This window comes from Lytechinus pictus, chromosome 6 (genome assembly GCF_037042905.1).
Source record: "Lytechinus pictus isolate F3 Inbred chromosome 6, Lp3.0, whole genome shotgun sequence".
Taxonomy (NCBI): Eukaryota; Metazoa; Echinodermata; class Echinoidea; order Temnopleuroida; family Toxopneustidae; genus Lytechinus; species Lytechinus pictus.
In genome coordinates, this window is record NC_087250.1 from 9,124,679 (window position 1) to 9,196,767 (window position 72,089).

Consider the following 72,089-nt stretch of genomic DNA (forward strand, 5'->3'; position numbering starts at 1 on the left):
AAATTTCTAATGTACATGTATATATGCCGTTCTTACAAAAGTGAGCCCCCCCCCCTTGAAAGTCACAGGCTCACACCGTGTATTCTTAATAAGAATATGTAGTTTATACACAAGTGAGAACCCCCCCCCCTTCTTTTTTGCTTGCCAAATTTTACTTATCCTTTTGGAAAATCCTGGATCCGCCCCTGACTACCAGCAGGTCTCAAAACCTTGACGCATTTCATGATATCACGGACTCTCCCGTGAAGCAGGTCCATGATTGATTAGATCAAACTCCTCCGGGCTTTTTCACACGTGGATCTTGAATCATAATTATAATGATGATTGCTATTGTAATCGTAACTGTGATTAGCGTTCGTGATTTTAATCATGTTCTAGTTTGGTTTCACACTTGCTAAATATTCGTCATTAGCCTTATTTTTCACTAGAATCATCATTCAAATTACGATTTTTTTTTACCGTGTGAAAGGGCGGTCCCTTTAATACAATATGCCTGCTTTTATCTCAAAGACACGGAAGTCGAGTTCCTATTCTTATACAGTGCCGCAATGTCGGTGTCTTTAAATTTTAGTTCTTAGTGTTTAGTTTTGTTTTAGTTTATATGGTGGAACATATAGTATAGGCCTACATCACAGTTAAGAAGACAAGTCTAGCACTAAAATATGTCTATCTACTCGTGATTTTTGGACTATTGTTTTCAAACAGCAGATTGTATGAAGTATAGGCCTTTCTGAGTATTTTTAACATCAGCGATCAAATAAGATTAAACAAAAATCAAATAACCATGAAAGTCCAAATTTGTTTGCATAGAGCAGAAATAAAAGGACTTAACTTTTTCATAAATCGTTATAACGACACAGTCTCCATATCAAAGATGCCAAGTATCATCACTCTTGATTAAGGTCAGTTGAACTTAAAATAGTTGGGCAAAAAATGACAAACTTTTAACCAACCCTGGGCAAATTACTGTCCACACAACTATTGGTTAGAAATCTGCCCAAATTAAGTAATAAAAACTAATAATTGGGAAATAAATTTGCTCAATCGGATAACAATTGCCCAGAATATAAAATTGTTTTACCAACATACATTACCCAACACAGTGGACAGTATTTGCCCAACACTTTAAGTGCGTATCTTTACTAAACTATTACATATATCATCAGAATGATAAGGAAAAGTGACAAATTAAGTCAAGCTATTTATAGATTAAAAAAACCGGAACAAACAAAAGGTAATATAATCCTCCATTGAAGGTTGAGACATTAGATAAAGGTATTAGGCCTACATAAACACGATACATATCGGAAGTGGTACTCGAAACAAGGAGGTAATGCCTGATAATGTAAAAAAGCCCGCGAAATATTGGAAAAGGTTCTCGAAGCGCGAAGCAAGGATAAAGTAATGCTTGATGATGAAAATATTGAAAAAAACACGATAAAATAATATTGGAAGTGGTACTCTAAGCAAGGATACAAGTTAAATGATTGGTAGTGAAAGAAAACTAATATTACCTCTATTTTGATTATTTGAGGGGCATTACACACAGAGGATCGAATAGAAAACAAATCTCTACATAAAAAGAGGGGTGAATTGAATAAAATTATGTTGATAAATTAAATTACTGTCAATAATACATGAAATAAAAGATGACACAAAATTTAAAATCCAGAAAAAAATCATAAGTAGATTTCTAGGTGTGTATTAGGAGCGGGTGGGGTTAGTCTGCTGTGCAAACCCCTCATTCGAGTTAAAGGGTGATCCAGGCTAGAGATATATCATGAAATTTTCAGCATTTTGCTCTGAATTTTACTCTATTTACGTGTAGATATAAATATTTTCAGCCCGGAGCATCCCTTTAAGGGAGACCCACTTGATGATCAAAGTTTCAATCAGGGTCTGTGTCTGCAGACTAGGTGGGGGTAGCCCCAAAAGGAAGTGCATTGCAACAGGTTGCAACACAAACCTGCTCTGGTTTGTCAATAAATTTTACCACCTACGCGGAAACTGAAAACGAAAGTAAAAGATGGTTCCGGGTCGGAGAGACTAAACAGTTTAGATTAAAAAAAAGTATTTTTCTATTCATCCGCTCCGCCAGATAAAGGTCAAGCTTTATTTCCTTATACCAAAACGAATATTGCACCATTTCACACTAATCCCTGATCACCTCTATGTTTTTTTTAATGTAGCCTGTAGTTAATGCAAAGTCAAATACGTTTCTTGTCATATATATATTTAACAAATTATTCTATTTTGCAGGAAAGAAAATACAAAATGTTTTATTTTCGGGTGGAAAAAATGATAAAATCAGCTATTTCTTCCTGAATAAGCTTATCTATCAGGCTGCGCGGGCAAAGCGAGCAAGCAAAACACTGCCTCCTTGTGGAATAAAATGGAATATGGAATTATGTGACAGGATGAATGTTAGAATCGTTCAGAAATAATCCGAATTTAACATTTCTATGTACCCTTTTATTACTGTTATTTGCTCATTTTTGGGGTAGGAAGGGGCATGAGGGGGGGGGGGGGTTGGTGGCCATGCACTCCACTCCCTCAAAAAACGTAACAAATAATAATAGTAACAAAAATGAGAAAAGAACAAAGGAAAATAAAGAGACGAGGTGAAATATAATATTATTTTCTGAAAATGATGTAGTAATGATAATCTATCGGAAAATTTGATTTGTCTTTGAAAAGGTCGAATTTTTTGCTCGCTCGATTCGCTTGCTCGTAGCTGTTAATAAATTTGGCCCCTTGTTCGTCATTTCTGCCCCCTCATTTTTTGGTTGTGGGGGGGGGGGGGGGGCTTATGACGCCACTGCAATGTAATGACCCCTGTTAGTGGAAGAGTCACACTAAAGAATCTGACTCGACACCGATTAATGTAGTTTTCAACAATATAGGATCGGTCGGTATGGATTTGGTTTCCCACAAGTGACTGAGACACAAGCCGGGTCCCGTAACACAAAGGTTAGCGATTAATTGTACGCTTGAATATTACGATTGATTGATAAGCTTTGTGTAACGGGCCTCAGGACGGAAACGTAGCAAGAGTTTAGAAAACGTTTTTATCTGATCCAATTTCGTAATTAAATCCAGACCAGAGTGATACACTTTCCAAACGTTTCGGTGTCCGACGTCGTTCTTGTTTATCATGTTCGACCAATGCAAAGATCTGACATGAAAGTAATCGCTGGCCTAGGCCTAGAGTAGTGGAGGGGGGGGGGGGGTTGAGGGTATGTATAGGGGGGCAATGGACCCCCTAAATGTTTCAACCCCCCCAAAAAAAAATGAAAACAATGATAAATGATTAGGCCCTAAGGTTATATGTCAAAATCTATGGTAATTCCACATATTCAGGGAGGAAGAAATCTTTGCTTCACAGAAGAATGGGCATGATGGGGAAACGGTTAGAATATTTCATATTTGAGTGACATCATCGGTCTCCTCATTTGCATACTGACCAGGATGTTCATATAACTGTTTTGCGAAATTAAGCGAAACTTTAAAATGTCATACCTTTCTTATACACTGTAAAACAAATGAAGTGCTAATTTAGCACTTACAGTACTTGTATAGTGACTGCACTACGGGTGCTGATTTTCTAGTTTTAAATTTAAACTAGAAAATCAGCTTAATTTCACAAAACAGTAAATGCCCATCCTGGTCGGTATGCAAATGAGAAGACTGATGACGTCATCCACTCACTATTTCTTTTGTATTTTATTTTATGAAATAAGAAATATTCAAGTTTTCTACTCATTATCAAGTGAAACCACAATTGATTCCCCCAGAATATGTGGAATCAGCATTGTTTAATACTAATGAAATTTTGTATAATTCAAATGATAAAAGACAAAAGAGACATAAATAGTGAGTGAGGGACATCATCAACTGTCTCATTTGCATGTCACTGAATTGTGCAGAACACTGATAAGCGAAACTTTAAAATGTCGTAACTTCCTTATTTTACATCCGATTTGATGAAAATTTACAGCGTTATGCTTGTTTGATATTTCTATATCGATTCAATTCAACAATTTTCTCGGGTGGACTTGACCTTTAATAGATTCAAAATTAATTTGTTGGCTGAACTTTAAAAACCAGCTCGTTTTTTTTTTGTTCCATGGTTCAACACCCACAACGCTCATATATTCAGACACAGATCCCATTGTCAAACCTGTAACAAAATTGAAGTATTGTATACTTCAGACAATAAAAATTAAAAGAAATAGTAATGAAGGGCATTTCCATATCACTAACATGTGCATACAGGCCCAACTGATTGTGAAAAAACAAGCAAAACTTCAAAGTGCCATAACTTTCTTATTTTAAATCCGATTTTGATGAAAATTCCAGTGTTATGCTTGTTTGAATTTTCCCTATTGATTCAATAAATCATGTATGCACTGTTAGAAAATGTATCCTTAAAATAAAAGAAGTTCATGCAGCAGAGTATCGAGAACACCTGTAATCTTACCAGATTGCGTAATCTTACAGGAAATTGGTATTTGGTGTATGGAACCTTACAATTTTCCTTAAAGGAGAATGAAACTCTTGAAACCAGCTGAATCCATATCAAAGAGAAAAATCAAAGAAACATATTGTTGAAAGTTTGAGGAAGATTGAACGAATAATAAGAAAGTTATGAGCATTTGAAAATTGAGATCACTAATGCCATGTAGATCCTCCCATTGGCAATGCAACCAAGATCTGTGATGTCACACACGTACAACTGTCCCTCATTACTTTAGTACTTATTTCACTTATATTCTCACTTTTATAGAGTCTATCACAAGGTGAGGTGTTCTCTTTATGAGAGGACAAGTACAGAGGTTTCACAACATTATATCAATGATGAATCGTTTGTCATATGATTAGAATGAGCAAAAAGAGATGTTTTGGGGTACATTTTCAGTGTCCAAAAGGGGAGAGTTGTCCAGTTTTGGACACTGAAAATATACCCAAAACATCTCTTTTTGCTCATTCTAATCATATGACAAACGATTCATCAATGATATAATGTTGTGAAACCTCTGTACTTGTCCTATCATAAAGAGACTCTTTATCATAAAGATAGACTCTATAAAAGTGAGAATATAAGTGAAATAAGTACTAAAGTAATGAGGGAGTTGTACGTGTGTGACATCACAGATCTTGGTCGCATTGCCAATGGGAGGATATACATGGCATTAGTGATCTCAATATTCAAATGCTCATAACTTTCTTATTATTCATTCAATCTTCCTCAAACTTTCAACAATATGTTTATTTGATTTTTCTCTTTTATATGGATTCAGATGGTTTCAAGGGTTTCATTCTCCTTTAAAGAAGACACCCTTTTCCCCTTTTTAAACAGACCTGTTCTCTTAAAGGAGAATGAAACTCTTGGAGCAAGTTAGCTTTTGTGAAAGCAGAAAAATCAAAGAATAAGATCAACAAAAGTTTGAGTAAAATAGGACTAGCAATAGAAGAGTTATGAGCATTTGAATGTCGAGATCACTACTGCTATGGAGATCCTCCTATTGGCAATGCGACCAATATCTATGATGTCACAGATGAACAACTCTCCCCTTTTGGACACTGAAAATATACCCCAAAACATCTCTTTTTGTTCATTCTAATCATATGACAAACGATTCATCAATGATATAATGTTGTGAAACCTCTGTACTTGTCCTCTCATAAAGAGAACACCGTAACCTTGTGATAGACTTAATAAAAGTGAGAATATAAGTGATATAAGTACTAAAGTAATGAGGGAGTTGTACGTGTGTGACATCACAGATCTCGGTCGCATTGCCAATGGAAGGATCTACATGGCATTAAATATTCAAATGCTCATAACTTTCTTATTATTCATTCAATCTTCCTCAAACTTTCAACAATATGTTTCTTTGATTTTTCTCTTTGATATGGATTCAGCTGGTTTCAAGGGTTTCATTCTCCTTTAAATTGCAGAAAAATTCCTGTTTTTCATAATGAGTTTACAGTATGATTCTGTTATTGCTTTTTGCAAAATCTTCTCTTTTTTCTGTACAATCAGGGTTTTTTAACAGTATGGGATGGACCTGACATTAATTAAGCCCTCATGGGATTATACATTATACATTGATTCAACAGTCATCATCCATCAATAGGCCTACCTGCCAAGTTCCAACCCTAATCAGGGCGTCGTCTTACAAAGAACTGCAATTGATCTGATCAATCTCAACTATGGAAAGCCAACAACGTCCACATCTAAAATGCATGTTCCTTCAAAATGATTTCTAGGTGTGACGTAGGCCTATATGTACGTTCATTTTAATTGTTCTCTAGTCTTGACAATTTGGTGTATTTGCCTTCTTTTTTTTACAAAGGACATTTTGCCAATTTCATGGAGAAAACAATTATGACACGGTTGGATTTCCAGAGAGTTATGATCGAATGGATCAATCGACAATCATAACTATATTTTGGTAAGACGGGGCCTGGTATCTGACGGACAAGAAGTACTAGTAGAAAGTAAATTACTGCTAAAAGAATTTCCAGAATATATGAACAATCATAACTTTTTCTTTAATGCTATCTGACTGTATAAAATTGGTGACAGATTCAATAGGGACACACGAATTAAAATGCAAATTTTCCTTTCCACAAAATAGGAATGGTCTAGTTGGAAGCCCGTATACCTGGGAAAAATAGCGGTGACACGCCATTTGCTCCTGCAACAATTGCTCCGGGATTAATATCGTCTAAGATCATGAAGATGTAGGGTTAGGGTTACACCCAGGGTTGAAGTTGGCCATTCCATAAGTGTGTGGAATTCCTTAAAGCGGAGCAATCGTCGCCAGAGCAAATATCATATGGAACCCAAATAGCATCGCTCCAGCTCCAGCAAGCCCGGCCCAGTCAAAGTCTATTATCAATATCATCCAGTCATATTAAATATAAATTATGCCATCTATTTGCCAACATACATGTATCATCATCATCATCATGATGATCATCATCATCATTATCATCATGTTACGAGGTGAGGTAATCCTGTTGACCTCGATCTATTCATCTGAAATTACAGTCCTCCATATCAATTCTATTTTCCACATATTGAGTAAAAACATGCAAGTATAAAAAGTTACAATATATTACATAAATAAGACATAGAAGATCAAAATGTGGAGGGGATTGACAAAGGCCATATTGATCTATCAATCCCCAGTGAAAGAAAAAAAAGTGGAATACATAAATTACAAATGAAAAAAAAAGACAAAACTCCAGACAAAGCAAAAGAAAGTAAAAGGCGAATAAAGGGGAGGGAGAGGCAAATATAAAACTACCTTAAGGAGTAAGAAGGGAAAATTTATATTTTCGTTTGAAAGACAGGAGTGTGGGGGAATGTTTGAGTTCATTCGATTAAAAAATTCCAAAGTTTGGGTCCGACATATTGAATAGTGTTTCGTGAAAATGTGTATTTGAAATTTGGAATAAAGATATCATATCCATACAATGTGTCATTATACAAGAACAAAAACTTTTACACGTGGAGGGTAGAGACGGTTTTGAAAAAAAAAGTAGTTAGATGCCACAAAGTGGCATTGCCTTAAAAACCATTTGTGTGTTGTCACCTGAAGGTGAATTCCGTCCTCATCAAGGGGAGCGCCAACCTTCTCTCCTTTCATATACAACACAATTACCATTTAGATTCAAACAAACATATGGGCATGAAAGGTATCAGCGATTCAACCCACATCAGTCAATTATAACAAAATATAATTTAGGTGGTATTGGAGCAGCTATCTTACCTGATAAACTTGAGCTTTTCCGATGGGCGGAGTGAAAAAAGTCAGAGTACTCTGCAATGAGCTGTATGCTTCACCAGTGTGTGTCGGAAGAGTGCAGAGAACAGTCTGATTCCCTGATATCTAATGCAGGGTTTATTATCGTGTTGGAATGTCGGGTTGGGATGGAAAGTGATCAGTCAGTCCGCAAGCCCTGAAAAAGTAGCTTCTTTTATCCAAGTGATATTCATGACAAGAGGGTTTTTGCATAGTTAATGAGCTTGGTGCGAACCAAAACACCTCTTTTTATTCGGCCATTGCTGCTCTAAATATTGACCAAATTTCATGTTTTTGGTATCTTTGTAAAGAAGAAGAATTATTCTTTTAGGTCATGTGTTTGGATTCTTAAAAGAATGTTGTAATATAGGAAAAACTTTTGATCTAAAACATGAAACAAAATATTTTTTTTCATGCAACAAAAGTTGTTGTTTTCACACTTAATTTCTGTTTAGGCACAAATGATTTTTAAATCATGATAAAGCTGAAGATCTAAGCTTTAATATGATATAATTTTATAAGAAGATGTATTTTAGATGGGTCAGCAGCCAGCTTTTCATAGGCCAAGTACATTTTGCAGCTAAAAAACAAGAATACTGCGCTCTGATTGGTCATAGACCACACACCCACGCAAATTCCAATGTTCCCCACACTGGGCCTCTGCAAGGTCACACTCACCATGTGGTAATCTCTTCGAATTACCCGCGCCTGTTTGTTTTGAAAACAGTATTCAGCCAATCAGAACTCTGGATTTTATGTTACTCAGAAATTTCAGAAATCTCGTCTTGCATCTTGATGGATATAACTGGCTGCTGACCCATCTAAAAGATGCCACATATCAAGAGTGACATTGTAAGAAAGTATAGAGTTTGAGCTTTCTGATGATATAAATAATGTTGGTGCCTAAAACACAAAATGTTGCACAATTTGCAAGTGAAAACAGGGGAAGAAAATTCTGTTTGATGCATCTTTTCAGGTAAAAAATTCACTTATTTATCAAAATATTTCATTCAAAAGAAATGACCAATATAAAAGGGTAACATTTACTCTTGCCCATGGTACAAAAATAATCAATATTACTCAAGGAGAAAGTGGTTAAATTCTTTGAGAAAGAAAGTCTCACAATTCACGAGATTTTGCAGGGACATGAATTCAGCCACGAGAGGACTTGGATAAATCTTGCTCATTTGCTCATTAACACAGGGGCTTGCGGACTGACTGTGATCAAGGCCAGACTTCCAGAAACAAATCACGAACCTAAGCTAGTCTCGGTATCGAGACTAGTCTCGGTATCGAGACCCTTTTCGGTAAGGGTGATCATACAAGCGGTCTACACATAACATTTGTTTTCTTGGCTAATCAAGTATTTATTAGACTAAAATTTTGGACACTCTACGTATTCGTCAGGAGTAGCTAGATTACAATTTACTCCTAAAACACATTATCTTTCGGAATTTAACTATTTTCCTGTCACTGAAGCCGATACGTGTAACTGTAAGATATAAATAATATATATATATATATATATATATTGTCATAGACGTTTACTATCGATATATATATGTATATATTTGGATTATGACTTCTCCTTCGGCGAGATCGTTGATTTTCTTAAAGTTTTAGGAGTATTTTTCACCCTAGATGAACAACATAAGAAAGAAGATCTAAATTACAAAGAAATCTTAAGCAAAATTAAAACACTCTTGAACTTTTGGAAGCTAAGGAATATAACGCTTATGGGGAAGATTCAACTATTAAAGGTGCATATCTAATCTAAAGTCCTCTATCGAGCGTCTCTTACTCCTGTTCCTAAGTTGGTTTACGAATCATTGGATGAATTAACTTTTGATTTCTTATGGAAAGGTAAGAAAGACAAAATTAATAGGAATACAATGTTTTTAGACTATAAGCAAGGAGAATTAAATATGGTAAACTTCCCTGTGCAGGTAAAGGCACAGCGAATAATGTGGATTAAAATACTTTTAAATAAAGATGAAGATATTAGTAGACCGGCCAAAAGTCAAAAAGTGCTCTAGATAAGGATTCGACGGCAAAATTTGTTAATGCTTGGCATCTGAGCTAAAAGTCTTGCAAAAATACCCAGGAACAGCGTACGGCCGGATGCCAAGCGCAATTTTGCGTGAAAGTGTCATTTTTAGCGTAAAAACTGAAAGAATGTCGAAAATCACGCATTTTGATATTTTGACGGATTATCATCATATTTTTGATTATCTTTGATATAAAAATATTTTTATTCAGAGTTTCAAATTATTTCAAGTCTCATAAATATGCATTTCAAATTTGAATATTACACACACACATATGGCACAGGGAAACATAAAACCGCGATTTCCTCAAAATAAAAGTTTGCGAAAACTATCAATAGTTTGAAGTTTTATTACGCAGCTTAAATTCTTCGATTTAAGTGCGTTTCTCAATCGAATGTATAGTAAATGTCCTAATGTCACAAATATTAAAAGAATTTTCAAGTAAGATGGAAGATATCTCACTTTATGTTATCCGAAAGGAGACAATGTGCATTTTCCCAGGTGCGCATTTTGAAAGAAAAATTTAAAATACCGTACATTATGTACATAATTACATGTATAAGTACATACTAAAGCGAGTTTTTAATTACATGTATAAGTGCATTCTAAAGCGAGTTTTTAATTGGATAGCACAATTTGTCAATTCTTTGCATCCCAGCTAAAAGTCTTGAGTAAATCCTGAGGAATAACGTACGGGCGGATGCCAAGTGCACTTTTGCGTGAAAGTATCATTTTTTTTGCGTAAAATTTGAAAGACTGTTGAAAATCACGCATTTTGATATTTTGATGGATTATCATCATATTTCTGGTTATCTTTGATATGTAATTATTTTTATTCAGAGTTTTTAATTATAAGTCTAGTAAATATGCATTTCAATTTGGAATATTACACACACATATATGGCAATATGAAATAAAAATCGTGATTTACTAAAAATAATAGTTTGTGAAAACTATCAATAATAACGTTTGTGTTCCGCATCTCAATTTCGTCAATTTTAGCGCTAACCGAATCAATACATAATAATTGTTGTCATGGCACATATAGTGAAAACAAATGTTGAAATATGATGCAAGATATATCATTTCATGTTATATATGCGAAAGATAACAATGTACATTTATCGGATGCGCATTTCTGATAAAATACAAACAGCGCACAATATTACATCTATACTGCACATACTAATATTAATCAGTGCGATACTCGTCATGATATTATATAGGATTGTGTTTACTTTTGTAGAGTTCGATCTTCTTGCTATTTCCGCGAATTAATTGGTGCTGAACGTAAATCTACCTGTGGCGTTATTCATAAAAAGGTCTGATATTTAATTTGCCGTTACCATGGTAACATTAATTTTGTAGGAATATCTATATCCAAAATCATTGAAACAGTAGCGTACCTATAATTTTCCACAGGGGGGGGGGGGCAAAACCGTCGGCCAACAAATTTGACAAGCAAAAAAAAAGGTCTTCAAGCTCGTCAGGGGGGGGGGGCAAAAAAGGTTTTCAAGCTCATCGGGGGGGGGGGCATGGATACGTCTTTTGCATGGGTTGGGACTCGTCAGCAGGGGGGCAGTCTGCCCCCTCTGCCCCCCCCCCCCGTAGGTACGCTAGTGCATAGAAAATATACATGTACGAATAAAACGATCGAATTAGCAGTCAATCTACATTTTACTTCAATTATTGAATTATCAAAGTCTACAAAAATATTGCCGTTGCCACGGCAATACCTATTTTTTGTCTCGCCTGCATGCATAGCAGAGCAGGACTAAAGGAGCCACTTTTCCGGCGGAGGCGACGGTAGTTTTGATATAACAGCGTCATATCAACCTTGAAATCTTAACCAAGGTTACCTTTTCGAAATTTCGTTATAACTTTGAACGTATAATAGAAAAAAATTAATGACACTTATAACAGTATTCAGGTATTACTGATCGTCTTGCACAAGTTTTAGATCACATGATTAAGGTCAAAGGTCATTTAGAGTCACTGAATTTTGGCCATATGGGGGTATTTTTTCTTAATGTCATCATAACTTTTGAATTTTATTGATCCAGTTCACGATTAAACTTGAATATAAGGGTATTAAAGTATCATCGATCATTTTGCACAAATTTCAGTTCAAATGGTCAAGGTTATACGTCATTTAGGTTCGATGAGCTTATTATTTTATTATCACATGAATGGCGCTTTTGTGAATAATTATTAGTTTCAGTTGTTTCCAATGTTCTGCTGCTACAATTATTATGTGAAAATATGAATAATAAATGTTATTTGGTCTTTTGCATTGCAAGTTATAATTTTCATTCAATTCATTTTGCTTCATTACAGTTTTCGCGTTTGCTATTATCATAGGTCCATGCTGTTATACAGTGCGTCCCAGAAAAAACGAAACCGAGATTTAGCGATGATTTATCATAACTTAATCACAAATACAATAGACAAATGACCTACCAATGTAAAGCTTAGAATCTCCTCTTTCATCTGATATGACTTATATTATTCCCCATTCACGCATGAGTGAGCAAAAACAATTTGAAGAGGGGATACCAAAAAGTCATTTGGCGGGCTGTATCTGGGTTTCAAAAAGAAAACCACATTTCTAAAAAGTTCAATATCTTAGCAAATGAGGTAAAACAAAAATCGTCAAATCATGAACAATGATCAGTATTTAATTATAGCATTTGATGCGAGCGCGAAGCGTGAACTGAAAATGTCGAATTAAACGAAGGATTTTAAACATATTTTTAATGTCGAAAAAGATGAATATCTTACTTAACAAAAACGTTAGAGCAAAAGCGCGAGCTAAAATTGGGAGAGAGAGAGAGAGCTAAAGATTTGACATACAGTATTCAAATTTATTTAATAATGGACTGGATGCGACTGGATTCTGAGAAGTTGACACTTCAAGCAAGGTTTTTTTTAAACAGATAGCAAGTTGTTTATCTCATATATTAATGCCAGCGCGAAGCTCGAGTCGAAAATGTATTTGCCATCTTTTTGTAATCCCGTGTAGGGTGCCTATCTCGCGAATCGCGAGCAGAATACTTTGGGTATATTACAGCGGCGTACCCAGGATTTTCCAAAGGGGGCAGGGCAATTTTTTTGGAGGATATTTCGTCCGCGAAAAAAAATTACAAGCAAAAAAAAAAAGGTTTTCAACAACAAATAAAGGAATTTGTACCAGAAAAAAAAAATCGTCAGGGGGGGGGGGGCAGGGGTACGTCCCCTGCATGAGTTGTGACTCGTCGGGGGGGGGGGGGCAGTCTGCTTTACGCTATATTATCTTGAAAACGGGATACTTTCAGCTCCATCCTTTCAGACACTACACATGACCTTAGGCAGCGGGGGGGGGGGGGGGCAGAGGCAGTTGCGGCCAGAAATTTTGTAACTCGTTTTAAGTATGTACTTATTCATGTAATTATGTTAATAATTTACAGTATCTTCAATTTTACATTCAAAATGTCCCCCCCCCCTCCCCGCTAAATTTTGCATGCCCCCTTTCGGAAAATATTTCTTCCATCTTACTTGAAAATTCTTTTAATATTTGTGACATTAGAAACGATCGATATTCAATAGATGAACCAATTTAAATCGAAGAATTTAAGTTGTAAAAAAACTTAGAACTATTGATAGTGTTCACAAACTTCTATTTTTAGTAAATCACGATTTTTTAATGTCATATTGTCATATATGTGTGTGTAATATTCCAAATTGAAATGCATATTTAGTAGACTTATAATTTGAAACTCTGAATAAAAATAATTCCAAATCAAAGATAATCAAAAGTATGATGTTAATCCGTCAAAATTTCAAAATGCGTGATTTTCGACAGTCTTTCAGATTTCACGCTAAAAATGATACTTTCACGCAAAAGTGCACTTGGCATCCGCCCGTACGTTATTCCTCAGTATTTCCGCAAGAATTTGAGCTGGGATGCAAAGAATTGACAAATTGTGCTATTCAATTGAAAACTCGCTTTAGTGTGTACATATACATGTAATTGAAAACTCGCTTTAGTATGTACTTATACATGTAATTATGTACATAATGTACGGTATTTTCAATTTTTTCTTTCAAAATGCGCACCTGGGAAAATGCACATTGTCTCCTTTCGGATAACATAAAGTGAGATATCTTCCATCTTACTTGAAAATTCTTTTAATATTTGTGGCATTAGGACATTTACTATACATTCGATTGAGAAACGCATTTAAATCGAAGAATTTAAGTTGCGTAAAAAACTTTAAACTATTGATAGTTTTCACAAACTTTTATTTTGAGGAAATCGCGGTTTTATGTTTCCCTGTGCCATATGTGTGTGTGTAATATTCAAATTTGAAATGCATATTTATGAGACTTATAATTTGAAACTCTAAATAAAAATAATTGCATATCAAAGATAATCAAAAATAATAAAATAATCCGTCAAAATATCAAAATGCGTGATTTTCGACATTCTTTCAGATTTTACGCTAAAAATGACACTTTCACGCAAAATTGCGCTTGGCATCCGGCCGTACGCTATTCCTGGGTATTTTTGCAAGACTATTAGCTGGGATGCCAAGCATTAGCAAGCATTAACAAATCTTGCCGTCCAAAGTATAAAAAATCGTTTTGGCCGGTCTACTATATGAAATGGAAACAGTACTTTAATTTCTCTAAATGGGAAAACTTAATTATTAGACCATTTATTGGAGCCCAGAGCCAGCTCTCCACCGGATAGGGGATGGAGGTGTTTTAGGGAGGGTCGGGGGGAGGGGGTAGGGTCCAGGGCTGAGTTTGTTGTTGAGATTGATTTTATTTGAGTGAAGAGGCCGAGGCAATGGGTTAAAAAAAAATATGCTGATGGCTTCAATTCGCTAGGTTCTATTAATGATTTATTTTTGTGTATTTGACACTGAAAAATAATTCAATATGTTGAATTTATTTGTAGAAGTTTATTCTTAATGCATATTATTACTATCAATGTTATTTATAATTATGTTTTAGAAGATGTCTGACATGATTGTGTTTTATTGTAACATTCAAGAAAAAAAATGATGTTAAATTTATAAGTTGTCAAGGTATTTATCAATTTGTAAAGACATCAAACTTCTATTTGTTATCTATATTTTATTTTGTATATGAATTGAAGTTGTCAATAAAAAACTACTTAATACAAAAAAAAATATCGAAAATCAACGTATGTCTATGACTCTATGCTAATACAACAGATTTCGTTATTAAATTACTTAGTGGAGCAATTAACGAACACGCACACACGCTCACCCTCGCACCATCATTATCCCACACACTCATCACTAAAATCTCACATGTATCTTGAGCACGTATGATCTGTTGGATATCGGAAGAACTAGTTCAGATGCGGGGTTCGATTCCCACTTGTTTATAGTTCAAAGTTTTTATTGATTTATTTCCCCGGGTTTATTTCCTACACAAGCATTTATACATGGTACATGTATTAAAATATATAACAGATTGTCAATATAGAAAACAAAAACATGAAGTGATCGATTGCATAATTTCGTGTCATTACATTCCAGAAAAAAAAGTTCCACAAAACTGACACTTAGAAAGAAAACTGCCTAAATCAACAGGAATTAGGAGAGGTTAAGATGAACTTAGTTTTATACAAAGAGAAAATGTGATGAGATAGCAAAGTGAAATAGATAGACTATAAATACATAGATAGATAGATAGAAGAAAGAAAGAAAGCTAGATAAAAAGCTAGCTAGCTAGATGGATGGATGGATAGATAGATATATATATATATATAGATATATAGATAGGGAGAGAGATGCAGAGAGAATTGGGAGGGATACAAATAATTGCATAAAAATGAGTTTTTAAGAGGATCAACACCATTCTAAAGATATAAAACAGATATACAACAAAATAACGGGTGGTTCATTGTATCACATTCGTGATATTTCTTTAGCCAAAACAGCCAAATATTTTTTTAAATTTCAACACGAATGTTCGGTTGACAGAGCGAGTAGTATCGATGGGGGGGGGGGGCGTTCTCAAACTTTGGACCAGTCAGAGCAAAGGGATTACTCGTGGCATATGAAGAATGGTTTCTTGCATTATTTAATTGTCTCGTGATAGGAGGACCATGGTGACTGTTCTTTCTAAATTTTTGAAGTGATGCACCATAAGAATGAGCAAAAAGGAAGATTTTTGAAGTATTTTATAGTCCATCAAAGGGAAAGTTGTTCACATGTGACATCACACATATCTGTTGCCAATTGGAGGATCTCCGCAGCATTAGTGATTGCAATATTCAAATGCTCATAACTTTTTGATTGTTTGTCCAACTTTTCTCAAACTTTCTTTGATCTTATTCTTTGATTTTGCTTTTTCCACACAAGCCCACTTGTTTCAAGGGTTTCATTCCCCTGTAATATTGAGAATATCATTTAAATAGAAAACTATGATTTACACTGGTGCTCATTTATTCAATTCTTTGGATGAGTCTATAAAGCACTCAATACTTTCAAACGCAAACTCAAACTAACCAAATTAATCGTTACAATACTGAGATGAGTACGAGTATGACCATCAACGAGTAAGGACGTGCCGCGTACCCTCTCCCGAGCTGTTTTAATCTACATAGGTATATGTCGGGCATTCAGCATGAGCAAACACGCATCAACGAGACAATCCGGAGCTAAGCGGCCTAGGGCGTCGGCTACCCCGTCTACCCCGTCCAGCCCTGATGCCAACTTGGGCGTGTCATCGGAAATGAAATCATATCTAGATGACTATTTTGGGAAAATTAATGAACGGTTGTCATCGTTGGAACGCCAAATTACTGTACAGAATACAAGACTTGAACATAGAATGGAGGAATTGGTTGCATCGCTAAATTTTCAAGCAAAAGAAATTGATGATTTGAAAACGAAACTGAGGAAAGTACAAGAGGAAAGTGATATGAAGGGGAAAAAAACTTGAAGCTGAAATTGATAGACTTTCCGCCTACATATCGCGAGAGAACCTCGTCTTTTTGGGAATCCCAGAAAGTGGAGAGGGTGATGAGAATACGAAGGAAACTTTGAATAGATTTCTCGTCGAGAAATTGAAGTTGAGACAAGATTTTGTTTAACAAATTGAATATCAACGAGTTCATCGGGTGCAAGCTATACACAGACCACGCCCCATCAAAGCACGGTTCCTTAGATTTGCAGACAAGTTGACAATTGACAAGAATGCTAAATTGTTGAAGGGGAGTAAGATGTACATTGCACAAGATCTGCCCAAACGAATTCGAGAAGAAAGGAAAGCGCAGGCACCGGCCTTGAAAGCGGCACGGAACGCTGGGAAGCTTGCTTATTTCTCACGGGCGGAGCCGACTAAACTCTTCGTCGCTGGAAAATGGATCCCACGGGAGGACCAAGAGGAGCTCATCGGAATATGGGGGAAACAGAGTGGAGCAGGAATGAATAACGCCTCCCTGCAGATACATCGGGATCAGGCAGGAGTTAGGATGGAGCGGAATGGAGGAATACAACGAGGAAAAGCAGGTGACAGTGCATCGTTTACAGCGAGGAAGATATGGGCAAGGAGAGACGAGGGTCCGACCGAAAACGGCATCGAAGCAATGGAAAGCATCGGCGCTGAAGCAACGCAACATGAGGGATATCTCGCAGGAGCAGTAGGAGGAGAAAACGTCAAAGAATCGTAATTCTGTAAATATTTTCAGTAATAAAGGAAAATTAAAGCCGATAGGATTACTGGATGTGGAAGCTGTACGGAGGAGATAGGCCCTAAGGAATACAAGCAGTTACAGAAGCTAAGAAGGAGAAAGTGAAAGTTTGAGGAATAAACAGACCTGATGCCAACCATGCTATCGAAAAGTAAGATTTGCCTCATCTCTTGTTTCTTGTTTAATAAACCATTCTCAGTTGCTGATAAATATATAACGAATTACACGTTTCCGTTTTCTCTATACTAGACGAGGAAGCATTCGTCGCTTTAAATGTTATTTTGATGACTATACGTTAAAAAGTCGATGAATTACTCATCTTATAACAATATACCGTCAATTCTCCTAAAGAAGAAGAGAAAAGAATTGTAAAGAAGAATTTGAGCTGAGTATTTGGAAGATATAGGAAAGCGATCATTAATTCGAAGCCAAAATATTAGTTCACTAACATCGGATGCAAGTATCATCATTTACTGAAGGAAATACGTCAACAACAACCAAAAAAAAAAAATACGAAAAGGAAAGAAGAAGAACACTAAAAAGATAAGACGCTGTGTTGAGCGATGTTTGTGATAGTAATTCTTTTAATTTGGATACATTGCATCATATTTATTTGGTATTGAATATAAGGCTTCACAGTATATAATGTATATGTTTTATTCAATGGCAAAGTAACCATAGTTGTGAAAGGTTTGAATAGACTCCCCCCAAAAAAGGAGTTATATGGACGGTTGAAGGGTCGAAGAATATTGTTCCCCATCTAAAATTAAAAGTAAAGCAGAGAGAAGTCCTTTCTTTGTTGATGTGTTTCATTCTTCTCATCACTTTGAAATATTAAAGACATTAAACTGTGGCTTAAAGCCCATGAAATTACTCGAATCTATGATAACAATTGCTCCAATTTTATCTGGATTCAAGGCAATGCCATCTAATTCAAAGCTATAAGAATTAGTCAAACAAAATAATGATTTTTAATTTGTTTAAAAATTTTGGCGAGGTAGTTATTGATTGAATAAGATAAGCCACTTGTCCATGAGGAAGAACACGATATACTCTCAAGGAATTATGCACACAAAAAAGTAATGATAAAAAAAAAATAAAGGGTTTGAAGAAAGGAAGCACTTTTTTTTATTTTTATTATTAATCAGAGAAAAAAAAATATAAATGAAATACAACAAGAAACAGACTGGAGTGTAATTTTGACACAATCTTTGGTTCTTGTAAATAAATAAAAATGAGGGGAAAATTGAATGTCATGTCAGTTATAATTGATCATACCACATCGGATGGAATTTTGCTGTTTGTACGTTATTCGGAAAAATAATAATAATGACGAATGTATTTAGAGGACAAGGATGGACAGAGAAGAAGAATTTGAAGTTTAATAACCTATTTGTATGTTGATACCATGTAGTTTGAAATCAATGACCTCATCACAGTCATGTTTCAAATGAAGCGTATATATGGACACACCCAGTTCAAAAGAATGAATTCTATAGGTCATAGGAAAAAGAGATGATACAACTCAAGAGGAATCTTGTTCTTCTTCTTCTTTTTAATTGCAGTGTATAGGTTTGATTATTCTATGTAATCAACGTAATTGGTAGAAAATATTTTGATAGGGTAAGGAGAGGAATGGAAGGAGGAATCGCTGGAGTATATAATTGTTAATGTCAATTGCTACAGTATGACTCCTTTCTTTCTTCTCTCTCCCCCTCTTTCCCTTTTCTGCAAGATATGTTGTGCGATTGACATGCATATTTTAAAGAAAGATCCAATTGTTAGAGTGGCAATTGGTGTAATGTGTAAATTCCATTCTGTTGATTTGAAAAATTCAACTTGCGCTTACTTAAAGGTCAAGTCCACCCCAGCAAAATATTGATTTGAATAAATAGAGAAAAATTAAACTAACATAATGCTGAAAATTTCATCAAATTCGGGTGTAAAATAAGAAAGTTATGACATTTTAAAGTTTTGCTTATTTTTCACAAAACAGTGATATGCACAACTCAGTGACATGCAAATGAGTCAGCCGATGATGTCCATCACTCACTATTTCTTTTGTTTTTTATTGTTTGAATTATACAATATTCCATTTTTTACAGATTTAACCATAGGGACCGACTTTACTGAATCATATAGTATTAAACAATGCTAATTCCACATGTTCAGGGAGGAATTAATCACTGTTTCACTTGACAATGAGGAGATAATTAGAATATTTCATATTTCGTTTAATAAAATACAAAAGAAATAGTGAGTGGATGACGTCATCACTCTCCTCATTTGCATACCAACCAGGATGTGCATATAACTGTTTTGTGAAATTAAAGGACAAGTCCACCCCAACAAAAACTTGATTTGAATAAAAAGAGAAAAATTCAACAAGCATAACACTGAAAATTTCATCAAAATCGGATGTAAAATAAAAAAGTTATGGCATTTTAAAGTTTCGCTTATTTTCAACAAAATAGTTATATGAACGAGCCAGTTACATCCAAATGAGAGAGTTGATGACATCACTCACTCACTATTTCTTTTGTATTGTATTATATGAAATATGAAATATTTTTATTTTCTCGTCATTGTCATGTGAATGAAGTTTCATTCCTCCCTGAACTCGTGGGATTCCATTATTTTAACATTTTGTGCTTCAGGCAAGGAGGTCCTAATCGTCAAATTCGTAAAAATTGAAATATTGTATAATTCAAACAATAAAAAACAAAAGAAATAGTGAGTGAGTGACATCATCGACTCTCTCATTTGGATGTAACTGGCTCGTTCATATAACTATTTTGTTGAAAATAAGCGAAACTTTGAAATGTCATAACTTTCTTATTTTACATTCGATTTTGATGAAATTTTCAGCATTGTGCTTGTCTGATTTTTCTCTATTGATTCAAATCAACATTGTTCTGAGGTGGACTTGACCTTTAAGCGAAACTTTAAAATGTCATAACTTTCTTATTTTACATCCGATTTTGATGAAATTTTCAGTGCTGTGCTTGTTGGATTTTTCTCTTTTTATTCAAATCAATTATTTGTTGGGGTGGACTTGTCCTTTAAAGAGACATTCTTCAGAACTTTAGAATCTAATTTTGAACTGGACGTCTGGAATAAATGTTGATAAGACGCTAATACTTTAAAGGCGTCGTACAGTAAACAATAATCCTCTGGTATGTTCTTTTACACGATTGTTTATTCTTGTTAATGTCATTTAAAAACGACTGCAATTTCCTTTATTCCTTGTAAATGTTTAAGATGAAAGATTCCAAATGATTCAGCATGTTCAATATAATCCGACAGTGTATTATAAGAAATAATGATATATGGTCGAGTGGCCACATTAACTCGATTGTAATGGCAATCAGTGAATCCACTGGTATTTTAATAGACATTAGAATGAAAAGGAATGAAAAGCAAATATTTCAGAGACAAAACACAATAATTCTTGTAAAGAGGGTGTGTTATAATACGCCTCACGTGTATTCAATAGATTGTTAAAACATAATGCAAATGATAAGTCTATATAATGCAAATGAGGTGGGGGAGAATCTCGTCAAGCATGCGTTTAATTTAATTCGAAATAAGTATACGAAGATTCCTTTTCTCTTCCTACACCTTTTAGGTGAATGCAATGTCTGCTTAAAGATTCAGTGGTATATTTGATTAGATAATAGGTAACCATGATTACATAACCTTACTGATCATGGTTTGAAAATCTTAATTGAATCGTTGGTGGGATCTCATATACTCTTTTAAAATCAAACTGAATTAGAATGAATGTATCTTAGATGCAAATTTCGAAAAGGTTTAAGGTTCCAATAGTGGTCCTTTTGTATTATCCTTTTCGGTCTTAAAGGAGAAGGTTTTCAAAAGAATGTAGATATAGAAGTTGCAAATCAATTGGGTAAACATTGAACTTTTAATCCATATCTTAGTATATGTGGGTCGCCGGTATTTAGGGCATGAATATAGTCGAGAGGCAATTTCCTCAGGATAATGTTGTAGTCCACAGGTTTTTTTTTTCTCTTTATTTTCCTTTGCTCATTATTGACTTACCTTCAAAATAAATCTCAAGTTAGGGAGAGGGGTTGGCGAGACATGATGAAGATGTCTAAGACATGTAAGAGGGTTTTCGTTTTAAACATTTCCTTTATAGGAAGATCTCCCTTGATGGTCTTGCTTGTTGATGTTTGTTTTATGTGCACTTTGTTTTTCGTTTCCTATTTTCTTTCAGGGTCAGTTGGCAGTGGCATTTTGATCATGATCAGATTTACATGTAGGCCGGGCGGACAGGGTGCGGCGCTCTTCCACTTCTCATCCCACGATTTATTATCTTGTCCATACCCCTGTGTTTAATTCTTTAATCTGCAATTTCATATCTTTAAATGTTAAGGGAACTCGAGAACGTCATAAGAGGCAAAATATATTTAAATGGTGTAAGGATAAAAAAGGGCATATTATTTTTCTCCAGGAAACTTTTAGCACTCAAGATATTGTTAGTAATTGGAGTTCATGTGGGATGGCTTTTGTATTTTTAGTCACGGTACAAACCACGGTAAAGGCGTTATGATTTTAGTAGATAAAGGGTTTGATATCTCAATAAAACATACAATCATCGATACAGGAGGTAGATACATTTTTATTATTGGATCTTTGCAAAATCAGGAAGTAATATTGGGAAATGTTTATTTCCCTGTTAGTAGTAAAGTGCACGAGCAACTTGAGTTTTTGGATTCTATTATTAAGATTTTAGGAAGAAAGGAGTTCCAAAATAAACCTTTTATTATAGGAGGAGACTTCAATATGGTTAGGGATATTTATTTAGATTATGATGGAAAAAACGTAAACAAGAAGCAATCTAAACTTAGTTCAATGTTCGAAAATTTTCTTACGGATTATAAGGCCTTAGATATATGGCGTGTTAAAAATGATTCCAAGAAACAATATACCTATCATCAAGGAAATCCGTATATGCAAAGTCGATTGGATTACTGGGTGGTTTCAGATATTTTAGAAGAGAAAGTGTTGAATTGTAAAATAATACCTTCATTATCACCTGATCACTCAGCAATAGAACTCAATATTAATTTTAATCATATGGTCAAACCAACGATTAAGACTGGTTATTGGAAATTTAATAACAGTTTATGTAAGGTCGAAGAATATGTTAAAAGTATGAAGGAGGAAATTATTCGTTTGAAACAGATGTTATCAATAGAGATTATGGACAGCAGAATTTTATGGGATTATGTTAAAATGGAAATCCGAAGTTTTACTAGGAAGTACACAAAGAAAAAGGCAAAAGAAAGAAGAGAAAAGATTACAAAGTTGGAAAAGGAAATTGTAAAATTAGAAGAAGAACTGCAACAAAGACCAAGTAATAAAAATAAGGATTCAATTGACATTTTAACCAGGAAAAGAAATGAATTAAAAGCAATTTATACTCATGTTAATGAAGGTATAGAAATCAGATCTCGAGCGCCGTGGTTTGAAAGTGGGGAAAGGGAAACCGCATATTTTAAACAATTGACAGATTCTAATGGGAAAAAATGTGTAATTAAAAAACTTAAGGTGAATGAAAATATAATTAGTGATGAAATTAATATTTTAAATGAAATCCGAAAGTTTTATTCATCATTATACGCTAAATCTGAGGCAGGATTATGCGACGATAATACGTTTTTTCCCAATAGCTTACCCAAACTAACAAAAAATCAGAGTAATCACTGTGAAGGAAAAATAAACCAAGGTGATTGTATTGAAATCTTAAAAGAAATGCAACTTAATAAATCTCCGGGGAATGATGGACTGAGCGTCGAGTTTTACATTACATTTTGGCATGTTGTAGGTGATTTAGTTATTAACGGCCTTAATGATAGTTTGATTCATAAAGAATTATCGCCCTCTCAGAGGCAAGCAGTAATTACACTAATACACAAGGGGGATAAAGACCCTACAGTCATTAGCAATTACAGACCCATTTCACTTCTCAATGTAGATTATAAAATACTTTCTAAAAGAATAAAAGCGATTCTGAGTAACATTATTTCAGTTGACCAGGTAGGGTATTTAAATGACAGAAATATTGGTGAAGCAGTAAGATTAATTAATGACATGATATTTCATACCTCACATTTTAATAAATCGGGTTATTTATTAGCAATCGATTTTGAAAAGGCTTTCGATTCAATTTCACACGCTTTTCTTCAAAAGGCACTTTGTTCATTCGGTTTTGGAACGATGTTTAGGGATTGGGTCAAAGTAATTTACACTAACACACTATGCTGCGTTTTCAATGGAGGGAGATCAACTGGCTATTTCGATGTTGAGCGGGGGCTAAGGCAGGGGGACCCCCTGTCCCCATATCTTTTTATATTGTGTATAGAGTGTTTAACTCACTCTATTCGAAACGATAATTCAGTAAGGGGTATTTGCTTTGGCGATACGGAAATTAAGCAGGTTCTTTATGCTGATGACATGACAATATTTGTGCAAGATTTAGACTCTATAGATAGATTATACATTATCCTTGAGAAGTTCAAGAAAATATCTGGACTGAAAATTAATAAAAATAAAACTTTCATTTTGCCTCTAGGGCCTCCTGTTCCACCGGGGAACAGCTTTCCATTCGGTAAAAGAGTTGATATTGTGAAAATACTGGGTATTTACTTTTCACTCAACCCTGATGTCGCTGAAGAAATGAATTTCAAAGAAATTTTGAGCAAAACCAAAAAGTTATTAAATTGGTGGAAACAACGAGATCTCACTTTGATAGGAAAAATTCATTTGCTTAAAACGTATGCGTTTTCCAAATTGACTTATGTGAGCTCCCTATCTTCAGTTCCAGACTGGGTTTTCAAAGAAATTGATGATACATGTTTTGACTTTTTATGGCGGGGGAAAGACAAAATAAAAAGAAATACTTTATATCTGGATTACCGACAAGGTGGGCTAAAAATGCTCAATTTCAAACTATTTATAATGGTACAAAGAGTGATGTGGATTAAAAGATTAGTTACTGGTGACCAGAGAGCAAAGTGGAAAAGATATTTTAAATTTCTCCTGAGAACATTTGGTGGTCTTTTAATATTTTACTGCAATTTTTCCCCTGATATGGTCGATATTAAATTACCAAAATATTACCGAGAAATGTTATGTATTTGGTCTGATATGAATATTTTTATTAAAAAAGATACAAATTGTAAAAGAAATGAAATTTTCTTTAATAATAAGTGTATTTTGAAGAAAGGAAAAACGTTTTTTCATGAAAATCTGTTCCTCAAAAATATTTTTAAATTTCATCACATTACAGATGTTAAGGGGGCACTTAAGCCGGATAATTATTTCAGATGTATGGGATTGGACGAGGAGGAAGTATCAGTTATTCAAGAAATATTTGCACATACCCCCAGAGAATGGAAAGACAGATTAAGAAGGAATACTTCAGTGGACGGCTTGAATATTGAATTTGTCTTTTATGAGAAAAAAATTCAATTCGACTCGGTTACTTCCAAAAATCTATATAGAGGGTGTATAAAACAAATTGCTGAACAACCAGTTAGTTTTCATAACTTAGCATTATTATATAATCTGTCAAATAAAGAAATTGAGAAAACATTTTATCGTCCTAGATTTAGTACGTTGGATAACAAATTGAGAGAATTTCAATTTAAAATGCTATACAATATCATCTTTCTGAATCATCACTTATACAGGTTTCATTTTATAGCAAGTGATAAATGTTCCTTCTGTAGAAAATACGAAGAAACATATAAGCATTTATTTTTTGAATGTGAAAAAGTAGGAGATTTGTGGGTACGGAGTAGTAATTTGTTTGGCCTTCCAATTCTAAAAAAACTAAGCTGGATGGAAATCCATATTGGTCTCAAGGAAACAACCGAAAACATACAATTACTTAATCATATCATTTTGCTAATCAAATATTTAATATATCAAGGGAGAGGGAAGGGTAAACCACCAACTCCTGAAGAGATAAAGGAAAAGTTACTTATTAGCAAAGAAGAAGAAAAGAAAATTGCATTAGAGCGTAATACGTTAACGCGACACTATAAGAAATGGGAATATTTAAAGGTTTTATAAACATTAACCAAAATAAAAAGGATGGGAAAGGGAGGGGTGCCCCTCGTCTGCCCGTGCATGGAATCGATCGATCACTGTCGCTGTAAACTGACCTCTGTCCTGTCTGTTATTGGTTCGTGTTTTTTTTTTTTTTTTTTTTTTTTTTTTTTTTTTTTTAATCCTTTTAATTGTTCCTGTCCTTTGCTTTTTTTTTTTTTTTTTTTCTCTCTCTCTCCGTTATGTGTATGGTGTTTTTTTTTTCTGTCTATTTCTCCCGTTTCTTGTTGTTGGTGTGTTAGTTTGTTCAGCTTTGGGGTCTGATAGGGGGGGCTCATGGGACGGGAGAATGCTCATATACATTCATTCTTTAAATTTGCGTAGTTGTTACGTCTTTGTTTTATTATTTGCTTTATACCTGCATACATAAGTTGTTGAAATGTTATTTTTGCATGAGTTCGGATTATGTCTCTTTTCTGATACAATTTGCCTGCTGTGTTTATTACACTGTTATTTAATTTGTGTATTGCACTGCTGCAATTATCATTTTGTTCTATATTTTCTTGATTATGTATGTATGAAATTTATTTGAATTAATAATAAAGATCACTACAAAACAAAAAGATATAAAAACTTAAATGCAGAATTTCTTTTTTCTCTTCCCCTCAGTGGTGTAATGAGCAAAAAAAAAAAATGGAATAGCTGTCCTCTTTCTGTGCGATAAGTATCTTGTCGAGATGAGAATTATGTGACTCCCCCATTTTTATTTTTTTAAGTGCACACCTAGTTACCAATAATGCATATAGCATTTCCATTTATTTGAAAGCAGGATAAAAGAGCATTGTAGATTAGATGCCTTGCTCACGGGCATAGGTGCCGCGGCCGGGGATCGAACCCCGGTCTTTCCATGAACAGCCAGGCGCCTTAGACCACTCGGCCAAGGCACCTCCCCATGCCGACCAGTAGCCTGTAGTAGCGCCACCTCCAGTCTTTAAAGGACAAGTCCACCCCAACAAAAAGTTGATTCGAATAAAGAGAGAAAAATCCAACAAGCATAACACTGACATTTTCATCCAAATCGGTTGTAAAATAAGAAAGTTATGACATTTCAAAGTTTCGCTTCATTTCACAAAACAGTTATATATTCACATCCTTGTCGGTATGAAGATGAGGAGACTGATGACATCACTCACTTTTTCTTTAGCATTTTATTATGTGAAATATTTCAATTTTCTCCCTGTTGTCGCGTGAAACAACGATAAATTCCTCCCTGAAAATGTGCAATTAGCATTGTTTAATACTATATGGTTCAATCAAGTTGGCCTTTATTGTCAAATCTGAAAAAAAAAATGTATTGTATAATTCAAACAATACAAAACAAAAGAAACAGTGAGTGAGGGACGCCATCGACTGTCTTATTTGCATGTCATTGAGTTGTGCATATCACTGTTTTGTGAAAAATGAGCGAAAATTTAAAATGTCATAACTCTTTTGTTTTACATCCGATTTTGATGACATTTTCAGCATAATGCTTGTTTGATTTTTCTCTATTTTTTATTCAAACCAACATTTTTCTCGGGTGGACTTGACCTTTAACTACTCACATCAGGCCCGCATAATGCGACGTTCTGAGCAGTGCATCTTAAAGGGGTGCTCCAGGCTGAAAAATGTTTATATCTAAATAAATAGGGTAAAATTCAAAAAGCAAAATGATGAATATATTTTCATCAAAATTGGATAAACAAATAGCGAAGTTCTTGAATTTTAAAGTTTAGCGATAAAATGTTAAAACAGTTGTATGCACGTCGTCATGAATATTCATTGGATGGGCTGATGATGTCACATCCCCACTTTCCTTTTACTTATGTGCCATGAAATCATTTTTGTTTTCATTTGTCCATACACGTGTGAATGATTTGTCTCCCTTGTAATTAAACAGGTTGCAGCAATGAATATGTTATCCACTTAGTCAGTTGTTATTACAATATTTTAGATTCTTGAAGGAAAAAAATGAATAAACCTAATTTTATATAATAAAATAAAAAAGAACAAGTGAGATATGACATCATTAGTCCATTGAATATTCATGAAGACATGCCTAGAACTGTATCACCGGAATAATGCAAATCTTTAAAATGCCATAAGTTAACTTTGTTATTCCGAGTTTGATCAAATTTTCAGTGTTTTGTTTTCTGAACTTTCCTATACATGTATAATGAGTTCAAATATCTTCAGACTGGAGCATCCCTTTAGGATGTAGGTCAAATTTTGAATGATAACACACTAATTCACATTAATTATGTTACAGGCAGCCAAAAAGTACTTTTTTTTCCTCTGTATGAATAAACATATAGGCTAATTTTTCTCTCTACGCATAGTGCCAGTGGTCATCTGTAGTTATGAATATATGAAGAGTTTGGTTGCAAACGGGATAAGGTCCACTTCGGACGAATCCGAGAAAAATCATGTTTTTTATTCTCACTAATTGCAATATTCTTATGAGAAACTAAATTGTCATGATGTACCCTATCTCGTGTACATAAAATTGGGTATAAAAGAAATCTACCAGTCTTCAATTTTTATCTACATAAAGTGGACCTAACCCCTTTTGCAAGTTAACTGAAATTAATCCAATCTCTTTTGATTAAAAAGTGATTTTTCTTTGCCACTTTCATTCACGATTTCATTTGAATTTCAAATTGTCTTTGATATCATCAGAGTGACTAAAAATTTAGAGGTTTAGAGACAGAAAATAACATTTATGAAAAATGGACCTAATAATAATAATATAGGGTATTTATATTGCGCACATATCCACCTTGTTAGGTGCTCAAGGCGCTCCTATATTACCCGGCTAAGCTAGGCGTTCATAGCGCACACAGCTTTTTAAGGAATTACTTCCTACCGGTACCCATTTACCTCACCTGGGTTGAGTGCAGCACACTGTGGATCAGTTTCTTGCTGAAGGAAATTACGCCATGGCTGGGATTCGAACCCACGACCCTCTGTTTCAAAGTCCGAAGACTAATCCACTGGGCCACAACGCTCCACGCACCTAACCCCTTTTGACAAATGAGTTCTTCAGAAGGGTTTGGTTGGAAAAGGGGTTAGGTCCATTCCAAGAAAATATTTTTTTCAATTCTCCCATATTGCAATATTCTTATGAGAAACTGAATTTTCATGATACCCTACGATAAGAACATAGAATTGGGTATAAGAGAAATATACCTCTATTCATATTTTTAAAGATATTCTTTTCCAAAAAATTAGGCGTGGACCTAACCCCTTTTGCAACTAAACTGAAATGGACCTTACCCCTTTTGAAAAAAAGTGATTTTTCTTTGCCATTTTAGTTCACTTTTTAATAGGAATTTCAACTTTTCTTTGGTATCATCTTATAGAGCTTCTAAAAATATATACATTGAGACATAAAAATCAAATTTGAAGAAAAATGGACCTAACCCCTTTTGCAAGTGAGCTCTTCAATTGTTTTAACAGGATAGGTTTTTTTAACATTTTTTTACAATTTGACAGAACAAGTCTTTAAAAAAAGTGTAAAAGTTTTATTACAATAAATGTCTCAGGTTACATACACCAAATACCTATTTTCTTTAATTTTACGCAAATGTATGTAAGATTACAGGTGTTCTCGAGACTCTGCTGCAGGATTTTTTATTATTTTTTTTTTTTAAGTAGAAATTTTCTAACAGTGTACGTCAGTGAGTATTACATTCAGAGTGTGGTATAAATCTAAGTGTAAGAGTCTAGGAAGAAGTTGTTCATCAGCCTCATAGGCCTATATTCATGAAAATACAGAGTTCAAGTCAGAATCGGAGAAAATTATTTTGGTCAACAAATCCATTGTTTTGTTTGAATGGCAAGGTTTAATAAGGTGCAGTGATCTCTGACTGAAGCTGATGTACGTGCGTTGAATTTGACCGCTCTCATCCTTGGAATTCCTTCTGCTTTTTATCACCTATTCAAAGAGGGGCACTCCAGGCTCAAAGTGGTATGCTTCGAACAGATAGAATAACATCAGACAAACATAAAACTGAAAATTTCGTGATAATCGGACTATAATATGAATAGTAAGAGTAAATCCAGACAAAGAAACCACTGGAAATGTAATGACAATCGGACGATCGAGGGTTAACAAAACTATGACAGTGAGATGTTTTGCCTTATTTCGCTGAAACATGTCTATGCAGGCATGTCCCCATAAATATGCAATGAACAAGCTGATGATATCCTGTCCGCATTTACTTGATTTATTCATTTTAGTACGTTTCTACACTGTTAAAAATACGGTGATTTTACAAAGAAAAATCGTAAATTTACAGGATGTTTACCTTTTAATAACAGACGACACAGTGATTTAACAAACCAAAAGTATCCGTGCAGTGGTATGTAAGGTAAAATTACAAGTTAAATGTAAAGTAAAGTAGAATATATTAATATTTGTAAAAATACCAACGAACTATGATAATCGTGTTTTTACGTTGATTGCAGTGCATCTAAATAGTGTTCGTATTAAATAAATTAACGGCGATTTTCATGTCATGCTGTTTTGGTTGTTTTTTTATATTTATCTATTCAGTATTTTTGCATCTTTACAGCCCATCGTAATTTAACAGTTCATACTGTTTGGGAGTCCCAGTTGTCAGTAATAATTACTGTTTTTTATCAGGTAAAAAACAGTAATCATAACTGGCAGCTGAGACTCACCATAAATATTGTTTACAGTCAGACAGTGTAGCTGAAATTATATTTATTAAAATTTTGGCGACCGAGGATGAGAACAATTGGATCGACAACCGATGATATCTAAATAATGATCATCACTGCAACTGATGATATCTTGTCTCCATTTATTAATTTCTTTTTCATTCATGTTTCTTACTGAAATTACATTTATTTAACATTTTGACGACCGAGGATGAGAAAAATTGGATCAATGGGCGATTTTAGTTACCAGGGAGAAGTGTAAAACACATATGTATGAAAAAAGGAAATAAAAATGATTTCGTGTAATTATATAAGTAAAGGCAAAGTGAGGACATGAAATCATCAATCTATATATGTTGCATAATCATGACGGGGTGCATAACTGATTTTCATAAAACATTGAAATTCAATATCATCGGTATTTGGTATTAGTTTGTGATGAAATTTGCATTTTGGTCGGTGAATTTTACTTTATTCATATGATGATAATATTGCATTTATAGAGCGCTTAATTAATATCAAGATCTTTAAGCGCTTTACATTAATTAGAAGAGATATTTTACATTATTATGCTAGCATTATATACTTTATATCACATTATTACAAGGTATACTTTTGAATGAATTAAAACTAAAACAATGAGAATAGATAAGTCTTGATAGATTTCTTGAAATTTTCCATGGACAGTGGCGTAACTACGGGGGGGGGGCATGGGGGCACGTGCCCCCCCCCCCCCCCTCCCCCCCCCCAATCGGCTGCCAAAAAAAAAAAAAAAAAAAAAAAAAACGGGGAAAAGGAGAAGAGAGAGAGAGAGAGGGAGAGAAACGTAATGGGAAAGAAGAAATTATTGTTCATTATAATGGTATATAATAATAATGTTATGTTATATTACATTTCAAAAATTGCATAACTTTATGAAACGCAATTTGCTCAGGATCCTGGTGCTCGCATTGTCTGTTTAACGAGATATATAATCCTATTGTACTAAAACCTCCCGTTTTCAAGTCAATATACACCAAATAGATTTCCTCGCACTTCGAATTATTGTTTTATGTAGTGACATATGCTTCTTTTTCATGACTACTTAAAGTGATTGTCCCATATTAAGGTCTTAATATAAAACATGTCTTGCCCGTGCTTATGTTCGCATTAGTGGATTGGTGAGATATGTATGCTCTTCATGAATTCCTAAAATCAGTCCTTAAAATGTCCCTTTTTTTATCTGAATATCAAAAATTTTCAGCTTGCGATTTGCACTTGCATCATTTGGTTGGTGAAATACGCATGGTCTTTGTTAATTCCTACAAACAAGCCTTAAAATGTCCTCTTCAGGTCTGAATTTCCTATATTTTTCAGCTCGCGCTTCGCGCTCGCATAAATTGATTAGTAAAATGCGTATGATAACTATGATTACAATGACTGCAAAAAGTGCTTCATGTGTTAAGATCTAATTCTAAAAAATCAGTATGCGCTTGGCACTCGCATTATATGACTATGGTGAGATTTGTGTACTCTTAATGGATTCCTTAAAATAAGGAGTCCTTAAAATATCCCTGTTTGTGGTCAATATATACAAAAATTTCAGCTCGCGCTTCGCGCTCGCATCATTTGGTTAATAAAATACGCATGGTGTTCGTGAATTCCTACAAACAAGCCTTAAAATGTCCACTTCAGATCTGAATTTCCTATATTTTTCGCGCTCGCAATATTTTATTAGTGTGATGCGTGTGATAATCATGATTACAATGACTAAAAGTGTTTCATCTGTTTAGATGTATATAATTGTAACAAAATCAGCAAGCGCTTGGCACTCGCATTAGATGACTATGGTGAGATATGTATGCTCTTAATGGATTCCTAAAATGTAGTCCTCAAAACGTCCCTGTTTGGGGTCAATGTATACAAAAATTTCAGCTCGCGCTTCGCGCTCGCATTGTTTGTTTAGCGAGATAGATATGTATCATGATTACAAAAATTTGCTTATAATATCCCTTTTTGGGTCTGAATATGAAAAAAATTCAGCTCGCGCTGCGCGCGCGCATTATGCGATCAGTGAAATACATATCCGTTTAATGGCACTGTCCTTAAAATGTCTGTATTAGGTCAGTTTATCTGGCAACTGGCTTCGCGCGCTCACTAAGTGACTAAAATAATTTATGGTGCCCCCCCCCCCAATGCCGTGACCCACTGTACGCCACTGTCCATGGATGTTGCTACACGTAGTTTGGAAGGTAAAGATTTCCAGAAATGTGATGCGAGATTGGTGAAGGCACGTTATCTTTTTAAATCAATCAAGATGCAGGACAAAATGCATCATTCCACCCTGCCAACACCACCACATTCTTTTACTCTATCCTTGTTCTTTTTATACGCATGTTATTATTTCGGTGGCGAGTTACTAAATATTGTTATTATAGTTTGATGTTTTTAACATGATGTGGGAATATTTTTAAGCATATGGCTACAACAAACTCATTTCGCCTCTTGGCTACAATGACAATCAAACCTTTTCAATTCGATCAATTTCATGGTTTCCGAAATTGAAACGTGACTTCAACAACGATGTGATATTGACAATGAGGAAATGTATACCGAAATCATCTGTCAAGCCTAGATATGGCGTATCGCGTAATGTTCATTAAAAAAAGCTGCGAGCGAGCAAAAAAAAAGATTTTTTTTTTTATTTTTTTTTTTACAAAAATGAAATTTTGTGATAGATTGTTTCATGATATTGAGAAAATAATACCATGCTACACCCCTCTCTCCTTTTCCTTTTATTTTTCTTGGTCGTGATTTTTCTTTTGGGGGGCCTTAAACCCCCATCTGTACGTCACTGTTTGACCTTAGCACTATCCTTTAGTGATAGTAATTATTAGTAATAATTGCACGAAGAATAATACAGATTGATTACTGAGAGCACATCACTTGTGCAATACACGTACATATGTTCATGAAAAACTTACGAATGTCGGTTTGCACTTGTAAAACATTGTATTTCTTATCTATATCCCATTTTGTTGTAGAAATCAATGATAACAAAACAATTCATCTGTCGTATTCGGTCATCTTATACTAACATAGGCCTACTTGTATTTTAATTTCTTTCCTTGCTGCATGAGTGTGTTATTTAGATATGTTTGTTTTGTTGATAAATTTACAATGCGTCCCACAAGAAACGAAACTGAGATTTATCATTATTGATAACTAATCATAAATACAATAGACACATTACCTACCATTGTAAAGCTAAGAATATCTTCTTTCATCTGAAATTACTTAGACTATTTCTCATTCACGCATGAGTGGGCAAAAACAATTTGAAGAGTGGATACAAAAAAGTCAATTGGTGGGCTGTATCTGGTTTTCTAAAAGAAAACCACATTAAAAATACAAAGCGCTGCTATCCGAAATATCGGACATATAATGAGAAAATTATGAGCATTTGAATATTTGATGATTATGATAATGATATTGATCTCTATGTAAATGATAACTGTTAAATGGTAATGATTATAATAATATAGCATAATAATACATGTAGTGACGATATTTGTATATACAGTGATAATAATTATATTATCTATAATAATACAATTTACAGTGCTCTATGCCTTATTTTACGTATGTCAGATGTCCTACATTAGCCTTAAAATTATATTTTAAAAACATAATTCCATATTTGTTTCTCAATGTGAACCTTCCACTTTGCGATTTAATTTTATATCCCAATCTCAACCTTCTTCACAACTTATAAATTTGTTTATTGAATTTAGTGCATGTATTTCAGTTATCATTACCATATTATAGCTCTTATTTATAAATATCTTTGGTATATATTTTGTAACGTGTTCTCATCTATAATTTCCTTGTAAGTGCAATATACCAACATCAATTAATTAATTGTTACTTTATATTATTTGGCTATTTCATTTCACTTTTATGTAACTATAAAATTTATGTTTACATTGTAATCTTTGATTGTATCAGTCTCCCGACTGTTTTTAACAAGGAAGTATTCTGTACAATAAACCGAAATGAATGAATGAATGAAAAAAAGATTGAGATCATTAATGCTTTGGAGATTCTCTCATCGGCAATGCGACAAATATTTGTGATGTCACATGTGAACAACTTTCCCTTTGACTGACTATAACATACCCTGAAAATGTATATTTTTGCACTTTCTTAGGGTGATACAAACTCTCTATCCATAATGTATTATTTGAAAATCTGTATTGCATGCCCTCCTATAGAAAGAATACGTGATCTACTGATAGATGTGAATAAAAGAGGCATTTTAAGTGAAATATAGAGAAAATTAATGTGACAGTTGTTCACAGGTGACATCACTCATCTTTGTCGCATTGCCAACGGGAGGATTTATATTAAAACAATGATCTAAACTTCAAATGCTCATAACTTTCTTAGTATTCATTCAATTTTTCTCAAACTTTCGTTTCTCTGTTACTTTGATTTTTGTGATTTTGCACAATCTATCTTGTTTCAAGGGTTTCGTTTTCCTTTAAAAGACTTCTGATAAAATGTTAAGCGCTATATAGGCCCAAAGCAAGCATAACTATTGTAAAATATATGTATCAGATTTTGTTGTCAGTTTGCTCGTATTGTATTTGTTTTGATGGTTAAAAATAAAAATTGAATTGATTAACTACTTTAAGGTGGTTTTAATTTAACGAAATTATTCATTGGTTGTTACGAACGAGCACAATTTGATTAGTTCTGAATTTAAGAGTTCTACAGTGAATGGTTTGTTGCACGCAGTGTGGTTTAGATGACATGTTTGGCTTCTGCACGGTCATATTTCATGCTTGATAAGATATGAATAGATTAATTGTTACAGAGCGTATAAAGTCCATCAAACTTATATTCAGGCAGGGCCCTGGGAACGATTTTTTGGCTGGGAGTGCTGAAGTAGACCTAAATTTGGGGGCGGATCCAGCTTTTGCCAATTAAGGGGGGGGGGGGGCGAAAACAAATTTACCCATATTTTCCCCGATCGGCCGCTAAAAGATGATTTCTGTTTGATTCTTCGTAACAGTCACTTCTTTGCTTTATTCTTTTAAAACAAAGTAATCTCATAAGCCATGTTTAAATAGTGCGAGCGCGAGCTATTTATTTTTTTATTTTTGAGGGGGGGGGGGAATTTCATCATATGTATCTTGTCCTGAAAATTGAACATTCTGTGCAATGTTTGTGATCCTGAACAAAATGCGTATATAACTGTTTGAAAGAGGCTTGTTGAGGACTGTTTGTAGTTAGCAATAAAGCGAGCGCGAAGCGCGAGCTGAACATTTTCGACATTCCAACCTAAAAAATGCAAATTCTAAGCATATGTTATAATCATGGGCAGGATGGGCATATAACTAAACCACTGCGAGCACTATAAAGCGTGAGCGGACAAAAAACATGAGATTTAGTCCTAAAACGGGTCACTCTATTCATGTTTTGTAAATCATGAAAAGATTTGGTAATTGGGTATCCTAAATCAATAATGTGAGCGCAAAGCGCAAGCAGAAAATTTCAGTCTGAAACTGGATAATTTAAGCATGTTTCAAATAAAGAACAAGCTGTGTATCTCAATAAACATGCGTGCGTGTGTTTAAGATTTATACCTAGTATCTGGGCATTCTAAATACATTTTTTTAAATTATAAAAGTCAATAATTTGATCGCGAAGAGCGTGCTGAAAATATTTGATATTCTTATCTGGAAAAGGGTCAATTTAAGCACTAATTCAAGCGCTATGTGGAAATATTGTGAAGTGGATGTTATGGATCGCTCTTAATAAATGATGTGAGCGCGAAGCGCAAGGAGATATTTTTATTATTTTTATTTTGATCAATGACCTGAACATTCTAATGACATTTTGTCATCATATAAAAATGATGACTTTCTTCTATTCCTCTTCCTAAGCGCGAGATATTCCATTCTGAAAAAAAAAGGACAATTTAATTATTAGGAAGTCATGAAAATATTATTTTTGTATTTGAAGAGCTCACTTGCAAAAGGGGTTAGGTCCATTTTTCATCAAATTTGATTTTTTGGTCTCAATGTATAGATTTTTAGTAGCTCTATAAGATACCAAAGACAAGTTGAAATTCCTATTTAAAAGTGATCAAAAATGGCAAAGAAAAATCACTTTTTTTTCAAAAGGGGTTAGGTCCATTTCAGTTTAGTTGCAAAAGGGATTAGGTCCACACCGAATTTTTTTGGAAAAGAATATTTAAAAAAATATGAATAAAGGTAGATTTCTTTTATACCCAAGTTTATTTTCTCATGGTAGGGAATCTTGAAAATTAAGTTTCGCATAAGAATATGCAATATAGGAGAATAAAAAAAATGATTTTCTTGGAGTGGACCTAACCCCTTTTGCAAACAAACTCTTCTGAAGAGCTCATTTTTCAAAAGGGGTTAGGTCCATTGTTCATAAATTTTATTGTTTTCTGTCTCAAAACCTCTAAATGTTTAGTCGCTTTGATGAAAACAAACAAAATTTGAAATTTACATGAAAACGTGAATAAAAGTGGCAAAGAAAATCACTTTTTAATCAAAATAGATTAGATCAATTTCAGTTAACTTTCAAAAGGGGTAAGGTCCACAATGATAATTTAAAAAAGAATTTATAGAAAGAAATTGAAAACAGGTAGATTTCTTTTATACCCAATTTTATGTTCACATGATAGGGTAGTACATCATGACAATTTAGTTTCTCATAAGAATATTGCAGTAAGTGAGAATAAAAAAACATGTTTTTTCTCAGAATGGTCCAAAGTGGACCTAAGCCCTTTTGCAACTAAACTCTTCATTTACTAATCTAATAAGCCTAATGGCAGCTCGGAATTTGTTAATATTAATTCCTGAAAACTGGACATTTTAAGCACTTTTGTAAATATGAATAGGATGCATGGGTTAATATATTTTTAACAACTTAATCAGAGCGCAAATCGCGATGTCATGAAAAGGGGATTTTGAGTGGATTGTTATAGAATTGCTTATTATTATAGAGGAAATTATTGAGGTATACATTACTCAACAATCAAATGCGAGCGCGCAGCGCTGGCTGATAGGTCACTGGAGGTTTTGACAATCAAAGCTGAAAAGGGATATTTTGAGAACTTTATGGAATACCAGAAGAGAATAGGTACATGACAAATCAAATAACGCGAGCGCGCAGTGCGAGCTGAAAATGTTGATACTGAGACAATAAAACTGACATTTTACAGAGCACTTTTTGAAAATCAATTTATAAATCAAACAAAATAATAAAAGTTCGATATCGGAGCTGAAATATGTTTTGTATATTGACTTCAAAACTTGATATCCATATCAGCATATTGAGGAAAAATCTCATGTAGGCGTATCTCATCAAACATGCAATGCGAACGCGAAGCGCTCGCGAAGTGACATGAAAGGTTTTTATTTTATTTTTCAAGTCGTCCCCTCACCTTATTTTATTCCCTCTTCTTCATCCTCTTATTTTCTCCTCTCTTTTCCCTTCTTTCTCTTTTTAAAATGCCTCCCCCTTATTTTGCTCCGCCAATAGGGAGTCCCGGGCCCCCTGGATCCGCCTATGTAAGTTGACAAGCAAAAAAAAATTCACTACAAAATGATTGTCGTTTTGGTGCCAAGAAATTTGATAAGTCTAAAAAGGAGTTTCAACACAAGATGTTGGTCATTTTCAATACATTTCTCCTATGCGACACACCAACCAGAATTCCAGGGGGTGCTGCCTATAGAAAATAATCCACGCAGCACCCCCGCTTCCCAGGTCCTAGTATTCAGGTGAAGACAAAAGTAAAACGCATTATAGATAAATAAAAGTTTGAGAGGAACAATGTAGAGCAAATACCCATGGATGGATTTGGTGGCAGTACTTTAGCCAACCTTGCCCTTCCATGGCCTCGTTACATGTCACGTATAGGCCTCCACAGAAAAAAAATGCTGTTCATTTTTTTGTTAATGCAACGTTGTTTATGCTTAATTCATTGAGAATCGAAAATCAAAAATGGAACTGTGTTGTTAAAGATTTGAAACATTTGTTTTTTACTTTTAAACAATACTGTAATATATAGTAAATAGTGTTTATGGAAATTTTTAAACAGTGATTTTACTATGTATACAAACTTTATCTTTTAAGGAGAAAATTATAGTCCTATCCTATATATCTATAGAGAAGGCTTTGCTTTATATTTCAGATAAAGATTATTCTTCCTATTTATACATCTGAGAAAGCTAGTTGTGATCCATGGAGATCTGGGGCTTCTTTTCCTACTACGCTGATTAGATTGTCTTACCGGGAGACATTCATTAAATAAATTAGTCAATTTATCCATAAAATCGTCAAAACAATTATTTATTTCAATCATATAATAAATATCACCCCAGTCTAGTTCATCAAGTCTATCTTTGAATATGTTAATATTTCCCTCAGAAAAAAATCGTGTGTATATTTTAGAAGGTTGTTGAGTCTGTTGTAGAATTGGGAAATTTGCGAATACTGGGACGTGATCCGTGATATCAGAGATGACCACTCCAGCGTGTGGAAAAGGATGCATATTGGTAAATATATTGTCTATTAGAGTGGAGGAGTGTTCCGAAATACAAGTTGGTTTAGATATAAGTGGAATAAATGATGACGTAAGGAATGTTCCATAGAACTCCTGAACAAAGGAATCAGTATCATATTTCAGTAGATTAGCATTAAAATCACCCATTAAAAAGCAATCCTTACTCCGTAAAATCGGGTTAGAAAGAATGTTTTTGAGATTTAACAAAAAATCATTATGACTGGAATTAGGAGGTCGATATATTACTCCAATTACAATATTTTTTCTACCGACGAATTCGATTTCTATAAAAATTGTTTCTATGGAATCATTGACATGGTTTAAAACATTTTTTTCTTCAATATAATTAAAGTCAGATTTAATGTATAACGCAACGCCACCTCCCTGTCTGTTGGGTCTATTGTTCACTATTAAGTCATAACCTTGTAGGGAATATAATGAGTGTGGTGTATCTGAAAGCCAAGTTTCGGTTAAGCCTATGTAAGTTGACAAGCCAAAAAAAGTTTCACTACAAAATGAATGTCGTTTTGGTGCCAAGAAATTTGATAAGCCAACAAAGGAGTTTCAACACAAGATGTTGGTCATTTTCAATACATTTCTCTTATGTGACACACCAACCAGAATTCCAGGGGGTGCTGCCTATGGAAAATAATACACGAAGCACCCCCGCTTCCCAGGTCTATGTATTCAGGTGAAGACAAAAGTAAAACGCATTATAGATAAATAAAAGTTTGAGAGGAACAATGTAGAGCAAATACCCATGGATGGATTTGGTGGCAGTACTTTAGCCAACCTTGCCCTCCCATGGCCTCGTTACATGTCACGTATAGGCCTCCACAGAAAAAAAATGCTGTTAAATTTTTTGTTAATGCAACGTTGTTTAGTATATGAACATTACTGTTGTTGATTAACACTTTAACAATTATGCTTAATTCATTGAGAATCGAAAATAAAAAAATGGAACTGTGTTGTTAAAGACTTGAAACATTTGTTTTTGGAAATTTTTAAACAGTGATTTTACTCTGCATACAAATTTTATCTTTTAAGGAAACAATTATAGTCCTATCCAATATATCTATAGAGAAGTCTATGACATGTTTCAGTGGTTAGGTGTAGTTTGATTGGATTATGATGTATGATTGTATGATAGAATAGGATTAGATATACCGGGAATAATAATAATAATAATGATGATGATAATGATAATAATATATTTTATAGAGCGCCATCCATCTAGAAATTTAGAAATAATCTACTAGTATTCCGTTGCTTATAATATTATCATCATTATTATTATAATTACTACCCCGGTTTTACAAGGTCGAGTTGCCTACCAGCGCTCCGTGCATTTAAGAAATTAGAGTTTTCGCATTTACTGCGGAGCCGCTCTCTACAACGCACCAATTATATACAAAATGTAAGCCAAACCACAATTGAGAGCTGAGAGGCTTTTGTCCAGGGGCGAAAATCTCTCCCAAAAGGTAGGGGGGGGGGGGACAAGGGGCTGGAAAATTTCACAAGCAAAAAAGAAAAGAAAAAAAAAGGTTATCACCACCAAATGAATGTCATTTCGACGAAAATAAATTTGACAAGCAAAAAAAAAGGGTTATCATCCAAAAGGTAAAGTCATATCGCCCTAAAATACATGTTTTGTTTCGATTTTTAAAGATGTATTTCTTACCATTATAAAAGACCAGAAATAGTAGGGGGACATTTTATATTGTGTCCCCCCTACTATTTTGAGTCCCCCCTGGTATTTCCGTCCATGCCAGAGTCAAGAGACTACGCTGCTGTCCCAGTCTCTTTCTCTCTCTCTCTCTCTCTCTCTCCAATTCGTGTTCAAATCTCACACCAACTCTTGATCGGAACTGTTGCTAAATTCACACTAACGAAAACGGCGAATTGTCTACTTGGGTGTTGCAAGAATTTTGCGATCAATTGCAAGTCTATTTTTTGGTTCCTAAATCAATTATATGTCTTGTAGTTAATTGCAAATTGGTGATTGGTTGCTAGTCGGCTCCTTGAAACAAGAAGTTTAATCTGACTTGCTATAACTAACGTTGATCTATCAGTTATAAAATTGCAACAGAAAATTTGCAATTGATCGCAAATATTTTCTTATGTCACGCAATAGCTTTTGTTGATCTGGAGTAGATGACGCCGGTCTAACTGAAGCATTTATAGCTTCGCGACGCCCGACGGACCAAAGAAGGAGAAATGTATTGAAAATGCGCGTACAAATGACAATGTACAGCTTGGAGGTCCTTTTTGAAAATGGGTGAACCGGAACAACAGTGTCGTCCTAGGATTCGGAGCTCACGAAAAATCGCAAATCCGCCCGTTTTTGTCAGGGTCCAAGAGGACGAAACTGCTGTTTTGATTCACAAATTTTTGGCAAATTCTTCTTGGTTGTTAATTGCCATGAAGATGATGAAGGGCATTTGATATGATACATGTTATATGTTCTTGAATCTGTCTTGCATCGTGGAGAGGAAATTCCCTATTACCTGAGACATGTGAGAGGTCGCCATGGCGCAACGTCCTTGTTCAAGCAGACTTGAACCATCTTCATCAACCTTGTTTGTCAACTAGGGTGTAAGGAAGCTTTAAAAGTCATATCGACTTGGCGATATGTCGAAATATTTGATCTTGCAATGAACGCATGTCGACTAAATAACGGTATTATGTCTACATGGTCTGATACGTTATCTTGCCAATTTAAACTTGGTAGTTTAAACTTGGTAGTACTTTTCTGAGCTAACATCCAATCAAGAGATGGACCTGTCCATGGAGGATTATATATTGTTACCGGGGTGCTGTGACAATGCTCAGCACCCCCAGTAACAATAGAATAATCCTCCATGGCAACGTCCATGAATCAAGAAAGATTAACAAACAGTCCTTTTCAGGACTAACATACATGGTGTTTACCGTAAAAACCTCCAATATTCTCTCCACCATGGAAACCTTCAAAGATCATCCTAAACTTGGTAGTTTTGTTATTACATCGGCATGGCGAGATATATACAGTTACCTTGCATCGATATATATATATATATATATATATATATATATATATATATATATATATATATATATATATATATATAACGTTATGTTTACATAACGAGATGGGCCCACCACTTAGTGGGTCATGTTGACGTATATGATGACGTATATCGCCATGTCAACATTCAGCTAATTCTAAGTCGACTTGACAACACAATTTATCTCGTCACGTCGACATTTTTTCCACGTCGACTAGTTAAGATTAAATATTTTTTAACATATTTAAGCTATTAAAATGACTTGGCAGGACAATGTATCTCGCTATGTAGACATAGCTCCTTTATTCATGTAACATTAACATTACCCAATTAGAGAACGACATTATGTCAACGTGGTAACGTAAAATATTTTGCCAGCTCGTGAAGACGGTGGCACTTTAAAGCTTCCCTAAACCCAACTCACCTAATACAATATTAGCAATCATTTCACCTCAGTCGGAAACACCACTTTCTTAACTAAATATTTTAAATTTCCTTAAACACGATAAATTATTACGCATTTATGTTTGATTTTTTTATTTTATTTAGTTCTACCCACAAAGATAATCATTCATAGACAACAGAAGAAACAATGTAACTATGAAATCATGTTCTACATTATATACCAGAAAATTATATCAGTTTTTAGAAGTAACTTTATAAGAAAGTACCTGTATGTATACGATTTGTTGACTTTAGTCACGATGGACTATCAGATATGAATCACTTTTCTGGTTGAATATTTACATTCGGCTGCAAAACATTATTCATTTTTCCTGCATTTTCTATCGTTTTCAAAATTTATTAAAACCAGATGAAGTTTCTGCAACACGAGTTTGATTTCTGATTTCTATTTAATAAAATAAGTATAGTTGATCTGGAAATTGTTTGCTGTCAGAGTGATCCTTTGTTCGGGTAGGAAAAAAGTGCATTACGTTCATTTAAATCAAATTTAGATTTAACAGCAAAATCAGATGAACCTCAATTAAGACAATATTGATTTTTAAAATATTATGGTTGATATGGGAATCGTAAGCTTTCAGAAAGATGTCTTGGCTTGGGTAGAAGATCGGTGAAGATTCTCGTGTTCTTCTCCATGGCAGTCAAGTACTTTCAGCAGTTGTTCAACGTACCGGCGACAGCTCTCTTCAGCCTCCGGATGAACGGAGTTAGCTTCATGCCGTTTTCGGCTGCCTGTTATGGAATAAAACAAATCATACACGGCCATAATAATGCGTATTCTCAGAATAGGCCTATTCGCAGTGAAAGAAGGTAATTATGTTTATATTCAGTCCTTAGAGGCGAAGTTTAGCCTGAAAATAAGTTCGGTATAATGAAAGAAGAACAGAAATAAAAACAGAGAAAAATTGGTGAACTATTGATACAAATCCATCAAAGAAAATAAAGTTATGAAGTTTAGTTGGTTTTTGGTCTGTGACGTCATATACGAACATTCCAACATTAGAGTTTAACGAATCACAATGAATAAAATTGTGTTTTTATATGAGGGAGTATGGAACAACATGTCTGATGATAGCACTTTTCTCCTTTGGGAAAAGTTGATTCGGGGGATTTTATATCAATGACACAACATAATTAAGGAAGAGCCACTAGTCTGCAACGCCACAAAACAAAACTTTAAACCTTTAAAATTCATTTTGTAGAACAAACTGTTGTCTTCATTGTGTTTGTCCGTAACATATACATTCTTGTATGATGAAACGAATTCCAATCGGTCCTTCAATTTGTTAAAATCCATACAAAAGTATTTTCTTGCAAAGCTGGATGAAGAATGTTATGCTTCTTTTTAAGTTTTGTATTCATGAGCGTTTCCCCCCCAAACAAAAAACAGATCCCTATTATCTTTACGCCGGCTAGTATTTCATACAGTGTTTTACTCAAAGAAAATACGCATTCTCGCAGCTTTCAAAATGATTGCTTTTACTATCTAACAGATTGCAATTTTTCAAGTGACCATTTCTTATTACAATTGTATCAATAGCGCCTAGAAAACAATAAATTTTAAATAGTCAAATACCGGTAATACCTAATATTCAAAATTGATGATTGCATGACTCTATAATATTTATATTTTTTTTGCACCAAAAATAATTAAAATTATCAATTACATTTTAATCCGAAACATCGTTTTGTCTCTCTTTTTATTTCGAATAACTGACATATTCAAAATTTGATTGAATTCCATACATCGTTCATGAAAATAGAAAAAGATAGATGAGGCCAAATAAAAAATGGGGAGGGGTGAAAACCCCGAAACCCACATAATGGGAGAATGTTATTTCGGCCCTATCCAATTTATCCGGACCGTGCACGGTGCACCCCTCCCCCAAACACAAATACTTTGAGAGCTGCCCCCCCCCCCTAAAAAATAATAAAAGAAATAGATAAATAAATATATTTTCAGTATAATAAATATGTCAGGAATACGTAGCCTAAATGAAGAACCTTTATTTATTTTTGTTTTTGCTTGTCAGAGTTTTCCGAACAAGATGCCCTCCTCCTTTGTGTGTGTGTGAGGGGGAGGGGGGACTGGACCAAACCCTGGTCCAATTATGTGGGAAAATGAGTGACGGGGCCGATTCGACGGTGACATGACATTTGCTCCTGCGAAATTGCTCCGGGTTTAAATTATGTCATATAAAATGTAGGGTGAGGGTTGCCAGAGGAGTTTTATGTTAGCTTTATGCCAGGTTTAGGGTAGGGTATATATTGGGGTAGATCCAGTCGCCGAAGCAATTATTGTCACGGAGGCAATATGTAATACCTGGCTTACCTCACTGTCTGCAGTCAGTGTCAGGCGACCATGGCACCCTGCGTGTCCTCCCTGGCCATTGACCACGTTGGCAGGGCCAAAGACGAGTAATGACATGACAAGGCACAGAAGAATGGTTCGATGCATCGTTGGATCTGGTTTCTGTAGGCACCCGGGATATCGCAAACTCAAGAGCACAAAGAGTACGTACACTGTGGCCAGTGCGACGATTGGAGTCGTTCTGAATTCACCGATTGTCACGTATCGCATATTTATCGACTTTTTGATCAGCTTCTCGCTCTCAACAGTTGAAGAGATTTCCACAAAAGGCGTGCCGAATTAATACACCCGTTCGGAGTTGACTCATGGAGAATTTTGTTCGAATGACCTTTCATTTATTACATTTTAATAGGCAGATTTGAAAGCAAGATATTATGAAAAGGCATTTATTACATTTATACTTTAAATGCATTAATGTGTTATTTTAACAATGTGAAATTCCAGTCGCTAGCGGATGCATTGTTGTTTTTTATCCAATAAAAAACACAATTCAAAAGAAAACGTGAATAATCAAGACATCAAGGTCGGCGCTTATCTCATTAAATATAAAACCATGGACCTATTGGAGATGGCAATTCAATGCTACCATTTCTTTTGATTGAACGATATCCGCCGCCTAGTGAATCCCCACTTTTCGCTGTGCAACGCGGACGGACTTTACGACGGTATATTGATTTCAAACATGTCAGAGACTTTGGGGCCCGTTGCAAAACACTGTCCTGCAATGCAACTTGTGTGACATGAAATATTTCTACGTTTCGCATCCGCAACGGAAACATTCAATCTGCGTTTCGTGTGCGAAATTAAATCATGGTTCAGCCAACAATCGGCCAGCGATGCCAGACAATGTTAGAGCATTGTTTCCGGATCACATTGGGCCAACTTTGTAAACATGAGTTTGATAAACGACATATAGCCTTCCACTCTCAGGGGCGGATCCAGCCTTCGCCAATAGGGGGGGGGGGCGATTTGTTTTCACCCATATTTTCCCCGATCGGCCGCTCAAAGATGATTTTTGTTTGTTTCTTTGAAGGGGGTAGTCCTATACAGTCATTTTTTAAAGCTTTATTCTTATAAAAAAACATTAATAGTAATAATCTTTTAAGCCCTATTTAAAGAGTGCAATCGCTAACCGCGAGCTATATTTTGGAAATTTCATGTATTTTGTCCTGAAAATTGAACAATCTGGGCAATGTTTATTTATTTATTTATTTATTTATTAAAATATCTTTATACAGGATAACAGGCTCAGATTAACTGTTTTCAGCCTGGTCCTGTTAACATAAAATAACAATATATACATAATAGATAAAAGAGTAACTTGGGTAATGTACAGTAATGAGTGAATTCAATAACATTTAAAATCAGAATTATCATTAATACAAAATTGTTTAGAGATAAAATACACTACCAGTCACAATTCCCAGACTCAGCGCTACCTGCCTCAGCCAGAGAACAATAGAATCAGCATGATCAGTGGACCAAATCCATTGCTCTCCGGCCGAAACAGGCAATAGTGATTCAAAGAATGGTGACTAGTACTGTATTAATTTTTTTTTTAATTGACGAAATGTGAAAACTATCCTGTAGACAAAACAATAGCTGTGAAATATAAATCAAGATATATGATATCATTGACATAGTAAATACAAAATTCAACAAAATTTATGAAGGAAATTAAGGATATAATTATCATTGAGCATATCATACTAGACTTAAGTATAAAATTTTACAAAATAAATATCGCCAAGTTAAGTAATGGAAGCTTATTTACTAAGAGTACGAATTATATTACATAAAAATTATTCGTTCCAACATATTTGATATCCCAAATCATTAACACAATTCAAAACGAGAAAAAATAAAGTAAAATGGAACAAAAGGCATATAATATTAATTATTGAAATAAAACTTCTTATAAATCAATTTATATGTTTCGATAGTTTGTGCATTTTGAATATTATGGGGTATGTCGTTCCATCGTTTGGCACCGGAAAATCTGAAAGCTTGTTTGACAATTGAAAGGTGAACAACGGGTGCAACTACGTTAAGGCTATCATTATTTCTTGTATGGTAATTATGTCGGTCACATACCATTTCAATGTCATTACGAAGTTGGGGAGGGGCTAATCCATGTATACATTTAAACATTTGTGTGGCAAGAAGGTATTCTTTTCGTTCATCCATATCAGTCCAGGATAGGTTTTTTACAAGTGTTTTAAGAGAAATATTTTGATCAAAGTTTCCAGTTATGTAACGTGCAGCTCTTTTTTGTAATCTATAAATTTTGCTTTTGTTTTTATCAGTAGTATTTCCCCAAATAGGTAGTCCATAATCGATACAAGGTTGTATTGTAAATTTAAAAAGGGTGTTTAATAATGAAGGACTTAAAAATTTTCTTAATTTTCCAAGGGAACGGATCTTGAATCCAATGGATTTGCATAAGTTATTGACGTGAATGTCCCATTTAAGATTTTCATGTATTAAAACACCTAAATAACGAATTGACTTAACTTGCTCAATTTCAGTCCCATCAATATATATTTTCATTACATCATGGGAGCGTGTTTTTAAAAACATACATTTTGTTTTGTCGACATTTATCTTTAAATGGTTAAGTTTATACCAGTCATTAAGAGAATCCATATTTGATTGCAATTTTGAAGTTATTGTCTCAACATCTTTACCAGTCTCAAATATAATAACATCCTGAACAAGATAAACAAGTAACTAGACAATTACTGCGAGCGGGAAGCGCGAGCAGAAATTTTTATCATTCTTTCTGGCCTGATCTTAACATTACGTGTTAAGAATTGTTTGCAGTTATTTCAACAATCAAACAATGGACATTCTAAGCATTTTTTGTAATCATGAACGGGTAGGCTAGTAGGTATATAACTTAACAATTGATGCGAGCGCGTAGCGCGAGGGGAAATATGAGATTTCAGACCTATGAACGAAACACTCTATGTGAATCATGAAAAGGATGGGTAATTGGGTATCTTCTTACAATAATAAAATGAATTTAAAAACAATGATATTCGCATCTGAAACTTTATAATTTAAGCACGTTTTAATTTAAAAAAAGCTGCGCATCTCAAGAAACGTGCGTGCGCTTGTTAGATTTAGATTTCGTTCAACAAAATAAACAAAACATAATCGAACAATACATATATTTTAGATATAGACAGTGGCGTAGCTACGGGGGGGGGGGGGGCCTGGGGCACATGCCCCCCTTGAGATTTGGTGTGCCTCCCAGGTGCCCCCCTTAAAAAAAATTGGTGGAGCAAAAAAAAAGAGAAAGAAGAAAAAAAGGAAAAAGAAAGGGAAAGACAGAAGAAAAAAGAAGAAAATAAAAGGAGAAAGACAAGTGAATAAAATAATGTTGCGGGAAGAGTTGTGGGAAGACTTACAAAAAAAAACAATCTTTCATGTTATTTTTAAAAAAAATCCGCTCGCGCTTCGCGCTCGAATTGCCTGTTCGATGAGATTCATATCTTGCTCCATAGGCTGATATGGAGCTTAAAGTATTAAGTTTTGAAGTCAATATACAAAACATATTTCATCTCGGACATCAAGCTTTCATTATTTTTTTCCATTTACAAATTTAATGCACTCTGTAAAATGTCTGTCAATATGGTCTTCATATCAACATTTTAAGCTCACGCTGCGTGGTCGCATTATTTGATTTGCTAAGTTCCTATTGTCTTCGTGTATTCCATAAAGTTATCAAAATATCAATTTTCAGATGTGACTGTCAAAACGTAGGTATATAAGTCAGCGCTGCGCGCTCGCATTTGACTGGTGAGTACTCTATCAACTCTATATAAGCAAACAAAAAACCCAGGCCTTTTCAATACATTTTATTTAAAAATATTCAGCTCGCGATTTGCGCTCGCACTTATTGTTAAAAATGTATTAACCACTGCAATGCGTATTCATAATTACAAAATGCTTAAAATTTCTAGTTTTCAAACCTTAAAAACAACAATATCCAAGCTGTCATGATGCATATTAGATGAATAAATAGGAAAATAACATTTTCATGAATTCCTGATAACTTAATTGGGTCTTTTCAGAATGGAATATCGACAAGCTTAGGAATAGTAGGAAGATAGTCACCATTTTCATATGATGACAAAATGTCCTTAGAATGAGAATGTCCGGGTCCTTTGTTAAAATAATAACAAAAAATATCAGATCGCGCTTCGCGCTCGCATCATTCATTAAGTGTGATCCACATGCACTTTACAATTTTCCTACACAATACTTGAAATAGTTTTTAAATTGGCCCTTTTCAGATCGTACAATCAAATGTTTTCAGCTCGCGCTTGCATTATTGATCGTCATGATAAAAAAAATGTATTCAGAATGCCCAGATTCTAGGTCTAAATCTAAAACATGCGCACGCATGTTTATTGAGATAGTCTGAATGTTCTTTATTTAAATATGCTTATCCAGTTTCAGATCAGAACATCAATAATTATCTGCTCGCGCTTCATACTCGCATTATTAATGATACCCAATTCAACCATATCCTATTCATAATTTACAAATATGAATAGAGTGTCCCGCTTTTAGGTCTAAAATCTCAATTTTGCTCCGCTCGCGCTTCGCGCTCGCATCAACTGTTTAGTTATACATACCTATCCCATTTATGATTACAAAAAGTGCTTAGAATACCCATTTTTTTAGATCCAAATGTCAAAAAGTTTTAGCTCGCGCTCCGATTATTGAAATATGTACCGTATTCGTGGGTAGCTGTAAACAGTCCTTAACAGGTCCGTTTCCGATCATGCTAGAATATTTATTAAAAATGCATGCTCGCGCTTCAGGATCACAAACAGTGCCAAGAATGTTCAATTTTCAGGACAAAATACATGAAAGTTAAAAAAAAATCGCTTGCGTTTGCACTTTTTATATGAGATTATTTCATATTTATGTTGTTTTATAAGAATAAAGCTTAGAAGTGACTGATCGGGGAAAATATAGGTGAAGATAATTTCGGGCCCCATCCCCCATTGGTGAAATTCGGATCTGCCCTTGTGACATATATACACAAAGAAAAAAAAATTGCCCCCCCCCCTGAAAAAGCAAGGACCCCCAGTGCCCCCCCCCCCCAGGAAAAAAATCATAGCTACGCCACTGGATATAGACCTAAAATCGGACATTCTGAATACATTTTTTTAATCATGAAAATCGATATTGCGAGTGCGAAGCGCGAGCTGAAAAAATATTGGATAATCCTATCTGAAAAGGGGTAGATTTGAGCCGTATTTTAAGCTCTGTGTAGGAAAATTGTGAAGCGGATGTGGATTGCACTTAATAAATGATGTCGGCCTGAAGCGCGAGCTGATATTTTTATTATTATTATTTTGACCCAGGACCGGGACATTCTAAGGGCATTGTTTCATATGAAAATTATTTTCCTATTCCTATTCTTAAGCGCGAGATGAGACTTGTCAATATTCCATTCTGAAAAAATGGGACAATCAATTTATTAGAAATGATTCGTAAAAATATCAATCTAATAAGCCTGATGAGTGCGCGAAATTCGTTGATATTAAGGCCTAAAGACTTAACATTTTAAACGCTTTTATAAGTATCAATATTATAAGTATCAATATGATGTTTGGGTTAATATATCTTAACAATTAATGCAAGCACAATTCGCGAGCCGAAATTCTTGATAAACTGTCATGAAAAAAGAATCTTAAGTAGTTTGTTACAAAATTGATAAAGAGGTATACATAACTTACCGCTTTGGGTGCGGGCCCGCGAATCCAGATACCTCTCCCTGCGGCGGAGCCGTTTTTGGTACATTGCTGGTATTTGGTTCTGTGGCGGTGTTTTCCGAATCAAGTGCTAATTGCGCCAAACTGATGTATTTTCAGGATTCTTAGTAAATGGAAAGATCAAACTTTTTCTTTCTAGAAATAAAGGTTTCGCGTCTCAAATCAACAGAATAGTTAAGAAATTTACGAGGAAAAAGTCATGTTATTTTGTCAAATCTTCGCTTTTTCCCGAGTCAATAGGCACTGTGTACAAAAATGCGTAAGGGCAATCAGCACGCGCGGACAGGTCGGGTTCGATCAATACCGCTTTGTTGTCAGCTCTAGTGCTTTTTTCCTTGCCTATTGTCACGCTACTCATGAATGGTCTCTTTCCTCCTTGTATAGAGATCATTTGCAAAGTGTATAATTGTGACAATAATCAGTTTTCGTTGAAATCACAGCTTACCTTTATTTTCCAGAATGAATAAACAAGGGTAAATATTCCCTTGCAAGTACGATGATGATGATTTAACACTGCGCAACGAAAGTCCGAAACTATTTTGTGATTTTTGGCTTCTGGGCTTCAAAGACGGTGGCCTCAATTAGTAGGGGAGAGAGATAGGGTTCCCATGCACCCAATTGATATATTTTTTACCCTACATTTTTGTAATCCTTAAGATGTCTAGTGAATGAATTTTGATGTTTCCAAAACAAAATATTGTCCCATTGGGTTCAAATCCAAGATGGCGTCCAAAAATTGCCGCCATATTCATGGGATTTTCATTTTCGTACATAGATTCCGACACAAACATTAATTTGCCACAAAATTGGTGTCATATGAAAGATAAATAAATTTCCTCCAAGTTGATACTATTCATAGGTGATGAAAAGGTAATTCAATTGAGATTTTAATAAGAAAAGTGCAATTTTTAAAAAAAATTCAAAAAAATAGAAAATTTGCGAAATACATGATTTACCATAAATCTGATGAAAATGAGGTAATCGCCTTGAAAATTTCTAGAAAACCTTTTTTATATACAACAATTAAGTGGACAAAATTCCTAATTGATATCTTTTTTTCTTTACAAACTTATAATGTCTTAAACTTGAAAATTCAATTTTCAGAAATTTAGCTTTTTTACTGCATATCGCAGACTTGGATGTACTAATGTATATTGTCACATTTTCAACACAGAAAATAGAAAAAGGCCTTAAATAATGCAAACTTGTCTATTATTTTGTTGGTAGAACTTACTACAATCCCTTTATTCTTCAATTTAAAGTCGGTTGATATAGTTTTTGAAAGAAGTAAGACTTTTGGCAAAAATTTGCATGTTTTTGGTAGAAAAATTGCACATGCACTGTTATTGATCAGATTTATTATGAATTGCAGTAATAAATGCACAATCTCAACATTCGATATGAAAGAGGATGTATCAACGAGAATATTGAGGGGCTTCATGCCACCATAAGTATCTTCATTTGCTTACGTAAAAGGAAAATATGCTGAAAGTATTAACCGATTTTGCACTAAAGTGAGGCCAAAAAGCAACCTCATTGTGGCAGTCACACCCATGAAAACGATTGCAAAGTGATTAATGGTTTGTCATTCAAATAAAACAATAGCTTTGATCAGCCTCTCGCCAGCGGCGTAACAGGGGTCGGTGGCCAGGGGGGGAGGGGGGGCAAGAGCCAACATTTTCCCGGTCATATCATGGTATGAACAGGCGTAATGAGGCGACTATTTTGAGAGGGCCAGATATTGCGTATCGGGCAGAATTTATCTTTAAAAGATAAGTTGCGAGCGAGCGAAAATTTTGAAATTTTAACACAAAATCCAAATTTGTGATAGATTTTGACATGATATCCAGAAAATAATATATTTCACTCTTCTCTCTTTCCATTCCTTTATTGTGGTCTGTACGCCACTGTGAACATGATTCTTTGCGGCAGTAGCGTGAAGAGTAAGAAAAAAAACGAGGGGCGCAGTATGGCACAAGTCCCGAGCGAGCGAGAAAAAAAAACACTCATATAAGCCCCCGGAACTCTTTGATATCAAAGCCATTTAAACCTCGCAGATTGCCGCTATTTTAATCAAATCGCGGGTATATACAGAATATAGCTTTTACACAACAAATTTATTCAACCCAGTTGCGTAATGAACCAAATATATTTGAGGGGGCAAAACATAGCAATGTGGGGAAATTTACATCCTCCATCCACTGAATGTTGGTTCTACTCTTTCTATTTGTCATTATATTGATTTGTTTATGTATTGCTTTTTATTGTTCATATAATATTGTATATTGTACCTTTTTAATGGATGTGAGTAAAGTGAATTGAATTGGATTGAATTTGTTAAAAGTCGCCAGCGTGCAAAGCAAGCTGGAAACTAAAATGCCTATTGAAATTAAATTCTAATTATGTGATAGATTTTTCCTTTACATTCAGCAAATAACACATGTCATTGTTTCCATTCATTTCATTATACGTTGTCTTCTATAATTTCTTTTATTTCCTCCTGGGTGTGGAACCACCCCCCCCCCCCCGCGCCTGTACGCCAATGCAGATTGAACGTGATTGGACGGGGGCGTTATATAGAGCCATTTGATGGTTATAGATTAAGAGCCCCTACTGCGTGGGATCCGGGGTAAAGCCCCGGTAGCTTATTTGCATAAAATTTAGCAAGCTTATCGCACAATGTTGTATGCAGTCCATCTTTCTTCCCGCTCTTTATTTTCAATCCTCGGCAGCCCGGTCGTGATATTATTTTTTTCTTGTCCCTTTTCTGTTTTCTAATTTAGCTTTTGACTGATTCCATTCTACCTTCGTTCCCCGCTATTGTTTGCAATTTTGTCATCTTTTAATTTATTTCCATCATGCTATTGCATTGCATAAGCCTGTTTCGGAATGATTTCTTTGTCAAATATTCTTCTTTCGTACAATTTCCCGCTTTTCTCCTTTTCCATAAATAAAAATCGTTTTCTTCTCACTTTTCCCTTTCCCTTTCCTTTTCCTCCTTTCCTTTTCCCCTTTCCTCCCCCTTTCCCTTTCTTTCTCCCTCCCTTTTTTCCTTTTCCCGTTTTTTTATTTTCCCGGATAAATCTGCCAGGGGGGCAGCTTGCCCCCCCCCCTGCCCCCCGCCTGTTACGCCACTGCCTCTCGCATCGATTTTGTTGGTATGACTAACACACCGTAATGTACAGTATGTAATGTGCATGGTAATAAAAATGTATCTGATTCAGAAGGATGTAAAGACTAAAAAGGTGTTTCTGTTACATCATAAACAAATGTATTAAATGAAGTCTCTTGGCAACAGTTATAAGATACACTAGCACTGCAGGTAATAGAGATGAAGTTCTGACACATTAATACACAACTCAAAGGAACATGTCGAAGCTACCCCCACTTTATCTGTACTTAAAATTTATGGCCTGTATTCCGAAATCAGGTTTATATTCGAACACAAAATTAGTGTCATATGAAAGATGAATAAATTTTCTACAAGTTGAAATTATTCATAGGTGATGAAAAGGTAATTCGGCTGAGATTTTAATAAGAAAAGTGAATTTTTGAAATTGTTTCCCCAAAAAATGAAAATTTGCAAAATACTTGATTTACCATAAATCAAAGGGAAAAAAGAATTACCTTGAAACTATCTAGAAAACTTTCTTAATATACAATTATTAAGAAATTTAACCTTTTTTACTGCATTTTACAGACTTAAATGTACAATATTGTCATTATCTTTACCACCCTTTTTCACCCTATTGATAAGTTTTTCTAATCTACACCTTTTTAATCCTGGAGTTGTATACTGAAGGAATTTATTTTGATGTTCTGAAAACTTAACTATTGTCCCTTGGCCGCCACCTTGACGGCCATCTTGGATTCTGACGAAAAACTCTTAACAGAACTTTTAATTCGACATCATCGGAAAGTAAATTACAAATGTTTTGAGGGTATTCTGAGTATGAGAAATTAATTGAGTGGGTTATCTTTGATCTTTACGATTTAAATTAAACAATTCTGATACATTAAAGTGCCAAAAATGACAAAAACCTCTTTCTGTTGACCAATGTAAAAAAAGGGAAGGTCCTTTTGGTACATTGAGATGTGTTGGTTGTGTTATTAATCTATTTACTATTTTCACTTTTAGGTGCAAGATTGTAGACTTAGACATGTGTTGGTGAACTAACAATAGCATATTAACCATGCCAAAATGCAAAAGTAGAAAATGTGACCAATCAGTACCACGGAAAAGGCCTCCTGTAAATTGCATTTTACAACTTGCAACAACCCACTTATATCATGTCAAAATGTAAGCTTTATGGTTCATAGGGAGGACTTAGCCAAACTTTGACAGACAGGCAGTCAATCTTAGATCTCATTGGCAGGCTCATGTGCTAGATTTGGCCGATCTTTTGGAGCTAAAACTTTGTGCCAATGTGATCTTGAAAGATATATTCCTGATCAAGAAGTTGTAAACTTTGGACTGGAAGAGCATTTTTGCTTGCCGCAAAATTCAGGATAATTTTTTTCTTATTGAGAAAAAATTTCCGGAATTTTCTTGGTTGCAAGTCCGGGCAACCATGATGGCAGTTTTAGTTGCCAATGTCACCCGGGCAACCACTAACTTCGAGCCCTGCTTTGGAGTGGGGATGGTGGATGGAATTTCCCTCACGTGTGATCTGTTCCTTCTCAAGATTCCGCCGTTTGGCTTTGATACTTCATAAGGCCAGGGTTCCTCACAGACTTTGGATACTTTGGCTGGTATCCAAGTGTGGCCTCTTGGATGTAGAACTATCACTGGCTGTCCTACATGCAGAGGTGGTAGATCAGAACTTGCATGTCGATAATGCACTTCCTTCATCTTGTCGTGCCTATTCAAGAGAAAACCAGTGGTAGTAGAATCTCTCGAAAAATAGTGACTTGGCAATGTGGTTCTGATGGGTCTACCAAATAATATATCTGCTGGTGATCTCAAGTTACTTTCGACTGCGTTGCTCTCAGGGTCATCATTGCTTGTTGACTGTCTTGGCCAGTCTGAGAACATTTTGTCAACACATTCTTGACTGTACGAACCATCCTCTGAGCTAATCCGTTTAATCTTGGATAGTATGGAGAAAAAGTAATGTGCTTGATATTCCATTTTTTTTTATTCTGCCTTGCTTTATCTTTCTGGTATGTTTCACACTGCTTTATCAACTGGTCGATGTCCTTGTTGATGTTTAGCAAGAACACTGTCTCACGAGCAAGTCGTCTGGTACTTTGGATTCCCATGTGTCCTAGGTGAAGCTGTCAAAAGATATCATTCCTCAGTGACTTGACTTCTTTTTCTCCATGTGATAATCCGATGTTATCTCTGTACGACCAGTACTGCCTAAGAGATTTCGGTAACTCTTGGATTGTTTCAGGCCGACCCTGAGTAACTATCTACCATAATGATCTGAGAATTGGATCATTAGCCGTTTGTCTTTGAAGTTCTGTCCTCTTGTATTGTCCGAAGAGTAAAAATTTGATCGCATATGCGAATCTTTAACCTCAGAGCAGATGGATTTAATTCTGACACCTAGCGGTACATCGCATGCTTCCTTGGGATTAGGAAGTCGACCAACGTATCGGAAAGAATCATGTCTTTTCCAGGTCGGTAATTGACTTGACAACTGTTTCCTTGGACTTTGATAAGCGATCGCTGTAGATGTGGTGGTGCACTTCTAAGAGGTTTTTTCATATAATTTCCAGTGGTCTGTGATCGGTTATGACTGTGAATTCCTTCCCGAACAGTTATGTATGGAAGCGTTTGATACCAAACACTAGGACTAAGATTTCCCTCTCTATGTTTAAGTAGTTTGACTGTGCAGTGGAAAGACTTTGGACGCAAACGCAACAGGTTGCCTTCCTGAAGCAGGCATGCCCTAGATCTTCCATTGATGCATCTACCTCGACAGTTGTCTCTTTCTCTGGGTCATATAATTGTAGACATGCACCTGATGATACTGCACATTTCAGGCTGTTCAAGGAATGTTCATGATCATCGTCCCAGATGAACGGTACTTCCTTGTGAATAAGTTATCGAATTGGTGCTGACTTCTCCGAGAAACTAGGAATGTATGCTGCTAGGTATTTGAACAATATTTGGCATTTCTGAACATCTTCTTTGTCCTTGGGTAAGAGTACTTGGATAATGTGTTGGCGTCTACCTTGCTAGGATCTGGGTAGATATGATCTAGTGCACTTGGAGCCAAAGACGTCGATAGCTTCTTTCTTGATTGTGCACTTGGAGCTGTTGAACACTAAGCCTTCTTGCTTTGCTGTCTCCATGAGTAAGTACAGATTCTTGTCGTGTTCCCCCTCCGTTCTCCATACAATAGCTATGTCATATGCAATGCATATGCAGCCTGGCACATTCTGGACAATCATATCCATGTGCTGCTGGAAGATCTCTTGGCTAGTGCATAGACCAAATGGTAATCTTTGGAAGCAGGACCTTCCAGATGGTGTTCGGAATGTCGTAAGGTCTTGGCATTCCTTAGCCAGGTGAACTGACCAGTAACCAGCCTTTGTGACTAAATTGGAGAAGTACTGGGGTCCTGCAAAGATAGGTTGGACCTCCTCTAAGGTACCTTGTGTGGGCATCTCTTCAAGGCGTTGTTTAACCTCCTTGTGTCAAGACAAATTCTGATAGAACCGTCTTTCTTCACAATAGTGGTCATGGAGCTGCACCAATCGGTGTGGTACTCGATTTTCCTGGTGACTCCTTGCTGCTCGATCTTGTCCAGTTCAGCCTTGATCTTGTCCCTCAAGTGTACGCTGCACTTGCGTGTTGCATCTATGATAGGTTTAGCGATATCCTTGACATGAAGCATCGCTTTTCCTTTGAAACTACCAATAGCATCAAATTGCTCTGGAAATGTTTGTTTGAGATCCTAATCACTTGTGATAGGTGTTTGTTTAGGTTTAGGGTTAGGTGTAGGTGTGTCATAATTGTGCATTGAGTGAATTGTGATAATTCCAAGGTCAGTGCAACATAACAACCATAGGATAGCTGAAACCTTGGCATCTGCTTCATAGAATGTCTGTGTTGACCATTTTGGACTGTAACATTTTATGTCTAGTGTACCTTTACATTTAATTGGAATCTCACCATAAGCTACACGTTTTACTGGTGCTTGTTTCACTAATGATTCCCACTTTGAACTTTATATTGCATTGGCGGTACGTAGTGGGATAGTGCTAGCACTTGCACCTGAGTCAACTCTAAGGTAGAGCTTATGTTGACCGACTCTGTGGGAATATTATGTCAATGTTAGCAAGTGCTACTGTACCTTCTGAATTTACAACTGTGGCCCATTTGTGTGTATTGTGTCAAATTATGCAAAGTTGGATCGACTGCCTTTAGAGTGATAATGATCAGTCATAGTATTGTGTGCTGTGTCCATTTCGCTGATCTGTAAGTTCTTTCGACCTTTTGATTTTGATCGTGATTTCTTTTGTTTTGGTAAACGATCATCAGATACCATATCAGACCCTCGGTAATCTGAACTATTATATGGTTTTCGACTATGATCACTTTTTGATCATGTTGATTGACGACAGAATTTCGCCCAACGACCTTTCACTGTGTAGAGCCAATTCCATTTATTGACACCCAAATTGTTCAAAATTGTCTGAGAATGATAATTGAGTTTTTTCCCTTCATTATGAAAGCTAAAGGAACAGAGTAGTAAACATAAGAGATATACAATATAAAATAATTTTTAAATTTTGGCTCTTCATAAATTTAGAAAAGAGTTAGACCGTGTTCGAAAATAAACCTGATTATGGAATACAGGCCATAGATTCAAAATACAGATAAGGTGGGGGTAGCTTTGACATGTTCCTTTGAGTTGTGTATTGATGTGTCAGAACTTCATCTCTATTTAATACCTGCATTGCATATAACTGTTTCCAAGAGACTTCATTTAATAAATTTCTTTATGATGCAACAGAAACACCTTCTTTTCTTTACATCCTTCTGAATCATTTACATTTATATTACCATGCACATTACATACTGTACATTAGGGTGTGTTAGTCATACCAACAAAATCGATGCGAGAGACTATTGTATTATTTGAATGACAAACCATTAATCACTTTGCAATCGTTTTCATGGGTGTGACTGCCGCACTGAGGTTGCTTTTTGGCCTCACTTTAGCGCAAAATCGGTTAATACATTCAGCATATTTTCCTTCTATCTAAGCAAATGAAGATACTTATGGTGGTATGAAGCCTGCTAATATTCTCGTTGATACGTCCTCTTTCATATGAATGTTGAGATTGTGCATTTACTACTGCTATTCATAATAAATCTGATCAATAACAGTGCATGTGCAATTATTTTTACCAAAAACATGCAAATTTTTGCCAAAAGTCTTACTTCTTTCAAAAACTATATCAACCGACATTAAATTGAAGAATAAAGGGATTGTAGTAAATTCTACCAACAAAATAATAGATAATTTTGCATTTCATTAATGCCTATTTCCGTTTTCTGGGTTGAAAATGTGACAATATACATTAGTATATCCAAGTCTGCGATATGCAGTAAAAAAAACTAAATTTCTGAAAATTGAATTTTCAAGTTTGAGACATCATAAGTTTGTGACGTAAAATGATATCAATTTGGAATTTCGTCCACTTAATTGTTGTATATAAAAAAAAGTTTTCTAGGAAATTTTCAAGGCAACTCCCTCATTTTCATCAGATTGATGGTAAATCATGTATTTCGCAAATTTTCAATTTTTGGGAAAAAAATCTCAAATTTGCAATTTTCTTATTAAATCTCAGTCGAATTACCTTTTCATCACCTATGAATAGTATCAACTTGTAGAAAATTTATTTATCTTTCATATGACAATAATTTGGTGGCAAATGAATGTTTGTGTCGGAATCTATGTACGAAAATCAAAATCCCATGAATATGGCGGCCATTTTGGACGCCATCCTGGATTTGAATCCCATGGGACAATATTTCGTTTTGGGGACATCAAAATTAATTCACTAGACATCTTAAGGATCACAAAAATGTAGGTTAAAAAAATATATCAATAGGGTGCATGGGAACCCTATCTCCCTACCAGACTAAATGTTTCGCTAAAAATCGCCTCTGGTATCTTCTTTTCATAAATTATACCGGTAGTTTGTAATAAAAAATAATTTTGATCAAGTTCACACTTAGTTACCAATAATGCATATAGCATTTCCATTTATTTGAAAGCAGGATAAAAGAGCATTGCAGATAAAATGCCTTGTTCACGGGCATAGCTGCCGCGGCCGGGAATCGAACCCCTGACTTTTTAATTTATAGCCAGGCGCCTTAGACCACTCGGTCACGGCAGATTGCATACCAGTATTCGATTTGTTTTCCTGTTGCAATTTCAAGAGTGAAGGGGTAAATGTGACTCAAATAGTGGATCTGAAATCATACCTCCCAACGCTCTCGTCGTCTCGTTCTACGTTTCATTTCTATCTCCCTTTATCCCCCAAAATAACCATGCTACCGATTACTGTTCGTCGCAATGAAAGAAAGTAAATTATTTTTATTTCCTAATTCCCTAGCTCAAGCGGAAATAGATATTTTCCTATTGAGCCTCTTTCTTTGCAAAAGAAACATATATAATATATAATTAATAAACTAGAATCATATTACCTTGAGAGGCACCGTACTTCAGCTGCAGGGACAAGACATTTTCTCTGCTCTCTCTCTCTCTCTTTCCTTTGACTTACATTTGTGATAAAACAGGAGTCAGAAAAAAGGAAGTTATATACCTGGGTTAGTGGGTTGTCAAAAATGGTTAATTGATAGACATAAGTTTATTAATGTTCTTGACATAAATTTTTATATCTCCAATTACCTTAAAGAAGTCATTCTACACAGTATTAAGGCTCATTCATTTATCCACTACTTTGTGGAAAAATACGTTTAAAGTTGATCTCAGCAGCAATAAGGAGCCACGTAACTGCAATACATCAATGCTCACTTATGTTATGTTTCGTGTAAAAACTGAAGGGAAATTGTAAATGAGTTTTTAGAAGCGTGACTTGTCCGATGCGTGTTGAAAACGGTTAATGATTGAAACGACTCTTACATGACTTCACACAGTTTAACTTTCCCGCCTCTCCAACTGATTTGCATACTTGGAATGCAAAGCACGTAACCAACAATAGGAAACATTATTATTTCCTAATTCGCTAGCTCAACCGGAAATAAATATTTAGCAATCAAAAATCAAAATTTCTGGATATTTTCCATATAAGGATGCTCATATATATGTAAATGAGGTAAATTTATTTACGATTTTTTATTTAAAAATAAATAGATTTGTAAAACTTATCATGGGCTTCAGTTCAATTCATATTGTTTTTTTGCACTTGATTTCCAATATTTGGATTATTTTCCTTATTTATAATTTATTATGGCTAATTTGCATAAAATGCAAATTTGTGGTTTTCCTATATGCTTGTATATTTAAGGACTTTCAATATGGTGTTTAGGAAACCTTCCTGTAAAGTATTGCCATAATCCGAATTCAATAGATAATCTACTTGCAATTTTTGAGGGATGTATCGCCAGTGTGTTTTCTTGAATATTTATAACATGTTAGAAACTTTTATTTGCATAATATGCAAATTACACTACAGACACTAAGCTGAATACAAATGTATTCAACGTCTTTAGTGATAGCAGCATGTAAATTTCAACATTAATGAATTTTTCAAGCAGTTAATGAGAGAAAAATCACAATATCTTGACATTTTTCCATATAAGGATGCTTATTTGCATATTATGCAAATGAGGTAGATTTGTTTTCACTTTGACAAAAAAATGAATAAAGTTATTTACCATGCATTTTCGCTCAAATTAAATTGTTTTGGACACTCAATTTGTAATCTTTGGGCTTTTTTCCTTATTTTTCTAACTTTTTATGGCTAATTTGCATAATATGCAAATTTCATAAATTTCCACTGCTTGGATTTCTTGGGACTTTTAGTATGTTGTTTAGGAGACCTTCCTGGAAAGTATTGCAGTGGAATATCTCGTGTTGCAATTAGTGGTGGGTCAAACCCTATATTGACTGCACTATAGCTTTCGAGGTTTTTTGGGGAAAAGTTTACGCGTGCTGCCCCTCCCAGCGAAAAATGTCTACGTACGACCATGTTTACATACAAAACTCACACCAACTCTTGATCGGAATTACCTTGCACTGTTGCTAAATTCACCCCAACTAAAACGGCGAATTGTATATGTCACACAATAGCTTTTGGTGATCTGGATTAGATGTCGCCGATCTGACTGAAGCATTCATTGCTTAGCGACGCCCGACGGATCCAAGAAACGGTAAATGTATTAAAAATACCCCCGTAAATGACAATATACAGCTTGGAGGTTCTTGTTGAAAATTGGTGAACCGGAACAAAAGTGTCGTCCTAAGTTTTGGAGCAGACGAAAGATTGCAAATCCGCCCGTTTTTTCAGGACGAAAAATAACTCTTGTATTCTTGTAACATTAACCCAATTAGAGAACGACATTATGTCGACATGGTAAGGTAAAGCATTTTGCCACCTCGTCAAGATGGTGGCATTTTAAAGCTTCCCTAGACCCAACTCATCCAGGACAAAGTTAGCAATCAACTCAGCTCAATCGAAACACCACTTTCTTAACTAAATATTTTGATTTCCTTAAACACGAGAAATTATTACGCATTTATGTTTGATTTTTTTTTATTTAGTTCTACACAAAGATAATCGTTCGTAGACAACAGAAGAAACAATGTAACTATGAAATCATGTTCTACATTATATACCAGAAAATAATGTCAGTTTTAGTAACTTAAGAAGAAAGTACCTGTATGTATACGATTTGTTGATTTTAGTCACGATGGACTATCAGATATGAATCACTTTTCTGGTTGAATATTTACATTCGGCTGCAATTTTCCTGCATTTTCTATCGTTTTCGAAATGTATTAAACCAGAGGAACATTCAGTTACATGAGATTCATCTCTATAGAAAAAATAAACAAGTGTAGTTGATCTGGTAATCGTCTGCTGTCAGAAAGATATCTTCGTTTGGGTAGGAAAAAAGTGCATTACGTTTACTTAAATTAAACTTACATTTGAGAGCATAATATTTTTTTTCTTGCACTTTCTCTCGTTATTCAAATTCATTAGAACAAGATGCACCTCATTTAAGACAATATTGATTTCTAAAAAAGTATGGTTGATTTGGGGGTCGTGTGCGGTCAGAGAGATATCTTGGCTTGGGTAGAAGATCGGTGAAGATTCTCGTGTTCTTCTCCATGGCAGTCAAGTACTTTCAGCAGTTGTTCAACGTACCGGCAACAGCTCTCTTCAGCCTCCGGATGAACGGAGTTAGCTTCATGCCATTTCGGCTGCCTGTCATGGAATAAAAGAAATCATACACGGCCATAATAATAACTAGATTTTAATTCGTCATGCGGACGAATTAGGTGGTCTGTCCTTATTCTCGCCATCATGATCACTATTACCATGTTCAAGCAGATCAATATGATCTTCATGATGACAACGGAATGTTCATTATGGATGGAATACTTGTGAAAGACGGGAGATGATAAAGCACTGTGAAAAGGGTCTCTTTGATATATGAAAATACATGTGATATGAAAAAAGTAATTATAATCTGTTTAATCTTGCTAAATTTTAACTTTCATACCTTTTAATTATCATAAAGGATCATGTACGAGGTGGTAAATAGAAAAAAAAAAGAAAAAAAAAATCATCTTGTTCACCCCCAGGACTCGAACCTGCGCCCCCGAGAACTCAAGTCAAGTGCGTTATCCATTGAGCCACGATATTCCCCATAGAGATTACACGTAAGCAAATTTGAGAATTACAAATCCAATTTTGCAAGCGAAAAACGGGCATGATCCTGACATCTGATCGAAAAATGGAGGGCACACTACCGAAAGCTTAGAATTTCAGACAAAAATGATTAAACTATATGATATTCACAATTTACATGTAAACATCACATGAATATCATAATACATCACATTTTTTGCCGAGGATAGGTGTAGTTGATGGGATGAGGATTTATTATTATTAGTAGGATAGCATGCATATGATTAGATATACCGGTAGTAATAATTATAATAATGATAATGATAATAATAATAATAGCTGTTTATGTAGCGCTATCCGTATAAAAAATATTATTTTTGTTTATTATCATTATTATTGCAGCGCTCTGTGCATTCAAGGAATTAGAGTTTTCCCATTTACGAAGGAGCCGCTCTCCAAATCGCACCGATCCTATTAAAAATGCAAGCCAAACCGCAATGAAGAGCTGAGAGGCTTTTGTCGAAAGTTGTTGGACCGGGACAGCAGATTATCGGAAGATTTGCACCGGACAAACAATTCCAAATATGCCGTTGTCCATCAACTTTCGAAAAAAGCCTCTCAGTTGTCTATTGTGATTTGACTTGCATTTCCAAAGGAATTGGTGCGTTGTAGGGTAAATGCGGAGACTCTCTATTTCTTCCGCGGCGCCGCGCGGGTACCCCTATTCCATGTGACAATTGTTATATTGTGGAATAGGGATGCAAAGAAACAAGTCGCCCTGAAACCAAATGTATTTTCCAAACATGATGTTCGAGCAACGATATCTTACAACGTCCAATAATTTTTTTATAACGTTGTAAAACGTTGGAGCATTGTATTATCAGCCAACGTTGCAACGACGTCATAATTGATGGTTCAGCCGACAATGGGCGTTGACAGACGCTGTAAGAGCATTGTTTGCGGACCACGATGGTCTAATCTGTTGATGAACGATATATAGACTGTAACTCTCTCATCGATCCTGCAACGTTGCCTGTAACTTAGGGGCAAAAACAGTTGTGAAAAAAAGTCCCAAAATTGCATTGTCCAACGTTGTAAAAACATCCTCTTTTGTTACCATGGGCTCTTACCCATTCTCCTCTCACATATAGGGCCTACTGTGTATTTGCATCAAACCGGACTACCCCTCTCCCCTCTATCTCTCTAAAATTCATGTCCAAATCTCACACCAACTCTTGATCGGAATCCCTTGCACTGTAGCTAAATAAATGACGAATTGTATGTAACACAATAGCTTTTGCTAATCTGGAGAAGATGTCGCTGTCTGACCATGGACCTTTATCAAGTGATGGACATTCATCGCTTAGATAATGAATTCACTAACAGGTGACTGTAATTGTGATCTGAATAATATTCTCTTCTCGCCCGTTTTTTTTTAAGTCGACTTGGCAACACGATATATATCGTCAAGTCGACTTTTTTTTTCCAAGTCGACTAGTTAAGATAAGATATTTTCCTTTTAAAATGACTTGGCAGGACAACATATCTCGCTATGTTGACATAAAAACGACGTTTTGCAAGGTAAAATATCCTGCCATCTCGGCAAGACGGGGGCACTTTAAAGCTTCCCTAAACCCAACTCATCCAAGACAACATTAGCAACCATATCACCTCAGTCGGAAACACCCCTTTGTAAACTAAATATTTCAATTTCCTTAAACACGAGAATCATGACGATTTTATGTTTGAAACATATTCCTTTTTTTTTAAATTTCAGTTCTACCCACAAAGAAAATCTTTCGTAGACGATAGAAGAAACAAAGTAATTATGAAATCATGTGCTACATAACCGGAACATACCAGAAAAAATGTCATTTTTAACGAAGTAACTTAGTAAGAAAATGCCAGTTTGTATACGATTTGTTGATTTTAGTCATGATGGACTATCAGATATGAATAACTTTTCTGGTTAAAAGATATCTACATTCGGCTGCAAGACATCATTTATTTTCCTGCATTTTCTCTCGTTTTGGAAATATATTAGAACCAGATGCACCTCCATAAATGCCATAACATGATATTGGAGATTGATTTATTTAAAAAATAAAGATGTATAGTTAACCCGGTAATCGTGTGCTGTCAGAGATATATCTCCGTTTGGGTAGAAAAAAAATGCATTCCGTTTATTCAAATAAAAATTCCATTTGAAAGCGTAATATTTTTTTTTTTGCATTTTCTCTCGTTATTGGGAATTCATTACAACGAGATGACTTCCATTAACACAATATTGATTCTAAAAAGTATATAGTAGATTTGGGAATCGTGTGCTGTCAGAAAGATATCTTGGCTTGGGTAGAAGATCGGTAAAGATTCAAGTGTTCTTTTCCATGTCAGTCAAGTACTTTTCATCAGTTTTTCAACGTGCCTGCAACAGCTTTCTTCACCCTCCGGATGAACGGAGTTAGCTTCATGCCGCTTTGGGCAGCCTGTTTATGGAATAAAGCAAATCATGCATATACATGGTAACAATAAAGCATATTTTCAGAATGAACATAATCGGCATATTCGCAATAAAATCGGTTTTACTTGTATTCTGCCCTTGATGGGGTAGTTCACCCTAGAAAAAATTTGTTATAATGAAAAAAAGAAACAATATGCACTGCAAAAACTCCGGTGTTGATTTAACACCAGCCCGGAATCTATATATGTCCACACCAGAGAAGTGTTGAACAACACCAGTTTCGTTTTGGTCTAACACCAGATACGTGTTTTATATACAACACCAATTAGTATTAAAACAGCATCGGTTTGATTCCAAACTGGTATTGTTTCAATACTTCTCTGGTGTGGACATATGTAGATTCCGGGCTGGTGTTAAATCAACACCGGAGTTCATGCAGTGTGTATAAAAAATGGTGAAGGTTTGGTGAAAATCTATCAAATAATATTGAATTAAGGACCCTTTTCAGTTTTGTGCTTGTCAGATATGTTACCGAACAGAAATGCCTTTCCCCTTTTGACCGTGTGGGGAGGTGGGGGGGGGGGGGTATGGATCTGAGTGGCGGCCGGGGCTAATGCAGAGGTAAGAAACGATATTTTTTTTCCTGCGACAATTCCTTCGGCATTTATTTCGTCTATTGTTGCGGTCACAATTAATACCTATGCAATCGCTGTACAAATAATAGCAATAAATGGTGTGAAATTGTTCGTAGACTGTTCGTAAGGGTATTTGTGACATAAACATTAGATATAGGGTTAGGGGGTTAGGGTTGCAATCATTTTTTTATGTTCGCTTATAGGCCTATAAGCCAGGTTGGGGGTAGGGTATAGTGGTAAATCCACTTAGTTGATATTAGGCATTCGATTAGTTTGTTAAAAATATAGTGCCGCCGAAGCAAATGTCATGGATCAAACAGGGGCGGCGAAACCGGGTGAGGGCTGCGGACACTTGCCCCATAAATTCCCCTTAGGAAAAAAAAATCCCTTTTTCAAAATGGAAATTGCCGTATTTTCAAAATGAAATTTGCCCTTTAACAATGAAATATCGTTTTGGGGTAAAACATTTTAAGTAAGAAAAATTCATTTTTTTCGATCGCGCTTCGCGCTCGCATCAATTGTTGTTTTAATAGTAAGGTGCTCATTCTGTTCTTGGTTACAAAAAGTGCTTAGAAACATCCAGATTATAGGTTGGAATACCACAGATTTTCAGCTCGCGCTTCACTTTATTCGATGAGTGATATATATATATCATATTCGTCTGTCACTAAATGCTCTCATCGGGTTCCTTTTCTGGTCAGTATTTAAAAAATTAGTTCCTAGATAAGCATAATTTTCATGATGACAAATGCTGCTCAGAATGTTTGATTTTCATGTCATGTACATGAAATGTCCAAAGGTATAAGCTCGCGATTCACGCGTGCATGCATCTCGCATAATGCCATTTATACAGTATAGCGCCAGAATTGACCCAAAAGCGAGTTTCACAACTTCAGATTTGATTTTTTTTTTCCAATCCGCTCGCGGTAAAAATAAAGCCTAAATATATATTTTATGAATAAGAAATAACTTCAAAGAGGCTTTGCTCAACTTAATTACTACAAAACACACAACTACTACACGCAGATGCCTTACCTCATTGTCTTCAGTCCGTGCATATCGAAAACTTGTATGCAGTGTACCGGACATGTAAAAACATAGCAGACGACGTTTGCAGACCTCGCGATCATCGTATGACTAGTGGTGCGGAATGTTCCATTGCGGCTTTATGGGGGAAATAGCATTACAGAGGGATAAAATGTATACACAGATAATGTTTCAGCGTTGATTCGCAATATTTTGAGTCAATTTTCATGAATTATCGTTGTTTGAACATTTAAACATCATTATAAAATGAAAGAAATAAGCAAAACTTAATTTTCAGACTTAGCTATGCAGTGGTAAGCTAGGATGCACCCCTCGTATACATAATGGACCCGTCACGAGTGTAGGTTTGCTCTTCGGACATCACTATCACAAAGAAAATCTCCTCTGATTTGATGATAAAAGTGCCCTATTTCCTTATTAACCAATCTCCATGGTTCTTTCATGAGTATTTGCCTTACAATGTGCCCTTTATTGTAATCTGGGCGGAAATTCATGATACCACCACCCACCGATGTGACGACGGATATAATCCACCCGGGTACTATAAAAATGTCCCCCAAACCCATTATCCCAATACATATTCCTGACTATGGATGGTTTCTAGTGATTTTAATGTAATAAAGTGCCATATTTCCCACCAATTGAATGTAAAAAAAATTATGGTCATCTGATAGAAGAAGTTGTTACCATTCATTTCAGGGGGGCGGAAATTCTATCTGAATCAACGCTTGTCCTTGATACACATTTGTTTGTGAAAAAAAGGTATAATGCAAGGGAATTCTGCGTGTTATAAGGGTGCGCGCGTGCAGCGAGGACCTTCTGTCCGCTAGTTTTCCATATGCAGGCGACCACGGCCCACACCGCCGTTACCCTGGCCATGGACCATGTTACCAGGGCCAAAGACTAGTAATGTCATCAAAAAGCACATGATAATTGTTCGGTGCATCGTTAAATCTGGCTTATGCACACACGGGATAGACCTAATGTATATAGCAAACTCAAGAACTGCTGATAGCTTTCCAGAATTTGAGTCGTTCTGATTTCACCAGTTGTCGTGTACCACATATTTATCTACTGAGTCGATCTATGATTCTACAGTTGAACAGATTTTCACAAAAGGTGTGTCAAGTTAATACAATTCACCACTGATTGCTTGCGTGTGGATGTGACCCCCTGGCAAGTATTGATATGGCGCGCCATTTGTCCCATAAAGGCGAAAAACTAAGGTTATCGGCGATACTTAGTTTTCGCCAAAAAAAATCAGTTTATCGGAGAAAAACTAGATTTTTCGAGTGCTAAACCCACCTTTTCACTTGAAGAACAGATTTCAAATAGTAAAAACTGATTTTAGAGCACTTGACAACATGTATGGAATACTGCATTAATCAATACATTATACGCATATATAGGGCCAACATAAATGTCGTTTTTTTTTCTTTGTGGTCGCATTTTTTTATGGGGGGCTTGATATATTTTTTTTCGGGGGGGGGGGGTTTAGTCCCTAAAGCCCACCCCCCTCTAAAACCGCGCCCGGCACTTGCCCTCCCCCTCAATACAATTTTGGGAGGGGTGTGGCAAAACTAGTTTTTGGGGTGAATACGAAGGGATTTTAAAAGGGCGATCAATGTCATTGGGTCCAAAGGCGCTGAAAGTGGGGACAGAGGGGACACTCCCCCACCCACAAACAATATATTTTGTTGGGTCTGGAAAAACGAGTTTTTGGGGTGAGGATAAAGCAATTTAAAAGGAGGGATGATTGTCATTTGATCCAAGGGCGCTGGAAGTGGGTGCAGACTGCAGACATGGCACTTGCCCCCCCCCTCCTCCCCTAAAAAATGAACGGGGGGGGGGGGAGGAGGGCAAAGCCCCATGCGAAGCTCTGTTTTTCAAACCTAGTTTATCGCTCGATAAACTAAGATTTTCGAAAAACTATACTTTTCAAGAAGAAAAACTAAGTTCATCGAAAAAACACCTGGTTATCAAACGAAAGAACTATGTTTATCGAATGAAAAAAGCAATGACTGAGTTTTTAATTTACCGGCAAAAAACTTTTTTAGCGAAAAACTTAGTTTTTCGATTTAAGATCCGAGTTAATCGGCGATAAACTAAGTTTATCACTTTATGGGACTAATGGCGCGCCATGATTGGTTCAATTTTTTCCAAAGGGCAGATAGCTCTGAGACGATTGATCCAATTAATCTCAACTGTATGGAAATCCATCCATACCATTTTTTTGTCTACAGCCGATTTTGCACAATCTCCTAAACAAAGAGAATCACACTGAATCTTCAAGAGAATGAGGAATGCATGTATGAGTATAATTATCACTTTGCTAAATGTATATTTAATTGAACAGATTTGCTTTTAGATGTTGACGTTGCTGGCCGTCCATACTGGTTGATCGGATTAATCGAAACTCATTGAAAGACATGACCCCTTAGTCAATGCGGCCATGATCTTACATGAGTTGCAGTAAACATCATTCCAAATACTTTTTTAATTAAATCGTCAAATGAGGTTATGCTAAAAGTGTTTGTTATACAATTATTATCATGTTAAACTTTTAAGAAGATTTTATTTTCATTGTAGTTTAGGCCTATGATATTTAAGGACTTCTAACACAAACTGATTCCATGCATCAACTTATGAGAATATTTCAAAGTTAGGGCTAAGGTCGCTTCCAATGTATCACAATTTCTTTCATTAATGCAGCTGCGACCTGAACTTTCCCGTCCCTCATTAGTTCATTCATTTATTTATCCAAACATTTTGTTCTTCCATTTTCAGAAAAAGATTACATTTCAACATAACATATGCAGAATAGTCTGTCACAAAAGTGATATAGGTAGTGTATATTACAGAGTTTTTAATCTAGTTCGTAAATATGGCTTACTTGATAACCACCACACACACACACACACACACACATACGTACATACATACATGCATATATATATATATATAAATATACACTCGGCAAGAAAAGTTCTTGGACACTTATAAAAGTTAACATATTCCATATAGATATTTGATTAAAGGCAAATTATTATATGTCAACATGACCAGACAATATTCCTCTTCCAGTATGACATGACATTTTCATGTGAACAGTCATGCATGGGTGGTTAAATGCTTTAAACAATAGCAATGTCAGTAAAAGAAAATTGCAAGAAATGGATCAGTCAGTGCTTGGCTGGTTACAGGCATCAAACAATAGCAATGTCAGTAAAAGAAAATTGCAAGAAAACGATCAGTAGTTGGGAAAGTTTGTGTGGCATAAATATTCATTAAACGATAAAAGCAAATTTAAAGTCAAATACCACTCTAAAATGGAAAAGAAAGTTATCCACCTTGGATGCATCACTATTCTACTGATATTTTAAGTCAAAGTTAGTCGATTAAAAAAAATGTCAAATTTCAGTATCTTGGCATAAGAACAAGAAAATTATCCTTATCCTCCTATCTGGCCCTAGGTCGACCACTCCTAGCAGGGCGGTCTCTAACTTCATCAGTAGCCAAATACCGCTAGTTCAAATTTGAAATTGTTGTTGGTAAAACTTGGAAATATCGAGCCACTTGTCTAAATGACTGCCCAGACTGCAACATACATATTGCTCTTGCACGCTCTTAGTTGGAAAGCTTCATCTTGAAAGTGAGTGTCCAAATGATCTATCTGATTATGCATCTCATGATGCATCACTAAGCATTCAATTCAAATGATAAACACCTCTTGAAATTGTTGAATGTATGCCTACAGGATGGCCATGATCATTAGCATTTGAATGGTCCATTTCTTGCAATTTTCTTTTACTGACATTGCTATTGTTTAAAGCATTTAACCACCCATGCATGACTGTTCACATGAAAATGTCATGTCATACTGGAAGAAGAATATTGTCTGGTCATGTTGACATACATTAATTTGCCTTTAATCAAATATCTATATGGAATATTTTAACTTTTATAAGTGTCCAAGAACTTTTTTTGCCGAGTGTATACATATTTATATATTTATTTATATTCATATCGGCCTTCAATGTTAACATCCCTTTACCAATTCTAATCCGTATATTTACCATTTTCGATGTGCATATCTTAGCTAAATAGTGCCTAAATGAATGACAATCTAAAAAGAAAATTGATTTTTCAATGGTGTTCTTTGTTTATTTTTAAGGGCGTACTGGGAATAGCTAGGCCCTATATTGAACTCTTGTCTTGTCTCAATCTATATGTTGCATAGGCATAAGCCCCCGACATATAACCCAAATGTTACCGTTATTGCTAGTATGCAGTAATACTACATGAAGGGGCCCCACAACCCGGGGGGGGGGGGGCAGTCAAATATATTGCTGTACACACGCGTGACCAAACACCCCCTAAACGAGTTTTTCTCTGTGTGCAAAATAACCCCTAAACAATTAGTTTTTCGCGGGCTTTATTTGCACATTTTGGCCC

At 35.3% G+C, this 72,089-nt stretch overlaps 2 long non-coding RNA genes and 1 other non-coding gene across 3 annotated transcripts; all 3 read right to left on the minus strand.

Moving 5' to 3' along the window:
- Nucleotides 1–7,545: 7,545 nt before the first annotated feature.
- LOC129264018 (U6atac minor spliceosomal RNA) lies at nucleotides 7,546–7,670 on the minus strand. Its single transcript, XR_008584825.2, has one exon. It is a non-coding gene; the product is annotated as a U6atac minor spliceosomal RNA (small nuclear RNA).
- A 34,616-nt stretch (nucleotides 7,671–42,286) lies between these two features.
- LOC129262974 (uncharacterized) lies at nucleotides 42,287–45,168 on the minus strand. Its single transcript, XR_008584739.2, has 2 exons — nucleotides 44,812–45,168; nucleotides 42,287–43,211 (listed from the first exon to the last, which is right to left on the minus strand). It is a non-coding gene; the product is annotated as an uncharacterized LOC129262974 (long non-coding RNA).
- Nucleotides 45,169–65,228: 20,060 nt separating this feature from the next.
- LOC135154524 (uncharacterized) lies at nucleotides 65,229–67,670 on the minus strand. The gene is made up of 2 exons (XR_010293870.1): nucleotides 67,623–67,670; nucleotides 65,229–65,977 (listed from the first exon to the last, which is right to left on the minus strand). It is a non-coding gene; the product is annotated as an uncharacterized LOC135154524 (long non-coding RNA).
- Nucleotides 67,671–72,089: the final 4,419 nt, after the last annotated feature.